The sequence below is a fragment of the Dipodomys spectabilis genome, unplaced genomic scaffold, assembly GCF_019054845.1.
Source record: "Dipodomys spectabilis isolate Male_0828 unplaced genomic scaffold, ASM1905484v1 ptg000036l, whole genome shotgun sequence".
Lineage (NCBI taxonomy): Eukaryota > Metazoa > Chordata > Mammalia > Rodentia > Heteromyidae > Dipodomys > Dipodomys spectabilis.
The window spans coordinates 1,657,374-1,729,462 of NW_024870713.1; the positions used below are offsets into that span (position 1 = coordinate 1,657,374).

Sequence of the window (72,089 nt, forward strand, 5' to 3'; positions counted from 1 at the left end):
TTTGCTCTTACAAAACGATGTAGCAAAAACATTCTTTTATAAACAACTGTATCAACTGGGTAAATTTCTGGCAGAGGGAATACCAGAAAAGATGTGATTTTGGATCTTGGCAGTTGTTGTCAAGGTCTCCAGAAAGAATGCACCAACACACATTTCCACCTACAACATTTTCCCCTCAGGCTTGCAGCACTAAATGTCATCATGCATCTGTATTTGCCTATCAGAGAGACAAGGAGAAATTTAAGTTTTTATTCATTGCTATCTCGATTATTTGCACTTATTTAATTAGAAGTGTGGTTGTGCATCTGGTCGTTTTTGATTGGGTGTTGTTCTGCTGACCATTTTCTCTCTGGGTTGGTCATGGTTTTTTAATTTAAAAAGCTCTTTGATAATGAAAGAAGTTTAATGTTTTAGCATTCTGTTTTGTCATTAGTTGTATTTGATTTTGTGTATGCAGCTTTTTAAAATGTGCATGTGAACGAATAATGTTAAATTTGTTTTTGTGGGTTCTGGATTTTCTTCTTATTCAAAATAGCTTTTCTCAGCACAGACTATAAGTTCTCCTAGAGATTTTTTTTTCTTTTTTTTTTTTTAATTTAATTTTATTTTATTTGAGAACATACTGTAACTCCTAGAGATTTTTATGCTTGTATTATTGATCCAGCCAGCCATGGGTTTTATGGAAAGAGGAATGTTTACTTTTAATTTTGTAGGGTTTTTTTTATTGAGTTCTCTAAAATTAGCATGGTTGCCTTCAGTAGTTCCCTGGTAAATAAAGAAGATGATAATGCATAATATCCTCAGGACAACTCTTGGCGACAGAAATGACTGGTAGAGCTATATTGTAATAGTTATGATCACACATGCCTGTCCAGTACATGGACTACTTATGTGTCAGGCTCCATGCTAGATTCTGGGATATCATAAAAACCTGGATTGGAGAACTGACAATAGTGATAGAAAGGTAGAGAAGAAATGTTTTAGCCCAGGGAGCAATCACCATGGCAACAGGAGCCTGAATCATCACTATGGAAACACTGTCTGAAATTATGATTAGAGGGATAGTATGAGTATTGGTGAGGAATTTGAACAGGTAAATGGGTATGTTATGAATGTTTCAAAATTACACTTGGGACTGGGAAGGTGGCTCAGTGGTAGAGCACTTGCCTTGCATGCATGAGGGCCTGGGTTCAATTCCCCAGCACCACATAAGCAAAAAGTAAAAAAAGCCGGAAGTGGCGCTGTGGCTCCAGTGGTAGAGCACTAGCCTTGAGCTGAAGAGCTGAGGGACAGCGCCCAGGCCCAGAGTTCAGGCCCCACGACCGACAAAAAAAAAACAAAACGAAAAACAAAAAATCAAAATTACACTTTTATTTGCCAAACTGAAATTATTGCCTTCATTATCCCCAGTGTTCTCTTGAGGGAAATTAGAGATATAATTCAGGAAAACACAAATTAACAACACATGAATGAACTTTACATGGTCCTTACTACTTGTGACTGCACTCGCCAGGTAAGAGCTTCTACTCAAAAAGTTACTATCCAATGTAACACACACTCCATATACAGTGTCTTATGGTCTAAAACATCAACCTGTGTTGACGGGTTGTTGGAGAGGATTTCTCCTTGCAGATTTCTGTCCAACATTTAAAGCCACAGAGCACCTTAGTATGTTTGACTATGGGCCTTGATGTCAATGGGAAATTTAATCAGGATTGAGTAAATTGATTATTTGAGCTATTTGGTTATTTGAACTATTTGGTTATTTCATTAGGTGGCAGATTTCACTCACTCATGAGTACAAGTGAGGTTACACTTATCAGTATGTCCAATATTACCTCTTCATCCCTCCTACTTTTCTTTAATTCAGAACTTCCAGGCTTACTTTCATGAGCTTTGGGATCTTGGGCAGTTTTAAGGCAGAAGAGGTTCCCACAGGCTCTAAGTCAGTCTGGAATAGCACTATACTTCTGCCTCATCTGGTAGACTGCTAACAAGGAGCATTACCCTTGTTTAGCCTGATGTGATGTCTGGACACTGTAGGTGGAGGTGGAGTAGCTGCCTCACTCTATCTTGAGGCTCTGCCCTGATCTCTACAGTGTAGCTCAGACCAGGCTGTGACTTTGGGTGAGTATTAGAGCTAAGGAATAACCAGAGGGAAACATATGCCTGATACCAGAGTAGACAACTTTTGGGACCACATCCCAGCCTCAACATCCTCCATGTGACAGAGGCTAGCTTTCCTCCATCCTGGAATGCCTTCACAAGTCTGGATTTCTTTTAGACAATGAGCCTTTAAAAATTGATGTCTGCTTTCATACTTTGAAAATATCTTTTAACTTATCTCCTTGGGTTAGGTGTATTCAACATCATCAGGAATGTTCGGGGTTTCCCATTAATAAGTGTTCTCTGTATTCTGCAGAGAGAGTTACTTATTAATGCTAGGAGGAAAATGTTATGAAAAATGTTTGCTTACTGGGATCTGTAGAAGCTTTGAAAATTATTGATGCTTGGGTTCCATCCCCCCCACCCCACTCGCAGCCCGAGATATTCTGGTTTTATCAGCCTGGGATATAATCTCAGAAAAAGTAAAAAACAAACCAACAAAAAACTCAAGTGATTCTAACACCAGAGTTAATTGAGAACCACTGTTCTTCTCCAAGTAAGAAAAGTAAATAGGAATAATTCTGTTAGAGCAAGAAAACTCCAGTTGTCTCCTTTTGGAGGTTCTAGAATTGGGGGCTGCATACCTTCATGCTTTTTATAGCACCCCTCCGATTCTCTAAAGCAATGAGATGGACTTGATTCCGTTGATCTAGCCTGCCTGCCCCCTAGTACCCATGGAACAATATGGAAACTGGAATAGACTAGATAGCAGAGCAATTCGTGGTGACATATTAAGTACTTGGCTCGCAGTTATCTGATCAGAAGCTGGCTCTGCTGGGCACTGAACACATGCAGTCCTTTCTCTCCACTGACATACAACAGAAAAGCTGGAGGCTCCTGCTAATGACGGTTTACAAAAACCTGCCAGCAATACAATACTTATTGTGGGGTTTGCAGCTGTGGAGAACTCCCATCTTTAGACCACAGATGTGTGTGTCCAAATGCCTGGACCTCTCAAGGTCTCCCTTGTACAATGGTTCTACAGGTGTGGCTGGGATTCGCAGTATCCCGGAGGAAAGGCTAGAGCGCATTGCCCCCTAGTGGCCTCAGGACAGACAGCGGCCCGCAAAGGTGTATCCAGGACTGATGTAACTTCTAGGATGGGTGTGGGTAGTTTGTAGGAAAGGCAGGACTGCTCAGACATTTCACTCTGGGACCAATCCTTTCTGAATCTTCGCCTTGCACTTCAGAAAATAGCTTCTCTGATGCTAGGCGCAGCAACGGTCTGAGCGAGGGAAAGATTCTTCCATCCAAAGCCAATTATGCCCTCCTTCCACAGTTGCAGTGACCCAACCTCTCTACCTGAATGGAGGAAGGACCCAAAATCCTTCCAGAGGGACAAGGAACAGTCCCCGCGCCACTTAATTGAGTGAGTTCTTGACCTCTGAGCCCAGGGCGCATCCAGGCAGGTAGGTGTCTGGGTCATAGCCTGCAATAGTCAGCCTAGACCAAAGGAATAGGACAGAAGTCTCAGTTGGGTTTGGTGTGACTCAAGATAGCAGTAATTGTTCAAGTGGTCTGAAGGAGACTTGGCTTTTGAACCGGGTTTACAGTACAAACACAAGAATTTAATGTTTCTTCAAAGCACAAACATATGTACATACATACCTACATACATACAAATAGATACGTAAGTATGAAAACTAAGACTCATAATTAGAAAACCCTTGATCTTGCCTTCTCTTAACTACATAACTTCCCAAGTTTTTCTTGGGAAAATTTTGCAGCAAATTAGGGTTGGGAAGGGAGAGTGGTTCTGTTACATTAGAAAAATGCAGTAAGTGCCTGTGTTCACTGGCTTTGAACCTGGATCCTCAGGTCTCAGCTTTCTGAGTAGATAGGATTACAGGAGTGACGCACGGATGCGTTGTGTTGACTCTGAGTTCATGTTTGGCCAAGGGATTTCTTTCATGCACTTTTACTGTTTACAGTAATTTAACTCTTACAACAATGCTCAAGTGAGTAGTATTACTACTTCCATCTTGCAGATGAGGAAACAGATAGTATGAATAATTTTCCCAGAGTCACACAATTAAAATAGGAAAAGACAGGGACAAAAGCTCAGGCAGAATGGAACTTCCCCTGGCACACCAGGCTCTTCTTCCCCTGCGTGGAAGGCAATAAGGAAACAAAGTAGACAACAGCAAGAAAAAGTAACAACAGCAATAGAAAGAGGTCTTTATAGGAAAGACACAAGTGTCAAAAGAAATTGAGGATAAAGCTAAGCAAAGATGCTAGACTGGCCTTCTTACTTTGGAGAAGTCCTAGTTCCCAAGGATAGAGAAGGCTCAGCAGGTGGGTGGCAATACAGTGATCTCTGTTTTGGTCCCATTCCAGGTGTAATTCCTCAGGCGTGAATTACCTCCTGGATTTCAACCAATGAGCCGTAACCAAATCTCCTAAAATTCCCTCACAAACTTCTGCCCCTGAGGACAGTTTTTTTTCTTTCTGGGACAACACTTGTGGTTTTCCCTCCTTCCAGAAGGTGATGCCAACAGCTCAGTGTGCCTCCAATATCATCTTCCTACATCACTAGCAGCTCTGGTGACAGTGGGTCAGTGGGGGACCTCTACCTGCCCAAGCATTCGACTATAGGCATACAAAAAGTGTAGTTATTTTGTCCCTTGTGAGGCCTGAACTCTGGGCCTGGGTGCTGTCCCTCAGCTCTTCAGCTGAAGGCTAGCATTCTAGCAGTTGAGCCATAGCACCATTTCCAGCTTTTTCTGAGTATGTGATGCTGAAGAGTCAAACCCAGGGCCTCATGCATGCAAGACAAGCACTCTACCACTGAGCCACCTTCCCAGCCCACAAAAAGTGAGAAAGTGTCAATCACATACTGAGCAGCAGTCAGCAGGAGATTCTTTTCCAATGTGTGCAGTTTAATTACATTTGTAAAGATCTTATTTATTTATTTAGGTCTCATAAATCTCTGTTCTACCCAGGGGCCACTTTTGCCTTTAAGAGGAACTTTTTAAGCCATTTGCTCAGATCCGATGCAGGGCTGTTGGCTGTCAGGCTCCCAGAGTGAGAAGAGGAGCAGAATGACTCCCTTCAGGGAATAGAAGTGTTCTGGGAAGACCTAATGGGCTATGTTCATAATTGGTGTGTGAGTCAGCTTTCTTGTACTGTAACAAATACCTGAGGTAAATAAACATAAAAAGGAGGAAGAGTTTGTTGTAGTTCACAACTTTGGAGGTTGCAGTCCACAGCCAATTGGCCCACTGCTTTGGGGTCTGTTGGGAGGCCCTAGCATTGTGTTGGGTAGTATACTGTGGCATAAAGCCGCTTGCCTCTTGGCTGGGGTGAGAAAGAGAGAGGAAGAAACAGGGATGGTGCCCCCATATTCCCAAGGGCATTTCCCACAAGGCCCCATGCTCAAGAGCATCTACTACTTCCTGAGAGAACCACACTGAGGATCTGCCACACATCAGCCATTGGGGGACACTTACCCCAAACCATAACAGATGGCTACTTTGTGTCATCAGAAGCTATTAGTGATCCTGATCTGCCCTTCAGTGAGTTGAAACTGTACTGCACTTCTACACTTAGCTGATTGTCCTCTTTCTTAGTCTTCTAGTATCACAGCGCTTATGCTTTGACTTGGCATCACTCTAGCTGGAGAAGGAAACTCTACAGAGTAATTTTTAAAGAAAAAGAAAACTAACCTAAGCCATTTATTTAATGTCTGAGGATCATACAGTTGATGATTTCTCTGTCTCTGTGCCTCTGCTTTTTATTCCTTAAATGTTTGTTCCTCCAAGATTCGCTAACTTTAGAAAAGATGCTCTGATCAAGCAATTACAACTGCAACAGTATCCAAACACATTGGAGATGCAGTGCTGACTTGCCAGTATTTGAGGGTTGTGTGGGTAACTTTCATCTGCTAGACTTTCCAGATTCCTCCCATGGTCTTAAAATTTCAGTCCCCAAGAATCCCTGAGAAAGGGCAGCAGCAACTGCAGTTAGCTCTGTGCAGTGCTATCATGGTTCAGTGTTTATGTCCTTCAGGTTTATCTACTGAAGCTCCAACTCTACACATGGCTGGCTTTGGAGATGAGGCTTCTGAGGAGGTATCTAAGGTTAAATTAGATCATTGAGTGGGGCCCTGATGGGCTAGGGTGAGTATTTTATAAGAAGATTCCCTACTCTCTCTCCTCCCTGAAACCATCACCGAGAAGGGGCCATGTCAGAATACAGTGAGAAAGTGGATGAGCTGGGAGAAAGCCCTCACCAGAGACCAATTTGATCATGAAGTTCTAGCTGCCCAATCTAGGAGATAATAAATTTTTATTGTTTAAGCCACCCCATCAGTGGTGCTTTGTTATAGAAACCTGAACAGACTTGTCAAGTACCTGTAAAATACTATGGGGGCCATGCACAGGTGACTCATGCCTATAATCCTAGCTACTCAGAAGGCTGAGATCTGAGGATCATGCTCAAAGCCAGTTCAGGCAGAAAAGGATGTAAGACGCTTATCTCCAATAAACTACTCAGAAAAATCTGGAAGTGGTGCTGTGGCCCAAGTGGTAGAAAGCTAGCTTTAAGCACAAAGAGGCTCAGGGACAGTGCCCAGGCCCTGGGTTCAAGCCCTAGGACTGGATATATATTGGTTTCAACAAAATTCTGTGTAATCCTATGCTGCGTATGCTTAAGAGCATTATTCAAATTTATTATCAGACTGTCAATGAGGCCTGTGCCCCCCACCCCAACACACAAAAAAGAACCTTTTTATCTCCTTTGAGAAGTCATAAGTATATACCTTATGGTATAGGGATGAGGTGACTGTCAACATATTACCAGGATCTAAGATAGTCCAAATGTATAACCTTTAATGATATTAAAAAATCTATAGGCTGATGCAGATATAGCAGGAAAAACATTGTATAAGATTTTCTAAAATATTTAATTCTACCAGATCTTTATGCTGTGTGTGAGCCACAGCAGACCAGAACCTCACCAGATGTAAAGGTATAACATGCCTAGTTATCATGTGCAGAGAGCATATGGATCAGCGCAGTGTGCATGCACTACAGATGACAGTGAGCCCATACAGTGGGAAGTTCAAAAGAAAATTATAACATTGCTACTAATGCTTTAAAGCGGAGCTGCCAGAGTCCCTCCAATAATCCAGAGATGCTGATGTGGGAACTGGAACCACTGCTGGCTATGCCTGCAGTTAGTGAGTCAAAACTCACTCACTGGAGTAAGACAGTCAATCTGTAGAGCACCAGCTAACGAGGTCTGAGGCCCAGGCCTCAAACCACAGTACTTCCAAAGGGAGGGGGGAAGGCAAGGAAGTTTTGTCTTGATGTTAGGTCCTAGCCACTGTAAAGAAGTCAGTGATTTATAAATACCCCAAAAGATTTCTTTGATAGGAAGAAAAATCACTTGCAGAATCTTCCAAGATATCTTCCAATACCTGACAAGTCTATCAACACCAGATCCTAAGACCACAGAAGACAGTGTTGATGAGGACGGAGAAAAATAGGAACTCCTGTACCATTGGAGAGAATAGAAAGTAGCGTAGCCACCAGGGGGAAAACAAGAGAAGAAAAGAAAAGTAGACATACCATATAATCAAGCAATCCCACATCTAAATATTTATTCCAAAGAACTATAATCAGGATTTTAGAGTGTATTAGCAGTCTCATATTTGTGCCATACTAATTAATAGATAGCCAAAGCTGTGGATGAACCTGACTGTTCATTGACAGGATCCAAGGACATCTTAATCCACAGAAGAGATAAAATACATGTGTTACATATATGTGTTATGGAGTGCTATTCAGCCCTGAAAAGGAAAGAATGCTGCAGTACACGACAACATGGCAGAATAAAGACAAAATCACTGGTAGACAAAAATGGCATGATTCTGCTTATACAAGATATGGAAAAATCAGATTCACAAAATCAAATATGAAATTTGATTACCAGGCGGGCTGGAGAGAAGCGAATGGATAGTTACTAGTCATAAAGTTTCTACCTAGCAAGAAGACAGGCCCTAGAGATCTATAGTATAACACTGTATCCATACTCAACAATAAAGCATAATTAAAAATCGATTAAAGTGGGCTGGGAAGGTGGCTCAGTGGTAGAGGGCTTGCCTTGCATGCATGAGGCCCTGGGTTTGATTCCTCAGCACCGCATAATCAGAAAAAGCTGGATGTGGTGTTTTGGCTCAAGTGGTAGAGCGCTAGCTTTGAGCTGAAGAGCTGGGGGACAGTGCCCAGGCCCAGAGTTAAGGCCCCATGATGACAAAAACATGCATTAAAGAAAGCAGATATCATCTTGTATTCTTAAAACAACAACCAAAAAGAATTAAAAATAGTTTTTAATTGGGTTGAGAAGCAAGGGCCCAGTTTTAGGAATATGTAAAAATGACTATGAAAAGAAACTTGTTAAAAACAAACTAGAGAAAACTACCCCTGCATTTTATAAAACATTTTACATAGTCCTCTAAAGGAGTTTAGCTGCTGTCTATATGTGATACATGCTGTCCAAGTACTGGTTAAACTAAAAGGTGATTGAGAATTACTACCAAGTTACAAGTGGTTTTGGTTTTATTAAAGCAGATGTTTGTTTGTATATATATGTCATATAATACGGTAGTTTAAATGGGCTTTTAACTGAATACATTGAAATCAATACTGATGGTTATATAAAGTACCAAGAGAGAAAGAATGCTTGAGATGGACATATAGACATATAATACATGTCATGTACTGTGGCTGTTTGTCAAACATGGATTCAAATCAAAATCTTTAAGGCATATGTCTCTTGGCAGGCAGGCGTGGACAGGGGGAGAAGCAAGGACTGTCCTGGTCCTGCGGAATTAACCTGCTAGTGTTCCTATAGATGGTGGAACCTGACTGAGGCTGTGAGCCCAGAAATCAGCAGAAAAGAGATAGGTACAAAGGCCATGGGTCACATGGGTTGTTGCAGAATACCATGGAGAGTACAGATGGCTATGGAATTGTGGAGGGAGGGTTGATGTGTATGAGAGATGGACAGGTAAGTTGGGCTCATTCTGTAAGAAAATTCGAATGCCAAGGTCTGGAGTTCAGTAGCTAGCCAGAAGCCATGAAAAGGCGCAATGGATAGCGGCTGGATTTGTTTTTAATTTAAAAATGAACAAGTGGAGTCTTTTGAGGAACCTCCATACTGCTTTCCAAAGTGGTTGAACAAGTTTACATTCCCACCAACAATGAAGTAAGGTTCCTTTCTGTCCACATCCCCTCCAGCATCTGTTGTTGTTAGAGTTCTTGATTTTTGCTGTTCTAACTGGAGTGAGGTGATATCTCAATGTTGTTTTGATTTGCATTTCTTTTATGGCTAGGGATGTTGAACATTTCTTCATGTGTCTATTGGCCATCCTTCTTTCTTCTTCAGAGAAGCTTCTCTTTAAGTCTTTCGCCCACTTACTTATTGGGCAGTTGTTTCTTTGAGGATTTGTTGTTGGGTGGTTTAATTTTTTGAGTTCCAAGTATATTTTAGATATGAGACCCTTGTCCGTTGTATGGCTAGTAAAGATCTTCTCCCAGTCCGTGGGCTTTCTATTGATCTTGCTAGCTATGTCATTTGCCCTGCAGAAGCTCTGCAACCTTATACAATCCCATTTGTCCAACCTTTCTTTGATTTGTTGTGTTTCCGGGTCTCTATTCAGAAAATTTCGGCCTGAGCCAAGGAGACCCAGGGTTTCTCCTATTCCATCCTGTAATGTTTTCAGAGTGTCTGCTTTGACTTCAAGGTCTTTGATCCATTTGGAGTTGATTCTGGTGCAGGGTGATATATAAGGATCTAGCTTTAGTTTTCTACATGTAGTTAACCAGTTTTGCCAGCACCATTTACTGAAGAGGCTCCCACTTTTGGGCATTTACCCTAATGTTTACAAAAAAGACCACACTAAAGCTACCAGCACAACTATGTTTATTGCAGCATTATTTACCATAGCTAAGATATGGAACCAACCCAGATGCCCCTCAGTAGGTGAATGGATCAAGAAAATGTGGTATATATACACAATGGAATTCTATGCCTCCATCAGAAAGAATGACATTGCCCCATTTGTTAGGAAATGGAAAGGCTTGGAAAAAATTATATTAAGTGAAGTAAGCCAGGCCCAAAGAAACATAGGTCCCATGGTTTCCCTTATTTGCAATATCTAGTATAGGTATGAGTCAAGCGGAAAAAGTCAGAGAAGGTGATGTTAGGAAAACGAACCCTCAAATATGTATTTTAATGTTTTTGTTTCTTTCATGCATGTGTTTCTAACGCATTTATAAGATTATTTCTTTGTTGCTTTGTATGTCCCTCCCCCACAGTGTAACCCCTGCTTTCACTATATTTGATGTCAGTATAACATGTGGAGGAGATGGGGACAAACAAGTCGTTTAAGGATTCAGGTGGACCTGTTGCAACAATGAGAAGTACAAAATGTCATGTCAAAACCAGCTTTACAATGTCGGAGGGGGGGGGAGGGGGGGTATGATTGGGTGGGGGGGAGGGGGGAGGCTGGGAAGGGAGGTGAAGGGTAAACAAAGGAGGAGGCTGCAATGCTTGGTAAGAAATGTATGCATTATCCTGACCATGTAATTGTAACCCCTCTGTATAGTATGTTCTCAAATAAAATAAAATAAAATTTAAAAAAAAAAATGAACAAGTATAGGTCAATGTTTTGCTCTGGAGTTTTGAGACTCAGAAGACTTTGCTTGTTCACCTTTGCCTAGCCAGCACCCACAGCTTAGGTGCCAGGCACCTAACAGGATGCCACTGAGTTCAGGTCACCTGGAAAGTGACAGGACTGGGACAAAGTTGCAGGCAGGAGCAGGCTGGTATGTGCGCACTGGAGTGGCAGGATGGAGCTGGAAGAACGTGTAAGCTTAAGGACCTTATTCTCTGTGGAGCATTTGTGAGATTTGTTTTGTAGATAGTGGGCAGGATTATTTTAAGTCTTTGGTAGGCATTTGACAAGCTTTCCTATTTCACCCCAAAACTACTTCTGGTGCCTATCTTAAAGTGATAATCCTAAAGAAATATTTTGTGTATAAACATCATTCACAGTATTGTTTTTTTAAATTTTTTTATTGTAAAGGTGATCTATAGAGGGGTTACAGTTACATAAATCAGTTGAGAACATTTCTTCTTGAACAGTGTCACCCCTCCCTCATTTTCTCCCAGTTTTTTCCCTCCTGACCCTCCTTGCCCCGAAATTTTTTTTTTAATTTTTTTTATTGTGAAAATACTGTACAGAGGGGTTACAATTACATGGGCAAGATAATGAGTACATTTCTTATCAAGCATTGCAGCCTCCTCCTTTGTTTCCCCTTCTTATCCGCCCCCCCCCCCCCCCCCACCCAATCCTCCCTGGCGAAATTGTATAGTTCATTTCTAACATAGTGTCTCGTGAGTATCACTGCTCAATTAGTTCAATATTGTTTTTAATAGAGAAAAATGGAAACAGTCTAATAACCAGAAAACACCTGATATATTGGTATCTATTTGTGAAGTTTTGAATTCACTGTTATCATTATTATAAAAGATAATAATGGGCCTAGTATAAGTGAGGCCTTGAGTTTCATCTCCAGCATTATAATACCTGTAAGCCTGGCACTGGTGGCTCACACCTGTAATCCTAGCTACTCAGGAGGCTGAGATCTGAGGATAGCGGTTCAAAGCCAGCCCAGGCGGGAAAGTCCATGAGACTCTTACCTCCAATTAACCACCAGAAAACCAGAAGTAGAGCTGTGGCTCAGTGGTAGAATGGTAGTCTTGAGTAAAACCGCTCAGGGACAGCGCTCAGGTCCCGAGTTGAAGCCCCACAACAGACAATATAATGATAATAATTAATAATACTAAGTATGTCAAGCCTTTAAAGGATGCAAAATTGATCATGGGTGAGGAAATCCTTCAGTTAAACATGTTTTTCTGAGAGTGTCTGCATTTTCCTATGAGTTAAAATCCTTCAGTAAGTCCAGTATGTTGCAGAGGGTGCTCTGGAGGCCACAGGAAACCGTGGAATAAACCTAAATTCTGTCTTAAGGGACGTGGGGAGGTCGGCCTCTGGAAGGCGGGCCGACTCCTCCCTCCTCCCGGCCGTCCCCGCGCAGCACCTGTGTCACCCAGGTAACCGGCACACCTGGAGGACCTCGCGGACGTGGAGTTCGGATGGAGAAGTCAAGCCGACGCCCTAGTCGATGACTTCTTCTGTTTTGTTTTGTGCTTTTGACTTGGCGAATCAGGAATGCAAGGAAGGCGACTGGGAATGAAACTGCATGCACTTTTTGACCCAGAGCCGAGAGCAGGGAGCGGCGGCAGCGGCCAGGACGCGCCCGTCCTGCAGGCGACGCTGCAGCGGGACCCGCGAGCGGGCGGGCGGGCTGAGCTCGGGCTCCAGCCACAAGGTGAAGCGGACGGACCACGTGACCCGAAGGGCGGGGGTAGGAGGACAGGCTCTGGCCAGGCATCTTCCTTTACTGTCAGGCGGGCGGAGCCGTGAACCAAACCAACGTCTTCGGAGCGGCTGGGGGCGGAGCCCACGAATGCGGGCTCAGAAGTCGGGAGCTCCGGCTTCCGCCGAGTTGGTTTTTCGGTTGCTGAGTCGCGGTGACTCGGTGGTCTGCGGTCGGGCTGAGCCGCGCGGTGCAATGGCGACCTTTGTGAGCGAGCTGGAGGCGGCCAAGAAGAACTTGAGCGAGGCCTTGGGGGACAACGTGAAACAGTGAGAGCCGCCGGGGCGCGGCCTCTAGGCCTGGGCGCCGGCGATCTGGCCTGGGGCGGCCACCACGCGCCGCGGGTTTCTCCCCACGGCTCCGAGGCCTGCGGAGCCTAGCGCCGGCCTCGGCGCCCCCGGGGTTCTGAAGCAGGGTGGGGCGGCCGCGGGGACCCACCGCGCCGGGGGGCGGGGAGACGCGCAGGAGACACCCTTGAGCGTCCCCGGGGCACCCGGGAGGGGCGGGAGGAGCGGGGTTCACCGTCCGAGGGGCTGCGGAGCAGGGGCGTCCGGCGCGGGGTGCGGACGCGTGGGGCGGCGGGACCGGGAGGGCTTCCTGGAGGCGGAGGTTTGGGGGAGCTGGGTCGCGCGGGAACTTTGACAGCGGCACGGGGAGGCCATCACCGAACCGCACCACAGTTACTACCTTGGCCAACACTTGAGTGTGCCAACTGCCCCCACGACGCAGGCTCAAGGAGAATTCCCTTTTGCAGAGACCTAGCGAGTTTAAGCTGACTCCTCTACAGCCACTTGCGGGGATTGCGCCCACGCTCCGGATTGAAAGCCAGACGCCCGATCACCCCCACTCCTGATCAGGCTGGAGGCCAGGGCCGGGGACTCAGTAAAAGGCACTTCCAGATTAATGGTGCCCCTGATTGAACCTCTGACATACACAGAAGAGCTGGAGAATTTAAAAATTAAAAAAAATATATATCCTAATAGCTCTTTGCTTTGGTAGTATTGATGACATTTAGTTTTTTTTTTATTATAAAGATACTATACAGAGGGTTACAGTTACATGAGTGAGGTAATGAGTACACTTCCTCTTGAACATTGTTACCCCCTTGACATTTAGTTTTTTAAAATAGCAGTTGCTAGCTGATTAACGAAGGCAGAGGAAGGGGCAGGATCAGAGAACTTAGTGATGCTAAATTCCCTCCCACCCCCAACAACACTTTCTTTTCATCCTTCTCCATGTTTATTGTTCCACTGGATTGGATTACTTAGATTAGATAGATGATCTGGAGTCTTTCCCCTCATATAAAATTTTGGGCTGAAAAATTAAGTTTGTCTCATCCTGTCAAGATCTTAACAAGTTTGATACAATAAGTCAAAACGTCTATGAAGACTAGATTTATAATCTAATCTACTGATTGACCGAATTTTTTTCTATTTTTAGTAAACATTTGGTGACCTCCAAAATGCATTGTTCTACTTAGAGTTATATTTTAATATTCACGTTCATGGACAGGCTATTCTTTACTTGTGTAGTGAATTAAAAATTCTTAATTTTAACAAGCAGTTAAAACAGTTTTCATTCTCATTAGTTGTGATAGCTTTTTAATTTTCTAATGCTGGTAAAATTTACATTTCTATAAGCATAGTTGGACATTTGTCCTCGCACCAACTTACAAGTATTTGGAAGTACACTAAATCTGAAAGACAATGTATGTATGAATTACTTTTTTTTTGGTGGCAGTACTGGGCATGAGCTCAGGGCTTTGTACGTGTTTTCCACTCATGGCTGGTACTCCACTACTTGTAGAGTATTACTCAGATCAGCTTTTTTGCTGGTTAATTGGAGATGGAATCTCTTGGACTTTGCTGCCTGGGCTAGCTTTGTACTGTGATCCTCAAATCTCAGCCTCACTAGTAGCTAATCAGCACCCAGGTTAAGGTGACTTTAACCTGACTAGCTGCAAGGATTCCTCCCCTTTTACCCCACCCTCCAGTTGACTTCAGGACTGCTGGAAATATATTTTGAAGTTACCATTTCCTATTCCCCTCCCCCCTTTTTTTTCTGTATTGAAGTTTGGACTGAGCCTCCTACTTACTAAACAGATGCTCTACTACTTGAACCATGCCCCCAGTCCACTTTTGTTTTACTGTTTGAATAAAGTCTTGCATTTTTTTGCTTGCACTAACCTCTAATCTTGATCATTCTACTAAGGCTGAGTATGCAGGCCTGGACAACCATACCTAGTTTATTTGTTGAGATGGAGTCTCACTAACTTTTTGCCCCACCTAGCCTCAAACTGTGTTCCTCTCAATCTCTGCTTCCAGAATAGATGGGATTATAGGTGTAAGTCACTATGTCTAGCTTCCTCTTTTCCTTGTTAAAGGTCTATACTGACTACCCGACGGCCAAACATGAATGCCCCAGCTAAACTGGGTGCATCTGTAGTGTGAATTCCCACTAGCAATGTAATCCAAGGAGTTCTTTCTGCTAAGAAGTAATCCAAGGAGATCTTTGTGCTAAGAAAAGTTAATGGTGTAGTATTATATTGTTCTACATTTGTATTTCTATTGTCTAGTTCCCCTTCTAGTCCTTAAAAAGTGCCTCGTGGTTAAATAGTTTATTTTTTATTATCTTTAAGTAGTTGTACAAAGAATTTCCCATTCTACAAAACAGTATATGAATACAAAGTGTCTGACAACATTGTCACCCATCGCTGCTATTGGTTACATAGTTTGTAAATAGTTTTTATAGTGATATCCTTGATGAACAGTTTGCTTTGCTTTGTGCATCCTACCCATTGAAAGGCGATCCAGGGTGGTATGTAAAACATAAGATTATACCAAGAGTCTTATGCCCTGTGCTCATTGTCTTTTATGTCTGCCTGAATTAGATTGGATGATCACGTGGCCTAATTTAAATTCTAAATTCTGTTAAAAGGTAGCCACTTTCTAAGGTTCTGAAATTTATCTTCCACATATGCATTGGGGAGGGGACACATGACATAGTTCAGGCAATGTCACTGGGGACCATACCATTCCTTCCCTGGGAGTTGGAACAAGTAAGGTGAAGAGGGGGGAAGAGACAAAATCAGTGGTTATTGATGTTATTTCTGCTCTTGCAGATACTGGGCTAACTTAAAGTTATGGTTCAAGCAGAAGATCAGCAAAGAAGAGTTTGACCTGGAAGCTCATAGACTGCTCACACAGGACAATGGTAACATACCAGACCGTGGAGTTACTCTACTGCTTCTAAGCCTTCCCTGATGTTCAGGAAATGAAAGTCTTTTCACTTTTTAGGAAACAAAATTTTGGTAGATAAGTGAATCTCAATATTTTAGATATTAAAATGAAGTATGAAGAATGGCAGAGTAGGGGATAGTCAGTCTTAAAAAATAATCTAGTGGTTCTTTTCTGTTGGAAATTATATTTGACTTGTGACAACCTTCCATTTTCCAGTTCATTCTCACAATGATTTCCTGCTGGCCATTCTCACGCGCTGTCAGATTTTAGTCTCTACACCAGGTGAGAAAGGGATGGGAAAGCTTCTTATATATGTTGCTTGGCAAAGCCAGGGAGCAGTAAGCTTTTGTTTACTTCAACAGATGCATCTGGTTTGCAAATGAAATGTTCTTTGAACTGTTCATCAAAGAAAAATTCATTGGTTGTAAATTATTTAATTATTTCACAGATTTTTTTTCTTTTTTTTTTTTTTTTTTTGTCACTTGTGGGGCTTGAACTCTGGGCCTGGCACTGCCTCTGAGCTCTTTAGCTCAAGGAGAGCATGATACCACTTGAGCCACAGCGCCACTTCCAGAATTTCTTTTTTTAAATACTAGTATCAAGGTTTGAATTCAGGGCCTTGAGTTTGCCTAGCTTAATTGCTCAGGTGACACGCTACCAATTGAGTCACAACTCCCACTCAGCTTTATGCTGGTTATTTTGGAAATGGAGTATCAGAGATTTCTCTACCAGGGCTATCTTTGAACACAATACTCTGGATCTCAGCCTTTTAAGTACAAGACTACAGGTGTAAGCCAATGGTGTTCAGCTCACAGAGTCCTTTGAAAGCACATCTCCCTATACTTCTACTAACTTTTAGTGTTTACTTCCCTTCTGCTGCATTTTAGGATACTTAAGTGAGAAATGTTGAAGTGGTAGGACCTCAGGTTCAGAAAGTGAAGAGCAGGAAGAGAAGGGCTGGCATTAAGAGAATGTAGGAGAATGTGTTTAGTAGACACTGGGGAGGAGTTGTATGGTGGGCAACTAAGGTAGGTGTTTTAAGGAGGTTTGAGCTTCAACATGCATGTTTGACAAGTTATTGATTGAGAGATTAGTGATACTAAACCTATCACTTCCTCCACAAGAGTTACAGCTAGAAACACTGACTCTTAAAAAGTTCTTGGAGTGGGAATGGTAGTTTTGTGTGGTAAGAGGAAGATTGAGTTACAATATACCTCATTTAACCATCCTACGGTAATTAGGTAAAAATAAGTAATACATTGTAAACTTCTCTTATGACAAAAACTGTCCTAGACTTTACTAAGAACTGAGCTTCATGGATATCTCCTGCCTTGGTAGATTAAGTTGATTTATTTTTAGTGCATTGGTGATTTCTCTTGAATCAAAAAGCAATCAAGAAATGACTTGTGGTTGGGTGAGGTGGGTATCAGTGGCTAGGAGAGTCACTGTGAGTCTGGCAAAAAATAACTATCTAAAAAATAAATAGGGGCTGGGAAGGTGGCTCAGTGGTAGAGCGCTTGCCTTGCATGCCTGAGGCCCTGGGTTCGATTCCTCAGCACCACATAAGCAAAAAGAAAAAAGCCAGAAGTGGCGCTGTGGATCAAGTGGTAGAGCGTTAGCCTTGAGCTGAAGAGCTGAGGGACAGCGCCCAGGCCCAGAGTTCAGGCCCCACAACCGGACCCCCCCCCCCCCCAAAAAAAAAAAAAAATGAAGCAGGAAAGGGCTGTGTATGGCTTGAGTGGTAGAGCACCTGGTTCAAACTCTAATACTGCTGGGGTTTTACTTTTAAAACCGTAACGAATGCCAAATAGATATGAAGTGCCATTAGTAAGTTCAGGTAACTGACTTAATCAAATAAAAACCTTGATGTTCTTGTGTTAGTATTATTGTCTATTTAAAAATGAATGAATTCAAACATCCCATTTGAATCCTGAGAATTAATCCTCTGTTCAAAACTCCACATTTATTTCCTCAAAATGAAACAAAGCAAAATTTACTTTATACTTACCAGTTGTATTGGCTGTTTTTCTAGGCAAGGCTGGGAAAAAGATTTTTATATTATTATTTATGGAGCACAGCACACCATATACCCTATGTGTATTGTTTTTAATCCTTAAGCAACTCCACAGATGATGTTAGCCTCTTCAGACAGAGAAGATGACTGCCTCCCTCCAAGACTAAACTGAGGCCTTGCCTACCTAAGAGGAAGTGTTGGCTCAAAAATTGTATCTTCAGTGCTGTGAAAAAGTATCCCCCCTTTTTTGGGGGGGGTCAGGGATCCTCACCCTTACTTTTAGCAAGGTCTTAGAGGAGATAATAGATGTGTTTGGTTCACCACCTTGGACTAGAAGGTTCTTTTGTAGCTTTTTTTTTTTTTTTTCAGGGCTAAGGACCGAACCCAGGGCCTTGTGCGTGCCAGGCGGGTGCCCTTCCACTGGGCTAAACCCCCAGCCCCTGGACTAGAAGATTCTATTCTGATTTTATAATGCTATTACTGATAAATATTAATTAAAAGATGAGAAAACTGTTTTCCTAAAATAATTTTGGTTAGAGCTAGAAAGAAAAATTTGACTTAAGAGTTTGTTTAGAGAATTATAGTATGAAGAGAAGATCTAGGTTTGAGCATTTGTTATTTATTTTTCTTAATAGAGAATTCCATACTTTCTAGCACCAAATGAAAACAAATGTAACCGTTGTCCATTGTCATCATTATATTCACTTACGCATATTATTTTTCTATCTCATAGAGGGTGCTGGGTCTTTGCCCTGGACAGGGGGTTCTGCAGCGAAACCTGGAAAACCCAAGGGCAAGAAAAAGCTTTCTTCTGTTCGTCAGAAATTTGATGTAAGTGATTTCCCTGGTAGGTCTTGGAAGCCATAGCTTTAAGTTCTAGTGTTATGAACCAACTTTACATTTGAAATGAATGTTAAAATACTGGTAGTAGAGCTGAAAAAAAAAAGGGTATGATTTAACACAAAAGGGCCTCAAAGATTGTGAGTCTGCACGTTCACAATTCTCGTTCATGATTGCTTAAATACTACTATGTAATCAGTAGAACCTATAGTTTTTTTCATTGATTCAAAGTATGCCTATGTTCTTTTCCCTCTTCACATTTTTTGTTGAATGAGTAATGTTTTTCAGAGGGAAGGGATCAGTTCCCAGCGTTAACAGCTAGGAGGCTCTTGTTTGTGCCCAGCTGCCCAGCTGAGTCCTGTTCCTTTCATGATCACTACAGATGTCAGAAAGCATTTGGCTCTAAAACTATTAAACACTTTAGATTAGCAAGATTTTTGTTGTTTCTTTATTAGAAAATTTCTAAAAATAATCCTTTGTAGATTTTACTGGGTATTGATAGTTTTATATTAATAGCAACATATATTTATTTCTTTCCACCTCTGGCCTATGGCTTACATTAGTAATATTGCTCAATCTGGAGGACCTCAGTATCTCCAAAAAGGCACAGATGGCTTAAAAAGCTGTGTTCAATATAAAACATAGCTTTATACTTGGAAAATGGGAAAAAATAACTTCAATATTATTATTTTTATGCTGGTCATGGGGCTTGAAGTCAGGTCCTGGGTGCTGTCTTTGAGCTTTTTTGCTCAAGGCACTGCACCACTTGGAGGCAGAGCTCTACTTTTGGTTTTTTGGTAGTTTATTGGAGATAAGAGTCTCATGGACTTTCCAGCCTGGGTTAGCTTTGAACTGTGATCCTCAGATCTTAGCCTCCTGAGTAGTTAGGATTATAGGCATGACTACTGGTGCCTGGCTCAGTATTGTTTTATAATACAAATTTTAAATAGGGACAAACTTTTCCTATACAACCTTTTATATTATGCCAGGAGCATATTTCACATCTCCCAGTGATGACTGAGGATGAGTGGGCTATCAAGTCCAGAGGAAGCCTGAAATTTTTATGCATGAGGACAGGTTGAAGAAAATAGTTTTAGTTAGTGTGGCCATCTCTTAGATTCTGTGTTGGCCACTGTAAGTAGTAAATAACAGTACCTGAATAGCTCTGTCTTACAGTATTATCTTAGGGTATTGCCTGTTAAAGCTGTCATATTGATAAAGCACTAGTTATATGTCTATTATAATTTTGTAACCAACTTTCTCACAGTAAAGCTTCTGCCTTTTTGAATGCAGTTCTTCATCTCCTTCCTAACTGCTATTTTTTAGCACAGGCCCCACCAACATCTTGTGATCAGCATAGTATTAATGCATAGAATAAACTGCTGTGCACACAGCCATCCTTCTTAATTTATGTCTTTATTATTATCATAAATTGTGGGGCTTGAACTCCGGGGTTGGGCGCTATCCCTGAGCTCTTTTGCTCAAGGCTAGCCCTCTACTTCTTTGAGCCACAGTGCCACTTCCAGTTTGGGAATTTCCTGCCTGGGCTGGCTTTGGACCACAATTGGTAGATCTCAGCATCCTGAGTGGCTATGATTATAGGTGTGAGCCATCAGTGTCTGACAAATACTATTTTTAATTTTTTTTTTCTCCTATGATACAGTTTCCATGGCTTCCATTTGTCTGGTCTCAATGTAATACTTGGTTTGTTTTTGTTTTTGGTTGAATCTTATTATTTGTTGGCATAAGAACTAATCTTGAAGTATTGTTCCTCATAGCATAGATTCCAACCCCAGAACCCCCTCTCTGGAGCTCAGCAGTTCGTGGCCAAGGATCCCCAGGATGATGACGACTTGAAGCTTTGTTCACACACGATGATGCTGCCCACTCGAGGCCAGCTGGAAGGCAGGATGATCGTGACTGCGTACGAGCACGGGCTGGACAATGTCACTGAGGAGGCTGTTTCTGCTGTAGTCTATGCTGTAGAGGTTGGTTTGCTGTTGGCAGAAATAACTTCACAAATTGCATTTGTCTAGTTAATGTGCAATGTTAAAGGGTTGATATTGCCAGAAAAGAACCAAAATGTCACCTTTGTTTCATAGAACTGTCATCATTGAGGTTGTTTTCTTCACAGTCCAAAGAATTACCTTAGTTAATAAACTCATCTTTTTCACAAAGGTTGCTTGTGGCCTACCACTTCTGCTTGATCTGGTGTTCAATTTGTTGGCAAAGGAGTAATTTTTAAGGAATTAGAAATGACAGCAGAAGTCCCAATAACCCAAGTTACTTTTTGCTGTGGAAGTGTTTAGAGAGTGTTAGTCTTGGCAGCTGAACAGTAGGATTTTCATTCAGCACACTATTTCATTCATTTAGTTATGTGATAAGATGTTACATGATGGTACTCAGTTAACATGCATAATTCCATTCATTTCTTTGGGCCTCATTTTCTCATCTATATGTCATAGATGATAATAGCTATCTCACAGAATTAGAAGAATTAAATGAATTCTGCATGCAAATGCTATTAGATTGCTCAAAGATGTCTTTATAGAAGATGGTCTGATTGGTATAATGGAAATGCACAACCTAATCCTGGCTCCCTGGTTAGTGGCATGGTGGGACTAATGTATCTATTTTCAAACAATGTCTCATGTACATTGCTAATTGCTGATTGTGTTTGAGTGTTCATGCGTATCTATTTCCTATGTGTCATGTTTATATGACTTGAGAATGCAAAGGTTCTTTTTCATAGGATTTTGATCGTCAGTTTTTCCAAACAAAATTTTAAGATAGTTTGCCTTTTAAAACTAATTCTAAAATAAGCTTTAAACAGCCTTCATGTACATATAAAGAGCCACTTTTTAAGAGAGCTGAATAAAAACCAGTGTGGCAGGGTGCTGGTGGCTCATGCCTGTAATCCTAGATACTCAGGAGGCTGAGATCTGAGGATCATGGTTCAAAACCAGCCCAGGCAGAAAAGTCCATGAAACTTATCTCCAATTAACCACCAGAAAACCAGAAGTGGTGTTGTAGATCTCAAGTGGTAGAGCACTAGCCTTGAGTTATAGAGCTCAGGGATAGCACCCAGGCCCAGAGTTCAAGCCCCACAACTGACAACAAAAACAAAAAAACAACAAACAAAAAACCCCAATTATATTATTCTCTTTCTCACGCCCTCCTCTGAATTGGCACTAACCTGCTGGCCTGCCCAGGTTTCCTAAATGCTGTGAACACTTTTTGGCCAATGCATATCTAATAGTATGCTTTCAAGGAAAGATTGTGCTACTTTTGTTTTCACAGAATCACCTCAAAGATATACTGACTTCAGTTGTGTCAAGAAGGAAAGCTTATCGAATACGGGATGGCCATTTCAAATATGCTTTTGGTAGTAATGTGACCCCACAGCCATACCTGAAGAACAGTGTGGTCGCATACAACAACCTAATAGAAAGGTAAATGGCTCTTGTCCTTTTTGCTTCCATCCTTTGCTAGTTGGTTACACTGATCTTATACTAAACCGCTGATAAGTAATCAATTAAAGGACAGTAGAACAATTTTATTTTCTAAGGTTGTTCCCTGCGTCCCTGTATGTTATTTAGTGAATTATTTTGGCCCTTTTTTGTGTGTGTTTGGCAATACTAAAGTTTGAACTCAGGACTTCACACTTGCTAAATCAGGGATCTGTTGCTAAGCCATACTTCCAGCCCTTTTTTTGAGCTTACTATTATTATTGTTATTATTATTATATTATTATTATTTGGTGCTAGTCTTGGGGCTTGAACTCAGGGCCTGTGTGTTGTCCCTGTGCCTTTTTGCTCAAGGTTAGTGCTCTACCACTTGAGCCACAGCTCCAATTTCAGCTGTTTTGATGATTAATTGGAGGTAAGAGTTTCATGGACTTTCCTGCCTGGGCTGGCTTTGAACAGTGATCCTCAGATCTCAGCCTCTCTGAGTAGCTAGTATTAAAGGTATGAGCCTCTGGTGCCTGGCTGAGCTTGATATTTTTGAGATAGAGTCTTGCTTCCTGCTGAAGTGTATGCCTGGAATATGATCTTCCTATTTTAGCCTTCCTGTTGTAGCTAGGATGGCAGCTGTGTGCTGCTGCCATGCCCAAATTCTGTTCAGATAGTGCTGGGGAACTTTTTGGTCCAGGCTGGCTTCAAACTGTGATCCTCCTGTTCTCAGCCTCCTGATATGAGCTTTTAAGGGTGGTTTTTTTTTTTTTTTTTTTTTTTTTAACATCAGAGTAGAAGGTTTCATGTGGGTTTAATACAGTCGCCTCCATCCTTTTCTGATGTAGAATGGAGTTACTGTTTGGGGCAGTTCATCCTGATGTCAGCATCTGTCTAGGAAGGAAGTAGTTCTGCTCTCAGCCAGAAGCTTGGCCTATGATAGCCAGGTCAGGGCTGAGGATGACTTCATGATGGTGGTAGGAAGATTGATGGGGTTTTCTCTAAGTCCTCATCTGAGTCCTGTAGTTCAAGGAAGCAGCCTATGCTCTTAGCACCATCTTGGGATGATGTGGTCTCTTGGCTCATTTTCGGTTTCCTACATCTTTATTCCATGGAGGCTTCCCAGAACCTCTCTTAAGTCCTAAATCATTCCTTTATGAGATGGCCTAGAGTACCTTCACCTCTTTGCTGTCTTTCTTGTTCTTGCACCTACCTCTCTCCCTCATCTTTCCCACCTTCCAAAATTGAAATGTGAATCTTAAGCCTTTGGGAAAGAAATAAGCAATAACACTATTTTCCTCGTTAGTGAATTGAGTGAATCTCCTTCAAGTGCTGTATGTTTCCTATCTGGTTTTCTAGCTAGTTATAAAGAAGGGAGGTAAAGAAATGACAGAGAGATAGAAGTGTAGAAGAAAGATGAGATTGGGAAGGTTGTCAAGAGTGATGTGAGGAGAGCAGGAAAAGCAGGCAGCTGGGGCTAGAGGGGGAGAGCAATTGTGGATGGCATGTGGATAGGGTTGTACCAGTGTCATCTTCAAGACCACAGGGACTGCTACCAGAGTCATGAGCCTGTTTCCATCTGTGCCACCTTCAATTGTGCTCCCTGTTCAGGTTGCCATTTTTTAATCATTTCCTGTCTGAATCTCATGCTGGGCTGTCTGTCCATTTACAGTTTTCATGTCATTCTAACTGTAGAGAAAAGCCAGAAAGGTGGCTCCTTGTTATAAGGTGATGGAGCCCTGTCTGGTCTGGCCAGGCTCTGGAACTTTACTTCCCTCCTGCTGGCCAATCCCTGACAGGGCTCTGGCCTCCATCTACTGCTTGTTACTCTAAAAACAGGGCTACTTTTGTCCAATGTGTCAAACCAATTCTTGTTGCTGCCTCACTCTTGTTTCACTCTGTTCTTGAGAAGTATGCAGGCCACCGTGACTGTACTATGATGAAGAAACCATCTCTGACATCTCAGCTTATGTTTTTTTGAAAAATACTGAGATTTGGGTTGATTTACTCCCTTTTCCCCTTTGCCTGTTACTGCTTCTCTGCTTTTGTGATAGCTCTTCCTTCTGTTTATTTTTGAGCTTGTTCACTCTAGTACTATCTGGAGTGAACAGCCCTTAAAAGTCCAAATTATAGGCTATTCATGTATACATTGATTGAGTTTCTAATTCATTTAAAGCTATTTAAATAAGATGTATTCTAACAAGCTACACTATTCTAGTTGCTCAGTTGTCTCCATTGCAGATGCTGGGAAAATTAATAAATTAATTAGTTTATTTATTTATTCAGCCCTTCAGCCTTTTCCGCTCCCTATGCTGGCCAGAATCCAGCTTCCCACCCACCATCTGATGATGCTGAACAGCAGGCTGCCCTCCTGCTGGCCTGCTCAGGGGATACTCTACCTGCATCTTTGCCTCCAGTGAACATGTATGATCTTTTTGAAGCTCTGCAGGTAACTGTTAGCTCCTTAACACTTACCTAGTCTTCTGGACAGGTTAAATATTCCTCAACTCAGTGAAGATATTTACTAGCTTTCCTACTTTTTAACTTGGTTTTTAATCAGTTAAGCATTAAAAAAAATCATCTTTAAGTAGTTGTACAAGTGTTTCAGTTCAACATGTTGGTTCATGTGTACATTGCATGTTGAAACTGGGCTTTTACTGTTTTGGGGTGGTACTGGGGTCTCAATTTAGAGCATTGTGCTTGCTAAGCAGGTGCTTGTTTTTTGAATAGGGTTTTGCATCTTTGCTTGGGCTGACCTTGATCCTTCTATTTATGCCTCCTTTTAAGCTGGGATGATGGACATGTGGCACCACAATCAGTTTATTGGTTGGAATGGGCTCTTGCTAACTTCTCCCCTGCTGGGCTCACCTTAAACTGTGAGCCTCCTAATCTGTTTTTCAAATAGCTGGGATTACAGACATACTACACTATTTCTAGTCTGTTTTTTCACTTTTTTTAAAACTGTTAATTATTAAAGCCATCAATGCTAGCCTCATTTTAAAATCCTGAGCCAAGAAATCCCTTCTAATTTGGCACCCTTATCCCCTACCTCTCCAATTAAAAAGGGGAAAACAATCTTGTTTTTCCTTACTTGTGTTTCAGAACTTTTCTATTTCCTTGTCTTATCTGATTTGAGATTCATTAGGTTCTGATTTAGAGTTTATAGGTTGTGTCTGTCATGAATATTTTGCTGATTTCTAAATTACAGGTGCACAGGGAAGTCATTCCTACACATACTGTGTATGCTCTTAACATCGAAAGAATCATCATGAAACTCTGGCATCCAAATCATGAAGAGCTTCAGCAGGATAAAGTCCACCGACAGCGTTTGGCTGCCAAGGAGGGGCTTTTACTCTGCTAAAGTAGGATTTGAGAATGTGGGGGATCATCATTACTGATAATGGAATGCTTTTTTGGGTCCACATTTCAAGGCTGAAGTGTATAGTGTATATATAACTTTTCCTATGGAAATGTTACATTGAGTACATTTTGTGTTGCTACTGTGAAGCCGTTAGTTATAAATTTGACTGATAATGAACTATATGTCTGTCTTTATCTTCCCAACTGTGGAAACAGGCATTGATGAATTCTGTGCCCGGGATAGGGATGTTTAGGCAGCTAAAGCTTAGTGTTTCTGGTTTGCATGTAAGATAGCTGACAGAAGAAAAAAGCTCTTACAACTTGGTCTCTGTGACTACCACAGCATTTGTGTCTTCACTGATTTAATATATTCTCTATGTGGCAAGTCCAAAAGTGCTGCCTCTTCTAATCTGTATTGTCACATTTGGTTGGGATAACCTGTACAGTGTTAAAATCAGACACTTCCTTTAATGACCAGTAAATAGGTCAATTCGTCCTTGAACAATTTATCATTATAACTCCATAGAACGTGTGACTTGATAATCCTGTACCATTACACAAAAGAGTCATTTCTTTGCATTTACAACAACAAAAACCCAGAATTCTTGGACTGTAATTACTTTATTCTTTTCCCTGTAGCTCATGATACATTTTTTAGCATTAATATGTGCGGAGACTCAGGTTCACTATTTAAATTCCTATAGGATGTTTTGAGAAATCTTACAAATTTGATTTATGCCTACTAGTTCTCCTGTTCCCATGGAATATCTGTTTCAACCCTTCCAGGTGATGACATGAAAATGATTTACTTTTGGCAGTATTACTCATGACCAACTTGTTTTCAAGATAGGTAGCTTTCTATTTGAGAAAAACAGATGTTGATATAGATGGGTCTGTGTAGGTTGAAGTAGTGAATAGATTTATAAGTGTACATGTGGTTTATGTATTTGGATCTGTGTATTTGACTTTGTATTTTGAATGTGATAAATAAAACGTTTTAGGAGAAAACTTTTCTGTTGTAATTTTGTAAATATAGATGGGATACTACCTCCTAAAGAAGACTTGTTTTATGAAATCTAAGAATGTAGTAGATGAGAAAGATCTCAAAAGAAGGTTTCCTGGTGTGGTATGCCATTTCTTGCCTTTCTGATGTGTAAGTTAGACTAAAGAGAAAACAAAACAAACAAAAAAACATGCCAGGTGCTGGTGGCTCATGCCTGGAATCCTAGCTACTCAGGAGGCTGTGAGTTGAGGATCGCGGCTCAAAGCCAGCTTGGGCATGAAAGTTCATGAGACTCTTATCTCCAGTTAACCACCAGAAAACTGGAAGTGGTGCACTTGCCTTGAGCTGAAGAGCTGAGGGACAGCACCCAGGCCCAGAGTTCAAGCCCCATGACTGACCAAAAATCAGTAACAACAACAAAAAAAGCGCAAAATAAACTCCATCATCAGTTGTTGGCACAAGCCCTTTGAAGTGTTTGGTGAGAACCTTTAGGGATTGGGATTAATTTTGACTGACGTCCACACAAATGTAGTTTTGTTTTGTACGGCCATGTACCTGGGCCTCTGCTTACCAGGACTGTATTGTGATCATGGAGAGGCAGGCAGGAGCCTCAACCTGTCTTTGCCCTCTGCATGGCAGGTTCCACAATGGGAATCTTGTCCAGCATAGCATAAATTCCAAGTTAGGCAATCCCTCTCTACTCTAGGCGCTAGCCTAGTCGCCCCTCTGGTGGCACACAATGACAGATGACTCCCTTAGTCTCACCTGTTTCAGATGTGCATCTTTAAAAGGCCTGTTCTCCAGTCCCCTTGTCAAGAAATCAGTTTTGAATGTGGGAAGACGGGGTTGAGGACAAGGTAGGGAGGCAGAAAGAGTAATGATCTTGAAGAGATAGCCTGAGACTTGAACTTCATTCCTACAAAAGCTGGCTTCATCTGTGACACTGTCAGAGTGAGATATTGTGTGCAGCCCCTTCTACAATTAAGAAGTCATGAGTACTTGTTGCCAACCATCATTTAGAAAAACATTTGAATGAAAAACAAAGCTGTTAAAAACCAGGTATTTCAGAGTTACTCCAAGTGATTTATCCTGCAGGTTCCCAGTCATTGCTTTTTAGCCACAAGTGTATCAGTGTGCAAACACATTTGTGTAGGCCTGCTGCCTTTACCTTTATTGTCTACAGTGAGCAGCCACCCAAAGTTCCTGTAATACTTACCATTGCCTGAAGTCACTGGAATGTCCTAACGTTTCACTCTTTGCACAACAAAATGCCAACAGACTGCTTGGTTTACAAAGGAAAAATCCGATCTCTAAATCGTTCTTGGAGTAGACTACTACTTAGAGTCTATGGGCACGGTAAATCGTCAGGGCTAATTCTAACAACATGTAGATTTGATGCTTTTAAAAACACTTGTGAAAAGAGGATACCAATTTAGCTATATTCACTCACTTTAAATTTATGTCTTGTGGATTTCTTTCATGCTATTCTGGCAACATAGCTATTCTGAGGATATCTAAAACATGACCCTGGGGAACGGAATTATTAGTGTTCCTCCCCTCTATTTTGAAAAGCCAACTTAAAGTCATGCAATTCTTCATTCTGACTTCAAAGATACCAATGTTACTTTCAGTACATTCCATGGACACTTTTTGAGTCAAAGGTGTAAATATATTGGAACTGGATGGAGAATAAAGTTGAGGCAACAGTTTGAAATATAGCTTGTGACAATGTTAGTAGGTTAAGAAAACCACCATAGCCCACTGTTTTAATTATCAAAGTTTATTGTTGGGGTCAGTTCCTATCACTAGGAGATACAACTATATCTTGTGTGCTATACGAATTCTAGGCGAACAGCCTTTCTGCAAAACAGTTGGATAAGGGCTCTGTTAGGCATAGATCATAGTAAGGGAATGGAAGAGTGAGCCCAGAAGACCCTGACAGCAAAGCCATCACTCTAGGAAAGTTCCAGTGCTATGCAACCTATAAGGCATTATCTCGCAGCTGACAATGAGACTTGAGGTGATGGGGAATGAAACAGGAGTCGAACCCATTTTCTACTATTCTGGGCAAGACAACTGTGGCTCCCATGCAGGAACCTTAAATTAGATTTCATGACATCTTTTAAGCTCCCACTGCAAGAGAAATGACATGAAAAAGAAAGGGCTAGAAAGTACGCTAGTGGGAGGAAAAAAATTAAATAGAAATGGAATGGAAAATAGTAAGGTTTAAATGCCACTTCTGGATGACCAAAGGCATTATAGGTAAAAAAAAGCAAAGAGGGACTTAAGTCAAACACTGAACAGCATTCAGATACTAGAAGTGAAATTGCCCACCTTGTGTGTGACTGTGCAACTGGATTAAAAAGATCAGAAAAGGACCAACAGGAAAATGAGTACCTGAGTAGAAATAGGTGTTGCAGGAAGCCAAAAACATCTTATAAAATGTATGTGAGTCCAGTGTACAGGAAGGAGAAGTGGTTTTTGGAATGTTAATTCTAGCAATGGCTTTGTCTTTGAGGTTCTGATATACATTTTTTTTGTAGCACAGATAGCTTTGAAGAAATGTTTTCAAATACTCAAATTATGTGGGAATGCATGTAATGCATGTAAAAATCCAATGGCCTCCTGTTCTTGGAGGTTAGTCATGAAACAGCTGGGGCTAAAACCTTCCACTGTCTCTGTGACACGAACGTTACAGAAATTAAAACAAGTATCAGATGAGCCAAAGGGCCTTATACCATGGAGACAACAGAGTTCAGTGACTTCTGCAGGCAGCTTGAAAAACAGGACTTCAGTACTAAGTGCTTGCCTTATCATCAAATACAACAATGAAAAAAATAGGGCCATTAAACAAGACCCTAAAAGTCTAGCTGCCAACCAGATTTGGAAGATAAGTAAAACAGCATTATTTGTGTGAATTCCATCTTCCACAGTACTGTTGTTTGTCTATAGAAAAGCCATCTTCTGGCACCAGGCCAGTATGTGTTGATTTTATAGTTATCCTTAGTAAATCAGTTTCTCAAAAGGAAATGTGTAAGTAGCAGGTGTGCATAAGTGACATATTTGTACAAAATCTTTTCTGTAGTCTTGATCCATGTGGGGACAGGTTCTACTTTTGGAAGCATTTTCAAAGGCAGAGTATTGAGTTTTTTTTTTTTTTTAACCAAAGGACACCACTAGAGCTGTATCCATAAGATGTCTCTTGTTGGTGGTGAACAGATGGTCTCTTCTCCAGCCTACATCTTTGCTGGGTAGTATTTACACATTTCTTTGATGGACAGATGGAGTCAGCTCCAAAAGAAGACAGGGGCCAAGTTTCATTTCTGTTTTAGTCTCTGGTGTGCCTAAAGGTCCGAGATTTTGCTGACACTTCACGGGCAGGGCATGAGGGGCTGTGCCCTGAGACGTCCTGGCTGCTGGTGGATCTTGACTGTTGTGAGCCCCACACTGCCTCTTCCTGGAGCTCCCTGGGCATCCACACTTTCAAGAATGATCTTGAGGATTTTCCCCAACCGTTTCAACCATAGTGTCATTTGCTGGAAAATACAGAGAATCTTAAGTGTGAAGGAACCCCTGGATTTCTGGGTATTTCACTTAACAAAAATATTATTTTACCAGTTAAATTTCCAAATAGATGACAAAAAGTAGTTTCATGCCCATGTGTCTGTCTTCCCTTCCTCCCCCCCTCCTTCTTTCTTTCCTCTCTTCCTCTCCCTCTCTTCTGTGCTAGGGGTTGAACTCAGAGCTTTGCACTTGTGAGGCAGCTGTTCTACCACTTAAGCCACGTTCCTAGTCTTTTTGTTCAGATAGAGTCTCGAGTTCTTGCACAGCTTTGGACTGAGTTCCTATCTCCAGAGTAGCTGGGAATACAGGCATGTTTTGCCAAACCCATCTGGTTTTTGAGATAGGATCTTGCTAACCACAATCACAATGCTCCTGTCTGTGCCCCTGGAGTAGATGGGGATTACAGGCATGCTCTGTCAGATTGGCTCCTCTGATCCTCTCATTCACTGCAAATTCCTGACTGCTTCCATCACTTCCTCAGCAGCTGTACAGAGAACTATAGCATTCTGGAAGAGCAAATGGGAGGCACACAATGGAATATTATGCAGTCATTAGAAAGGACAAAATTATGGCATTTGCAGGGAAATGATGGAGCTAGAAGAAATCATGTTGAGCGAGGTAAGCCAAGAGTAAAGAGACAAATGTCACATGGTCTCCCTGATAAGTGGATGTTAAATCCAAAATGTAAGGTGATAAAACAAGTTCACAAGACTTAAGAAACAAAGGACTTCCACACAGCTGGTCGAATCACCACTAAATAACCCCATGCTGCTGATCATATATATGGTATATATGTGCACATTGGAGGGAAACCAGGAGGAGGACACAGAACTAGAGGGAATCAGGGAAAATCAACAGCTGGATCCATCATCTGCACTGGACATTGATCAAAATGAACTAAGCAACTCAATGGCAGTGACAGGAGGGAAGGAACAAATGGGAAAGAGGGAACAGCTGACGCTATGCAAAACGAAAGAAATGTACATATCACCCGATGTGGAAGAAATAACTATTGTCAAACATCATAGAACTCATAAATGTTATAGACTACGATAGACAATTGCCCCATGAAAGTTAGAATGTGTTTGTGACTTTAAGCATCACTATCCCACAATACTGTGAAATTTGGGAACTTTATGTAATCACTTAATCACAATAAAGAATTTGAAAAAAATTAAAAAATTCCCTGAGAAAGGGAAAAAAAAACTCAAACCCCCAACAAAATGGCAGAAATTATTACATACTTTTTAATAATGACACTGAATGTTAATAATCTCAATTCTCCAATCAAAAGACAGTGTGGTAAGTTGATAAAAAAGCATCACCTGACCACTTGTTGTCTACAGGAAAGGCATCTTGAAGGAAACTGAAGACACTAGAAGATGGAATGAAGACTCACTGCTTATGGCTTGGCACAATTAATAAATAGTTATACTACCAAAGCAACTTACAAATTCAATTCAATCCCCATCAAAATGCTAATGTCATTCTTCATAGAAATTTGAAAATTAATCCTAAAAATTCACGAAAACACAGAGGATCTCAAATAGTCAAAGCAATCTTGAGAAAAAAAACAGTAATGCTGGAAATATCACAATGCAGGCTTCAAGTTACAATACAGAGCCATACTAACAAAACCAGCATGGTATTTACACAGAAACCTACATGAAGACTAATTGAACAGAATAGAAAACCATGAAATAAATCCACACAGCAACAGCTATCTGATTTTTGACAAAGGAGTCGAAAACATAACTAGAAGAACAGATAACCTTCAATGCTTGGTAAACTGTTTATCTACAGAAGAAACTATTTTTATCTCTTGTACTAACATCAACTCAGAGTGGATCAAGGATCTTAATCTAAGACCTAAAACTTTGAAACTACTATAGGAAAGGATAGGGAAAATACCAGAACATACAGGCATAAGCAATAACTTCTTGAATGGAATTCCAATAGCTCAGCAATTAAGAGCAAGGATTGACAAATAGGATTGTATCAAAATAAAAAGATTCTGTGCAGCAAAGGAAACAGTAGATTGAAGAGATAGCCTAGAGAATGAAAAAAATATTTGTCAGTCACACATCTAACAATGGATTAATAACAAGAATATACAGGGAGCTCCAAAACTAAATTCCCAAAGAATCAAATCCAATTAAAGGGGTAAATATACTGAACAGATAGTACAAATAGCCAATGAACAGACAATTCTCAGAATAATACAAATAGCCAATAAATACATGGAGAAATGTTCACTATCCCTGGCCATAAAGAAAATGCAAATCAAAATGACATTGAGATTTCATCTTTCTCCACTCAAAATTACCATCAAGAATACAAATGAAAATAAATACTAGTTAGGATGCAAAGGAAAAGGAAACCTTACATATTGTTGCTAGTAATGTTAACTAGTACAACCACTATGGAAATCAGTTTGGAGGCTCCTTAAAAACAGAACTACAAATAATCCAGTGATTCCCTCTCTTGGGCACATATCCAAATAAATGTAAGTCAGTATCTACAGAGATACTAGCACACCCATGTTCATTACAGCACTATTTACAATTACTAGGCTATGGAAACAGTCTAGATGCCCTATAACTGATAAATGGATTAAGAAAATGTGGTATGTATGTATATATATATATATATATATATACATATATACATATATGTATATATATATACATATATACATATATGTATATATATACATAATTGAATATTATTTAGCCATAAAGAAGAATGAAATTATGTCATTTGCAAGGAAATTGAAGGAACTAGATGATGTGTTAAATGAAATAAGCCAGGTTCAGAATGTTGCATGTTTTTTTCTCATACATGGATCCTAGATCTGAAAGATAAACATGTATGTAATCACACACAGTATCAATCACACATACACACACACACACACACACACACACAGAGGTTAGTAACAGTGGGTCTATTTGAGGGGATTTGGGAAGGAGGAAAAGAGAATGGTGGAGGGTAAACAATGAATCCCTGATGACCAAAGATAACAAAACCAAACTTACTGTTGAATAGCAGGGGTAGTGAGAATAGGAACCATACTAGTAAGTGAGGTGTCAACTGATTAAAATAATGCCATCCTGATGCCAGTAGCTCATGTCTGTAATCCTACCTACTTAGCAGGCTAAGATCTGAGGATCACAGCTCAAAGCCAGCCTGGGCAGGAAAGTCTGTGAAACTCTTATCTCCAATTAACTACCAAAAAAAGCTGGAAGTGGATCTGTTGCACAAGTGTAGAGTCATGAGCAAAAAAGCCATGAGCAATAAAGCTCAGAGACAGTGCTCAAGCACTGAGTTGAAGCTGGCACACACACACACCGTGGGGGGCGGGGAGGGGGGAATGGAGAATGCTTCAAAATGTTATCTGGAAAGAAGAGAGGGAAGTATAAAAATAAAAATGACGTTACTCTAAGTTTGGTAGGCAATAGAGTCTGAATTCATGTTTTTTTTTGTTTTTTAAAGAGTGGGGAACATGACGAAAGTGATTTCAGTGATTTTTAATGCCATAGTAAAAACTGCTTCTTGCTCAATTTAAATTCTAGGAACCCACCAGAATTACCCCAGAGTTCAATAACATGAGTTCAGCTTGTTGTAGAGTCAAGGAAGGAGCCTATTGGTTTTCTTTTTTGCTGGTACCAGGTTCTGAAATCAGGGCCTCCCAACTGCTTGGCTGGTGCTCTTCTACTTGAGTCACACCGCTAGATTTGTTTTTTGAGACAAACCAAAGAAATGGAGTCTTACTTACATTTTTGTTCCAACTAACCTGGAAATGTGATCCTCAGGATCTCAGCTTCCTGAATGGCTAAGATTACATGCATGAGCAACCAGTACCTGATGTCACTTTTGAATACACCGATGTACTTATACAGTGGGAAAGTAAGAATTCTACTACCATTTCACTTGGAGAAAAAAATGAAAGTAGAAGAGACACACAGAACAAAATATAAAAGGACTCTTGCCTTTTATATACTACATCTGGAAGCATAGATTGACAATTAAGAAAATGAGAACAAAGTTAAAGTGAGTTGTTCTTTCTGCATATTACCAACTCTGTGGCCATTTTCTTCTTTCTCCAGGTGTGTAGGTGGGGAGGGAGGTTGAGGGAAGCTGTGGACTTATCCCCCAGTATTGGCTCTTTTGGGCACCTACTCCTTGTATCCTTTCAACTCATCTTCTGTACTTCAAAATCTCAATCCTATTGTCCTGGGTCTTTTAACCTGGCTCACTGTAGTCCTAGACTACTGGTGCCAAGACTGGGTTTAAAAGTACTTTCCTTCAGACCTCTGCTGACTACAAGCAGTTAAGGAAATTGTCTACTTGATCTAAAGGTCTATATGAGACTAAGATGCATTTTAAAACTTCTGCATTTCCTAGGAAAAAGCAAATGGGAGCTAAATATATCACACATATATCTATACATATGTATATGTGTATATATATGAATATATGTATGTGTATATATATATATTTTTATATATATACACATATACATATTTAATCTTTATGATGGGCATTGTGTGACCAGCTAAGGAAGAGCCCTGAAACCCAGAGACTACTATTTTGAATGTAGACTTCATGTTCACTTGTGTCATGGGCCTATAGGCCAGTAAAAATCAATACAACAGTCCCAACTAAATCAGGAACACATACCAGTCCTAAAGGCTTAACATGATTTATAGGGAAAAGAGAAGTCTTTCAAAAACAAGTTTTTATAAACTATGCCATGTCAGAATGGGCCTTTTCAGGCCCAAATAACTTCTTCTGTCGTTATAGCTCTCAGATCTAATGTTTTGGAAGCTCACCATTTGTTCATTTTACTTATTATTTAGGTTCTGACTTCAGAACCAAATATATACAAAGGAAGTCAAACAATCAGTTGCCTATAAATAAGAAAATTCTGGTGGCCTGTCATCTATACTCATGCATACTAGAATCTAAAGAAATCAAAAGTAGGGAAAAGTAATGAGATAGTGTGTGTTGAACAAGAGCAGGGCCATCATTGAACCTAACGAAGCATTTATTTCCAACCACTTACCTTGGTCCTTCAGTTGCCCTCAGTCATGCTCTCAGCATCACATTCTTTCGGTGGTTCTCCTCCTCCTGGCAACTCACTTTCGATTTCCCACAGTTCATCATCTTCTTCCTCCAAGTTGCTAGAGATGTGGCACTTCTTGAACCCTTGGACAATGGATTCACTTGAGATGCTGTTCCATGCCACCATGACCCATTCCAGGAAGAGACCCAGGGGTGGTTTCTTGGCATTCCCAGTAGGGCTGAGCGCCAGGTTCCCAGCCAGAAGCCAGTTAGAGTACTGGGCACGCACACTGTCATTCAGTGGCTTGTAGACCACCACATCCAGCACCTGCAGCTGTGGGGTTAGGCTCCCGGGGATGATCACCATGTCCGTGTTCAGACTCTCCATGGAACTCTTCACAGAATCAGTGGCATGTCCCCGGAAGCCATTCAGGATCAGCATCCCTCGTTGCTTGGGAAGTGCTCCTGTCCTGCGTCTCCACACCACTTCCAACCAGTCCTGCATCAAGTCTTCAGTCATCCACCCATAGCGATGGCAGCGGATTTCCATCCCGCTGGGGAACTTTCCTGGGGGGATGTAGGTTCCCCTCAAAATGATATATGGAGGTAACTTCTTCCCATCAGCCAAGACACCAAGCATGGCCGTGATCCTTAGTTTCTCCCTGCCTGGAGTCTTGACCAACACAGGTTTTTCACCCTGGTTGTCAACAGTAACCCTGGATGGCACCTCCAAGCAGATGGGTGTCTCGTCTGCATTCCCCATCTGTGTCACCTCGTAGTCATGCGCCCTGCGCAAAGATAACACGGTCCGCTGGTAAGTGATGAGCTTCTCAGTCAGGTCTTCAGGCAGGTGCTGGGGTACAGGTACTTTGTGCCTCAGAGACAGGTCATACCTTCTCATCATTCTTCGACACCAACCCAAGCTTGCTTTGAACCCTTTCTCTGGAATGTTCATTTCCTGGGCAATTTCAAGAGCTTTCAGCTGCATCGCCTCCCTGGTTATGGGGTCCCCTTTGGCCTGCATGTATCTGACATACTCAGCCACGCGTTGGTCCACCAGAGCAAACCTGCCATTCTTGGGGCCTCGAAATGCCCGTCGCATGGCATGGGCATTCTGCAGCTGTGGCTTCACCTTGCGCCAGTCTCGAACGTTTTTTTCGAATACTCCAAACTGCTTGGCAGCCTGGCAGTTGTTGGTGCTCTCGGCATACTCTACCACCATCAACTTGAATCCTGCGTCATAACTGCGGCGCATGCCCCGGCTGAACTGAAACTTCCCAGCTATGTCATCAGCCGAGAGGTCATACCCCGGGAAGCCCATGGCCATGCAGAAGGGATACCCCTCACTCCATTCAGGCAGCTCAGTGATGTCCCGAGGCAGGCGCAGACCAAAGCTGTCAAGATGCTGAGGCTGAGGGAAGTGGGAGGTGGTATTCATGGGGGTTGCCCAATCTGGAGGCTTCACATCAGATTCTTCATTTTCTGGGAGACAAATGAGGGGGAAAAGAAGTCAGTGATTAAGTGGCTTAATCCTTGATTTTTTTTTGAGTCAAAATGTTTAATAAGGTTCACCAAAAATAGTAACTTGAATAATAGATAATACTAAGTTGTTATCCCGGTGTTAATTTATACAGATTCCATACAGACTCAGCCACGGTGGCCATCAGTGTTCCTTCTCTGTAGATGAGGTGAGAGAAACTACAGAGGTTATAAATGGAGTCAAGATTGCCAAGCTAGGACATAGCAGGAGAACTTGGGACACAGGTTCCAAGTGTGGATCAAATAAAAGCGATGCTATGTTGGGGTCCAAAAACAGTATTTATGTGGATGAGAAACCAAATACAATTCACCGTGCTTGTGCTTCCTAACATTGCAGAGCTTTGGTGGAATCATAGCCCTTGAATCAAAAAAACCTGTAAGAAAATTCATGCCAGCAAATTTAAGTTTATAGTTTTAAGTTGGTTCTTGCATACCAATGTGTATACTTATATTTGGAAGATCATTACAGAAATGCAATATGATTGGAAGATTTCTCCTTTCACCAAAACTAAAATGCTATCAATTGTAAAATGCACCTTTATGTGCTACTAAAAGAATTAACAAAATGCCTTTAGTTCTAACAATCACATGCAATCTTTTCCACAGGTCTTCTCAATTACATAAAGTGGCAGGGAAAAAAGTGCTTTAGAATCAGTAAAATATGGAAGCTATGCTGTATTTTTCCAACTACTGCTCTCCTAATCTTTTTTCATGTTGATAAAAAAAGAAACTAGGTGCCTCTTAAGACTTATCTACTCAAATGTGAACTGTGGCCTTTTATATCCAGGATGAAACAGACAGGAAGCTCAGGGTAAATACACTGGATGCACACTTCCTCTCACTAGTACTGAGTTTGAAGAAGCATGGCATGTGGCATGCTGCTGATGTGGCCACACTCAGCCAGAAAGTGCACTGGACCACACACCATGAAAACTTCATTTTGCTCCAGTCAAATATAAGGTCACACACATCAAGGCTTATTTAAATCTACAACTGACCAACGAGGAGACTGAGGCCCAGAGAAATAAAAGAAGTTGCCTAAGGTCACAAAGAACTGTCAAGAGATTTTTAAACTCTCCCATTTTTAAAGTCCATCGTCATTGTGCTTCATCTCTCAACATCCCACAAAATGTATGCAGAAACTGAAAATCCGGCTTTAAGATGCTATTAGGGCTGACACTGAAGTGTAGTTGTAGTACCTGTAACGGGTCCTCCTTGTAGCTGCCACTCCTCAGAATTATGAGACTCTTCCTCCCGTTCCAAACGAGTGATCATGTCTGGCTTAGGGAATGGGAATTCTGTTCACAGAAAATAGAATAGGTAACAATTGGGCTACTGTCCTGAAGCAATGCAAACCTAAGTATTTTATAATACTTAAGAAACCCTATTCCCTCCAATTGTAAAATATGGGACAAGTTTGGTGATACTCAAAGAAAAAAATATGATAGAAAATACATCTGTCTGAGGGCATTTCTGGATCTCTGTGAATGAGGGCTGGGGCCAGCATTGGGCTTAGTATAATAACATAAAAACTGCATTTAGCAGAGAAGTGGGTGGAGGCTACCACAGATGCAATAAGCATGCTGGTACTTCTGTGAGCAACCTGGGCAATCCAAATGGATCATGTGGGAGTGTGGGAGTGTGTGTGTGTGTGTGTGTGTGTGTGTGTGTGTGTGTGTGTGTGCATACTTTGGGGGACATGTCCCTATGTTTCTGAGGCTGATAACAATGAAGGCCTTTCTTCATTGTGGGCTTGTGAAGCACAAGCTCAAATACAAGGTGACATTTCTAAAGTTGTCCTTCTTGGGCTGGGAAGGTAGCTCAGTGGTAGAGGGCTTGCCTTGCATGCATGAGGCCCTGGGTTCAATTCCTCAGCACCACATAAGCAAAAAGAAAAAAAAGCTGGAAATGGCACTGTGGCTCAAGTGGTAGAGCGCTAGTCTTGAGCTGAAGAGCTGAGGGACAGCTCCCAGGCCCAGAGTTCAGGCCCCACGACCGGACCCCCCCCAAAATAAACAAATAAATAAAAAATAAAGTTGTACTTCTTTAAAAGTGTCAAAGCCTGGGTTAAGCTCATTCTAAGAGGTGGCATGAGCTGAGTAGAAAAATATAGTATGTATAATATATACACCCTGCCCAATCACAAGTAGGGAATTAAGTGGGCACATTCAGCAGAGAAGGGTGGTGGGGTATACCAGGGAAGAGAGATGTGTAATTAATTCTCTGGGCTCAGAGCTTCTGGGAGATTAAGGGAAACAACTTTACCCAGGGACAGAACAGTTTCATAATTCATCCTCATCACTTCCCGGTAGAGGGCCTTTTGTTGGTCCGTCAAAACTTCCCACTCCTCATCAGAAAAATATATGGCCACCTCATCAAATAGGGCTGGAACCTGCAACATGAACAGGTCTTTCTCAATGCACATGCAGACAGATGTTCAGACTTCAGAAGATCTCGTGAATAAGTGGGCTTAGCCCTTCCTCTCACAGTTCAGGTCATGGTCCTGACTTGAGGAAAATGGCTTGTTCACATTCATATAGCTACTGGGGGCAAGATGAGGCAGGAAAGAGCACAGTACCCTACTACAGCCGCTATCACACCCTCTGCTCACCAACACAGCAAGGGCAGCGTGAAAAGAAAACTCCCTACTGCCATCAACAGGCTGGGTGCCCTGGATGTTGTACTCATGCAATGCATGAGAGCAGCTCACCGTTCACCTGACTCCAGAGGCAGAACACTAATCCTGCCTGGAGAAAAGTGCATCCAAGGGGCTGGGAAAGTGAATTAGTGGTAAAGTGCTTGCCTTGCATGCATGAGGCCCTGGATTTGATTCCTCAGCACCACATAAGCAGAAAAAGCCAGAAGTGGTGCTGTGGCTCAAGTGGTAGAGCGCTAGCCTTAAGCTGAAGAGCTTAGGGATAGTGCCCAGGCCTAGAGTTCAAGCCCCATGACCGACCAAAAAAAAAAAAAAGTGTATCCAAGTCACTCATCTTAATCTGTACCTCTCTAGACCTCCTAGACTTGCAGCCTAAAAGGAAGAAGAGCTGGATGTGTAAATTTACATAGGGCTAAATGCTTTCCACAGACTTTTATGGTTTTCTGGGGCATCACATTCCAAAGGTATCAATCTTATTTGATTTGGAACCCAGGGCTGCCCAAAGATCCATCAAGGCCTTTCCAATCCACAAGAACATGAATTGGAGAAGGGCTAATTAGATCTTAATTTATACTATGAGATGCCAGAGCAAACCTGATTACTTTGATGCCCAGACCAGGGCTGCAGTGTTCCTGTGCAGAGAAGCTTGCTCCCTCTCTTGTCCCTCTATCCCCACTCTCTTCCTTATAGCTAGGGGCTGCAATGACCAAAAACAACCTTCTCTTTGTTTTAAAAATACTTTGCTTTACTTTCTACTCTATGTTCTTTTCTTTTGGCTAATAAAAACATCTTATTATAAAGCCCATCACATTCAAAGGTAAGAAATCACTGGACAGCTTACAGCAGGGTGGCCACTTCACATCCTCTCCAAAGCTATTCTCCAAAGCTTGAATCCAAATCCTGGGTCTGGGGATCCATTGTTTGTTTTGTTTTTGTTTTTGTTTCTCATCCTAAAAAAAACCAATGTCTATATAGCCTGCAGTGTTTTCAAGTGTCAGGTCATCAATCATTCTGACACCCTGGTCTTTCTTCCCTGACTCAGTGAGACCATTTACTATCTTTCCACCCTTACAGCATCTCCCTGATTTTCTCCCAACAAACTTGTGGATGAATAAAGATATACCAGTTAAACCCAGGGGAGAAAAACGGGTTCAAATAGGCATCATTTCCAGGCTGAAGTCAAACAGCTAGTAAATGGCATGGTGAGATGTGGACTCTACTATCTGATGCCAATGAGACACACAACTGAGAACAAAGTTGTTTTCTGGGTGAATAGTCCTTAACTCTCCCCCACCTCTGATCTAGCTATACCCAGCTCTTACTGTCCCATGTCACCTCTGCCATTCTTCCCCCTGGGCCTCCTATGTTCTCTGCATTCTTGACCTATGGACACACATTCATCTTTTTAAGACTTCAAGACCACCCTCTTCTCCAGGAACGCATTCTGTCCTAGGCTGTGAGCATACGTACATGTGTTCAACACTATGGTGGCATGGTCACACTGCACATTGTTTATTTGTCTGTTCTCTCCCCTAAAATGAGTTTGCCAAGGACAGGGGTGCATTTACTCTGTCTTATTTCCCAAGTCTAGCACACTCGAATAGTGACTTAAAATGTGTTTTTGAACTAGTGAGGCAAATCATCTCTGAATTTTCCCTCTCTTCTGGCACATGGACCATTTTCAAAGCATTGTTAAGTTTAATCTGTCAAAAAATTCTCTGGAGGAAGAATGGACAAAAATTGATTTGTTTCTGAGCTTTCCTCAGACTTCTTCCTCAACCTGACCAGCGAGACAGCCCAGTGATTTTCTACCCCACTACTCCCTTCACACTTCTCAGGCTTTTAAACAACTTTCTCTCTGGCCTTTCCTGTCCCTATGAAGTTCCTGATGTAGGCCATACCTATTTATAGTCACTTTCCCTTTACTGACAAAATGGGGCACAGGCCTGGCCCTGTCAGTTCTTGTAGAAGATCTGGAAAAACACCAGATATCAGGAGCACAGATGTTATGAGAAGTCTAGAAGCTGGTATGTGTGGGATTTGTCCCCTCCTAGTAATGCCTGAACCCCAGAGGAACTTCAAACAAGCCCACATGATGTGCCATAGGCACAGAGCAGGGGATTAGAAAGGCTCCCTCACAGCGGCCCTCTGTGAGAATGAATCAAGCCTTCAGCCAGGCTTTGCTGTGCAGGCCTCCTTTGCTCTACACAGCCCTTTTATCTGGCCAAACACAGCAGAAGGTAAACAACACTGGCCCTGGACACATCTGAGAAGTTGGGCAGTCTGAATTCCATCTTCAGTGACCCTTTCTTGGCTTCAAAGGTAAAGGCTCTCAATTCCTGTCTTCCTCCCTGCCCTCAGAAGATCAAGGACTCACAGGATAGGGGGTATTCTATTAGCTGTGTGCACTGCCTTGCTCTCCCTGGGCATTCCAACATTAATCTCCAAGTGCAAGTGTTGCAAAGTATTTACATACTGCACAGCTCCACTGAAGCCTTACAGATACTCAGCAAAGCTGGTAGGGATCTGAGGGTAGCCAGTCTACACTGATGTACCAATGCAGGTACTCCTGTTTATACACATATATTATCTATATGAAAGCCTCTAAATACATAATGGATATGGGAATCACTAACCCACTTTTATGGGTAAGGAAACAGTAGTTAAGTAATTTGGCAAACGTTACAGAGGTAGAGTCTGATTCCTAACCCTGTACTTTCTCAATAGGCCACTGAAGCATTAACAAGGTGTCTGTAGAGCCTTAAGCTTTCCTTAGAAAGATGGATTCAGGAATACTAAGAAAAGCCCACACTCCCCAGCACAGAATGCCATGCTCTGGCCTATGGTGGCCCTGACCCCTGGCTGACCCTGGTTCTTAGCCAATGGCCCTGCTTACCACATTCCCCATCTGGGCTTCCCAACTCTATATGTACCTTCTTTCTCCAGTGCCTTTGGAGGTACAAACCCACTCTGTTCCCTTTCATGACTGATGCTCAAAATACATCTTTTCCACTTCACATTTTACTATCCTAATGTAGAGAATGGTTCTTCTGTTGAATGGCTTTTATTACTTTGGAATATGCATTTAAGTAGAATATGCATTTAAAATATAGGTTCAATTCTTTCCTTCCCCTAATTTAATAGTCTAGAGCAGTTTTTCAACCTCATACTACTTGGGGCCAGATAATTCTTTGTTGTATCAGAGGGTTTTCCTCTGCACTATAGTTGTACAGGTAGATCCTTGATCTCAACCCATTAGGTATACCAGTAAGATCTCCTACCCCCTTACTCCACCTTGAGGATGAACAGCCAAAATGTCTCCAGATATTGCTAAATGTCCCAGGGTGAGAAGAGGACAAACCAGTCCACCATTCTAGACTAAGTCATCTCTGCAAAGCAGTCTCTAGCCTAAGTGAGGCTTTTTTGCTCCTGGCTGCTAGACTATCCTGAACTGACCTACAAATTACAATGTATTCATTTGTACACCATCCTATTAATTATGCTGACTTTCTTGCCTGGCTCTTAAGATAAGAAACTCTTCTATGTGTGTAGGTAGCACTGTACACAGTAACTTCAGATGTGTGGCAGATTGCCTGGAGGCCAAAAATGACCAATCTCATCACTATGAAGCTGCCAGACTCCCTTTTTTGAATCATCTGGTTACTTCCTTCTTTCCTGCCCCAAGCATCATCTTCATCTTGTTCTTTTTATCCTTGTCCAACACATTCAGATGTCCCCTTTTACTACAGCTGTTTTTCATGCTTCTCTACTCCATTTGGAAATTCTAGGTTAGCCAATGTAGCCTCAAAGCCCAGGCTTTCCACTGTCTTGAGGTTTCATTACAGGCCAGAAGTGACTGAATCCTACCTGGATCAAAACTTGGAAGGAGGGCAAGATAGAACACTGAGGAGACCAAGGAAGTGGAGCTTGATTAGTAAACTCAAAGCCTGAGTTGCACTATTTGCTTTTACTGAGTTAATATACAATAGCAAATGCACAACTTTTAAAGGTACTGCTTAGGAGGTCTTTTTTTTTTTTAAAGAGTATCACTGTTCACATGTATACAGGGAGCAAAGAAGATCACTTGTCTGTACTCCTGTAGGAGAGGGTTGGACTGTTGGACTAGATAATGAAGAAGTGCCATGGTTCTATGAATTAGGGCTTCTCACTATACACAAGATAAACACATGAAGTCCAATAACTGTGAAAAACTATCCATAGATATAAATACCTATGGCTCTAACATTTGTGTAAGTTCCCTCTAGTTCTTTTACACTGCTCTGTTTGCATGTGTGAAATCTGCATATTCCCACTGCTAACCCATTCAATTCAGACCAGGTGGGTATACAGCTAGATTCCCTTCATGTCAGCTTGATGAACCAACTTTGATATAAAGTGAGTGGTTCCCTGTGACCAGCAGTAAATCAGCAAATAATTATCTGATGTTTACAATGTACCTGGCACCAAGCAAGGTATATAGGGGAAATGGGAGGCACAAAGTCCCATCTTCTGAGACTTCCAATCTATTGATCAGCCTTGTGGCCAAAGGAGCTGTTCCCACAACCACCTCCTCCATTCTTTGCACTGCCATTTAAAGCCATAGTGTTTTCTCAGGAATGCACACACACACACACACACAGGACTGGGCTACTTTTACTTTCCATGTCTACTTTAGAAGACTTAAAATAAAGCTTGACTTTCAAGCCTGGCCCCACACCTTACTTACCCATCCACCTTCTGAGCAGATTCGTACTTTTTGCATATCGGTTGGGCCATCCTTCAGTTCCTGGCACTGAATCTCTTCTTCTTCCTCTTCTTCTTTCAGGGTCAAATTGAGAGGGTAGGTTGTAGACTCCATTTCTGCAAGCAAGATTTAAGTTCAAACAAATCAGGTGTCAATGGGAACTTTCCAAAGCCAGTAAGAGAGAGACTTGGCTACACATCAACTTCCATAACCCAAATGTTGATGGAGTTGAGCAGAGTGGGGGCCTGAGAAGAAAAGGTTATGGGAAATCCCAGAAAGATGGATAAGAAACAGTGATAGAAATAGGATAATAACAGTGGATAGAAAACCTATCTGGTTGTCTTCAAATACTTTTTTTTTAAAGCTTTCTGTGCCAGAGACTGGACTGGATTGTAGAGATGGAAAGAACAGAACTACGGCTGGTGGTGGGTAAGCATTCCAGGATGAAGTTTTAAACAGTACAAGGGCAGGCTGAAGTTTCCCACAGCCAGTACTACCCAAACACATCCTCAGTGGCAGCCAAGAGGTGTTGATCTGTTATCTGTGAAATGTCTGGAGGCGGGGCGGGTCAGGTACTCAGCTGGATTGGTCCCAGACACTAATGAAGGAAGGCGAATGGTTTGCACATCACCTTTCCAAATTCACAGGCGCTGTCCACGAGCCAGTTCAAAAACTGGTCGTTCTGTCTCAAAGGAATTCCCAAACCTGAGTCGGTGGAACGTAATGAGGGGTATGCCTGGAATTCTCTGGAAGGGATCAAACTACTGTGACCTACCCGCACCAGGAAACGACACCCCTCTACCACGGCGGCCTAAGAGCCTGATTCCCTACAAGCCGATGCACCTCAGCCCTGTCCCCTAGGGGAGCGGCAATTCCTAGGTGAGGGGTTTGTGTTCGCCCAGAGCCTCATTTCCTCCAGGTCCTCCAAAGCAAAGCCCCTTGCAGGAGTTCAAAGTCAGCTTCAGTGTTTTCCTACAACGATGGGTCTGGGCCAAGCAGAACGGGCTTCAGGCCCGAGGGTGGGGCCTGAACGAACTTGGTCACGAGTCCCACGGCAGTACCGGAGGGAAGGGGGCCACAGCCGAGCCGGGGGTGCCCGCAGCCGGGCCAGCCGGGCCGCCGCGGTCCGCCCCGCCCCGGCCCCGCCGCGCCCCCAGGGCGCGCTCCGAGTTCTCCAGCCATCTTGTCCTCCCTTTCTCCGCGGACTGTGCCGCTCCGGCAGCGCCCCCTCCGCCCGTCCCCACCCGTCCCCGGCGCACCTGCCCGGGCGCGGAGAACCGGCGCCGCCCGCCGCCCGCCTCCCCCGGCGAGCTCGCAACAAAGGCGGCCGCGGCCGGCAGCGGCAACCCCGGCGCCCCCGCCCCCGCCGCGGCCCAGGAACCTGGCCCGGAGGAGGACGAACCGGCGCCGCCAGCGCCCAGCCCCGCCCCGCCCCGCCCGGCCCCGCCCGCGATTACGCACCCGGCCGCAGGGGGTGGGGTGGGCGCGTCGGCGGCGGCCCCGGCTGTCACTGCGCCATCCCGGCCGCCCCTCCGGCTTCCCGTGCGCGCGGGCCCTCGGGAGGGAGCGCGGAGAACACGTGGTGGGAGGAGGGAGGGTCCGGCCGGCAGCTGAGGGTGTTGGGAGGCGAGGGGGAGGAGCGCGGTTGATGTCAGCAGGCCTCGGCGGCGCCGGGGGACGGCGTCCGCGCAGCTCCCGGACCCTCCTCCCCGTGCCGCTCCCGGACCCTCCTCCCGGCGCGCGGCTTCCGGCCGGCGGCGCGCCGCCCCGCGGGGCCCCCCGCGGTCAGGGTATCCCCGGGCTCCCGGGACCTCTGCGGCTTGCCTCTACCCTCCCGCTCCCCCGTGCAAAGCGCCGGGCCGGGGGTGACCGCGGCTGCGAGAGCCCAGATTTATTTTTATTTTTCAGCAGCGTGTAATGTGGGAGCCCACGTCCATGTGCTCGTTTGCGTTCGCCAATGGCTCGCTCTGGCTCGGAGGAGTGCGCACAGTGCCCTTGCCTGGCTTCATCGACTTTGCCTGCCAGACCAGACCCGCAAGAAGGCCAGTGAAGGGTCCAAGGTCTTTAGGGAAGAATGTTTCTTTTCGGGCACTTTTCTTTCTGCTCCAGAACTTCGTTCTCAATATGCTAGAGAAGAGAACTTCGTGGGTTTTGCAAGCGTTGCCTATCAACTCCCCAAGCATACCCTAGATGAAGTATCTGCAGGATCTTTCTTCTCTGATTGTTCAAAGGGTTGTTTGCTTTGCAACCTTGTGGACTGACTAACAAACATTATCCAGAAAATCCAGAAGGCTTCTGCTTCCAGATAAAGATAACGGGCTTGGGATTTTTCTGGGAGCTTTTTTTTTTTTTTTTTTTTTAAATACTTTTGGCATCGAGTCAAATACTAAGGGCGACTTTATTCAGAGAAAAGGGGGATTCAACATCAGAAGAAGTATAGAAGGGCTGAAGATTGACAGGCGGCAAGCAGAATAAGGGGTGTGTCATGGAAAATTACTGAAAGGAGCCATCACAAGTAAAGTGACTCTTCCTAAACTGACAGAACAGGGTTTTTGCTGAAGGGAGGTCAGGGTGATCAGATATCAAGGGTAGGGAAATGAATTATTTGTTCAGCCGTGGAGGTGATTAGATATCAATGGCTAAAACTGGCTTGACAGGATTCTCCGCAAATCCAGAGCAGGGCCGGCAGAAGGTGCACGAGGGGGGCCAAGATGGAGGCTAGCTCAGAGTAGTGTTCAAGAGCATGACTAAAGTTTGGTCTAAGAGGTGCTCTTCGTTGGACTTTTCAGATTGTCTCCAAGATGGGAGTACATGCTGGGATAGGTCTTTTTTTTTTTTTTTTAAGGTCCTGCCTATTGATTTATATGGAATTTTTGCCTTGTGAGAATCCTCTGTGGGGCTGTACTCTTAACAGTATGACAGACACATCTTTGGAGCGTTCGTTTTTTGTTTTCTTCCTCTTTTTTATTTTAATTTTATTGTCAAGGTGATGTACCGAGGGATTACAGTTACATAAGTAAGGTAGTGAGTACATTTCTTGTCTAACTTGTTACCCCCTCCCTTATTTTTCTCCCTTCTCCCCTCCTCCCAATCCCCCCTCCAAGTTGTACAGATAGAAACATTTCAACATATTGTCTTTTGAGTATCGCTGTTGCCACTTTGTCCTTTGTCTCACCATTTTGTTGTTCCCCTTCCCTTCCCTAGTTCAGATAAATGTATGTACAATACCCAGGTTACCAAAATCGAATACAGTGACAACAGGGGATAAACCATAGGGGGGAAAAATCACAAAAGAAAAAAGAAAAATGTAGTACATTGAAAACAACAACAAAGAAAAATCTCTTGTGTCCATATCTTGTAGTCTATTTCACTGAGCATCAAATTATATGGTCATATGTACATAGCTATTGAGCTATTCTGCTCCTCTGCTAAGATTATCCTAAATGTATACTAATTGTTAAAAATAAGGTAACCCAAGGGACCTATGTTTCTTTGGGTCTGGCTTACTTCAGTTAATATGATTTTTTCCAAATCCTCCCATTTCCTTACAAATGGGGCAGTGTCATTCTTTCTGATGGAAGCATAGAATTCCATTATACACACACATACACACCCACACACAGATATATTTTCTTGATTCATTCATCTATTGAGGGATCTCTAGGTTGGTTCCATATCTTAGCTATGGCGAATAATGCTGCGATGAACACAGTTGTGCTGTTTAGCTTTAGTGTGGCTTTGTTTGTGGTCATTTGGGTAAATGCCCAGAAGTGGGATTGCTGGGTCATAGGGGAGCTCTATGTGTAGTTTTTTTGAGGAACCTTCATACTACTTTCTAGAGTGGTTGAACAACACCAACAGTGTAGTGGCGTTCCCTTTTGGCTGCATCCTTGTCTGACATTTAATCCAGGGATGGAGACTAGCCAGATTTTTGGGAAACAAGGTTGGAATGTTTTGTTTGTTTTAGTGAAATTTCTTTTGTGTATAAAATTAGTATTTTCAAGTGGTGCTGTAGCTCAAGTGGTAGAGCGCTCCCCTTGAGCTGAAGAGCTGAGGGATAGCGCCAAGGCCCAGAGTTCAAGCCCCACAACCACCAAAAAAAAAAAAAGAAATTTTTTTTTTTAAAAATTAGTATTTTCAGAGCCAGAAATAATAACTTAATTTGATTGATATTCTCAGCTTAATTTTTCTGAGGAAGTGTCAGTTCATTCACATGGAAAAGAGAAAATGACTGCTAGGAGTAGAGAAGGATGCTGGGACATCTTAAAAGACTAATATAGACAATGATTTAAACCAAAAGCAATATTATGTTAGAGTTTTAGTCTTGAGAATCTAAGTGTTCTTATACAGTTTAATTATGTGTCCATGGGAAGAGGCTAACCAGTGACTCATTGAAAAGTTGGTTTCGAATTCAGAGCCCTATAATTTTAGTTACTATCAAGAGATCCACTTTTTTACATGTTTGTAATTACTAACAATTATGTTGAGTACAAAAAACACATAGATAAGCACAAAACGTTACAGACATATTTAAGTGGCTTTGTCAGTCATGTTGCTTCTCTCTGCTTGCATTTATTTCCCCATCTGCTAAATAGAGAGTTGAAGCAGATATCATTCATGGTGTCCCTTATCTCTCCTATCCAGGAATTTCATTATTGATATAACTTTGTATTTACCTAAATATGAGTGCCTGAACCAAATCTTTGAGACAGTGCTTGGTGTTGGTAATTCAGTAGGATGTACCTCTTTTAGTAAGTGATAATTAAATATCAGCAGAACAGTCAGTGTAATCAACTTTAAAGAGGCTGTTGGTCTTACTTTATCCTTACTTACTGCTTTTGAATCATTTCAGTATATAAGCCTGAAGAGGCCCTTCCCCTCCCACCTTCAGGTTCAAATTCTATGAAATACTCCTTTAAATGTAATGCCCCATGGCAAATGCACATTTATTTTTTACCTCCTTTGGTAGGGATTCTGTAGCCCTCAGGTCAATCTCCATTCTTCTATTCTTTGGGGCTTTGATTTAATTAGTAGTGTGATACTTTGTGTCTTCTCAATAATAGTATACATTGTGCCTTTTTAAGGTGTTATGTTCAATGCACCTTCACTTGGATTGGCCATGTGATACACTTCAGCCACCAGAATGTGGGTAGAAGTGACTACCTGACCTGCATAAGTCCAAGTAGAAGTTATAAGAGGTATCATGTGTTTCTACTTGAGCCCTGGGAGCCTTTGGTCTCTACATGTTAAAACCCTGAAGGGTTTACCCAAGTGCTGGTGGCTCACAGCAGTAATTCTAGGTACCCAGGAGGCTGAGATCTGAGGATCACAATTCAAGCAAACAGATTTAAGAGATTTTTTTTTTATTGTTGTTGTTGGTCGTGGGGCTTGAACTCTGGGCGTGGGTGCAGTCTGTGCGTTATTCAGCTCAAGGCGTGTGCTCTGCCACTTGAATCACAGCGCCACTTCCAGTTTTCTAGTGGTTTATTGGAGATAAGAGTCTCACGGACTTTGCTGCCTGGGCTGGCTTTGAACCGCAATCCTCAAATCTCAGCCTCCTGAGTAGCTAGGATTACAGGAGTGAGCCACTAGTGCCCAGCTTTAAGAGATTCTTATATTCAATTAACTAGCAAAAAGCCAGAAGTAGAGGTGTGGTTCAGGTGGTAGAGCTCCAGAAATAATAAAATAGGACTTCCACCATAGAAAATAATCAAGCTAGAAGACACTTTTGGAAGACTTTGGTAAATGGTAAGGGAAATCCTGCTGTAGAGAGTTCTTGGGAAGGCTTAAAAGTTCCTGGAGAGGAGGCTTGTGACTAGAGACCTAGAAGATTAAGGAATACAATTTCTTTTGTAGTTTTTTGTTTTGTGTGCCAGAATCCCGGCAGAGGATATGATCATCAGTAACACTCCATTGTCTACTAGGTCTTTTCTTTCCTTTCCCATCCAGGATTTCTTTGTCTACACCTCAGATCACAAAATGGGAATTCTCCATTCTCTTGCTTTGGCGCATCCCATAGCTCTAAGTCCAATGCTGTATTTTTGTCACTGTCCTAATTATGAATAGCTATAAATAAAATATACTATATAACAAGACATACCAGTACGTGTTGATTACAACTACAACAATCTCTTTCCAGGCCACTGGCCTTTCTATTGCCCAGGAAAGCTCTATAACACAGTCTTATTCTGATACCCGAGATTAAAGGTCAATGATGGCTCTTCAGTGTTTGGGGGGTTTGTTTTGTCTGTGAGTACTGGGGCTTGAACTAAGGGTCTCATACTATCACTTAGCTTTTTCACTAAAGGTTGGCTTCAGCCTTTTGAAATTCTGAAAACAAAAAGCTTAACAAGACAAACAAAAACTCAGTGGAAAGTCTTTCCTGTATGGGAGATCCAACTGAAGCAGAATATCAGGGCTAGAGGACACAGGGGATGTATTAGAACAGTACAATAAATAAATAGGAGAAAAATAAAGATGTACAAATGGAACATGGGAGACAGCTGTGGCACTTGAAAGACCAAAGAAATTAATGATGGGCATAGAAGAAGAATAGCTGCAAGCTAAGGGGATAGAATAAAACAAAAAATTTTCTGAATCCTGAGAAAGAAGCAGCCATTCAGATACAGAAGGCTGTAAGAACACACAATAAACAAGACTAGAAGAAGAATCATTTCAAGACATTGTAGCTAAAACATTAAATGTACAGAACAAGGAAAGAGACACAGAAAACTTCAAGAAAGTAGCATCAACTCACTCTTCTAGCAAGCCCTTCAGAACAATGGTAGATTTCTCAACAGAAACTTTAAAAAGCAAGGATGCCATGGAATGATGTGTTTTAAGCAGAGAAAGGGTATAACTTTCTAGGTTACTCTAGTAAGCAAAGTATCATCATAGACTAAAGATAAATAAAACCTTCCATGATAAACAAAAGCTAGAGCAATTTACAACCTCCAAATCAGTACTACAGAAGACTCTCAAAGGAATACTGCACATAAAAAAGAAAAATAAAAATAGTATGAGAAAAGGGAAGAAAAATCCCAACATTTCCTCTAAAGTGAGAAGAGTGTCTCATCCCTTTTCTCATTCATTTTGGTCCTGGAATTCCTAGCAACAACACAAGAAAAAGAAAAAAAAGCTACAAATAGGAAGGGAAGATGTGGATCCCTATTTGGAAATGATATGATCCCTCTTTCTTCCATCTTGTGGCAGGGAAATCAAAATGGAAAATGACAAAATAAAAATATGACAAGAAACTAAAATTTACTATGAATTTATAGACCTATCTTTTCATATGCATTATAATCTATAACATTGTTGCTAAATTTCTTATTTTATAGATGAATAAATAGGAGAAAAATAAAAATATACAAATGGAACATGGGAAACTGAGGCTTAGAAAGTTTGTTAGCAAAAATAAAGTAGATTCTCTTGGTCTACAGTGATACAATGTGGGGTTATTATATTCTGGAAAGTCTTATAAGACTTACATCTTAGACTATAGATCTTATACCTTGGATAAGACTCTCCCAGATGTTGTAGCCAAGAAAAGCAAATCAGATCTAGAATAGGTTCCAGTTTGATAAGGACAAGTTGCTGCTTCCTCTTGTGGATGAAAAAGCCTGACATACTCAACTTGATACCAAGGGTCTGAGTAACCTCCTCAAGGAGTGGTGCCATATCAAAGCTCATTATTGGTTTCTACTACTGGAATATTGGGCACTCAGCATGATAGGAACTAGATCTGCTTTAGTGATGGGGAAAACAGGATTTTTGACCTATGCATAGCACCTATGGCTGACCCTATGGCCACCACTGACACATTGCAAATGCAAAGGTGTGGCTGAGGACAGAGGCTGGCCAGGTTACTAAGGACTCCTTTCTCTTGGGTATCAGTGTGAGGCACGTAGCATTTTGTACTTTGTGTACATTACAATGGAACTTTCCACTGTAAATCCCAATGCCTCATCCCTGTACTTAATTTATTTTTGTCTCTAGTCTTCCAACCTTACTTTTTCTGGGACCCTGATCAAATCATCGATCCATTGTTCATTACTTGGTAAATGCTATCTCTTCCTCCACACTAGGTAAGTAAACTGCTTAAAATTCTGCCCTTTCAGAAGGTTTTGTTTTTCTACTGTCTTTCCATATCATTCACTTTCAGCTTATGCCAACATATCAAGGCAAATCATGTTTGAACTGGGCCTGAAATGTTCTTCCTCTATTAGCTGGTTGAACCCTTCTTCCTTAATATCACCAATGAGTAAGTGGAACAAAAGATGTCAACACATTAGAAATAAGTGGTTTTTATGTTGTGTTCAGGCCAGATCACAATTACTTTGTACAGTGAGTTGGTATTGTACTATTATTACATTATGACTCAATGGATTTGATAATTCTTACCTCATTAAGGGGGGGGGCTCTTGTTGCATGTGTAGGGCATATTGTTTTCATAGCACAGGACACGAATCCAAGGGGCCAAAGGATGTGTATTTAGACTTTCTGGTCATAGGGTTTGCATTCCCATTATGCAAAGTGAGTCACTTAACAGAGCCTGACTATGGAGCATGGAAGCATACATCATCCTTGCGGAGGTAGAGTGAGGGAGTGTTTGTATAATGCTCTGATGAGGGAAAGAGCAGACCATTGGTGGCAATATTAAAATTTGCCATATTTTTACTTTCTTTGCCCACGTCTCATCATTATTTCTTTCTATAATACATACCATCTATGCCACTTATAATCTCCTGCTTAGTTATAAAGTCTTCATGTTATTCTTCTATTTTCCTGGTTACTTTGAAAATAGGATACAAGAATTATATTTTCCTTACATTTTGGCACAGGGCTAAGAGTATCATTGTTCTTTAATATAATTAACTAAAGGAAGATAACGTTTATTTGATAAGTCACCAATCACATCAATTTTCATCTGGTTGCTCTATGATCCCTGCAGATACACATAGGAGATGGTTGGCATTATTACTTTACATTTGTGAAGAGGCTACCACTTTTTAAAAAATTTTTAGAAAACAAGTTCAGAAAAGAAAAAAAAGTCCATTTACTTATTTGAAAATATTTTGGACATGTCTGTAGATATACTCCTCCTTCCCAGAGCTCATGTAAACTCTGGGGTGATTTTTTTGGTGAGACTCCGATGTGATCTCCATTACAAAGAATGACATGGTGAGAAGGACATTCAGGATATATCATCTTATTCTCTTTTAACACTGCTATAGAAAATTAGCTTACATTTAACCACTATGTGGTAATATAATGGCATAGTTAGACACAGTGTACTTAGGGTTTTTTATTTGCCAGAAATTTCTAGTCAATTAATACCAGCAGCTATTAGTATGAGTCCAGGAGGAGTTAAACCAAATGTTTTCAGCACCAGCTGTTATGTTTTCTTTTTCCAAGAATCTAGTTTGTTCATGTGGTTATTAGGAGTCATCTCTTTATTATGTCATCTTATAAAAGAGTCTATAGCTAAATACTGATCTCTGGATTGCTTCTGTTTCAACCAAGATAATCTGGTCAGGAGCACCTGAACTGCTCTGGTCATCTCTGACCACAGCACAGGCTTCCACAGGGGATCTAGAGGTCTCTTAAAAAATCAAAGATGGTACTAGAGTGCTCATTTCTGTTTGATTGGCCCACTGATTTGGAATAGTAACAGAAATAAAACAATAATTTTCAAGGATCAATCTGGCTTTGTCTTATTCACCTATCCAGGCCTTTTGTAATACAGGTAATTTATTATGTTTTTTTGAGATGATTCACCTTGATTGAACTTAAATCCCACTTTGTCCCCCCTCTTGCCAGAATGGCCATTGTGTATATAGATGTGGATATTCAGAATTGTTATAAAAATTTCTCTGATTGGCTAAAGCTAAAAAGTTGTGTTGTTTTTTGTTTGTTTTTTTGCAGGTCCCAGGGCTTAAACTGTGGGCCTGGGTACTGCCCATGAGTCTCTTTGTGATTAAGGCTAACACTCTACCACTTGAACCACAGCACCACTTCCAGCTTTTATTGGAGATAAGAATCTCATGGACTTTAATGCCCAGGCTGGTTTCAAACCAAGATTATCAGATCTCAGCCTCCTGAATAGCTAGGATTACAAGTGTGAACTATGGGTTCCTGGCTAGTTAGAGTTATATTTTTGGTGGGTTGTAGGGCCTGAACTCTGGGCCTAGGTACTGTCCCTGAGCTCTTCAGCTCAAGGCTAATGCTCTACCACTTGAGCCACAGCTCCACTTCCCATTTTCCAGTGGTTAATTGGAGATAAGAATCTCATGGCTATCCTGCCCCGGCTGGCTTTGAATCATGATTTTCAGATCTCAGCCCCCTGAATAGCTAGGATTACAGCCTCCAGCGACCAGCTAGTTAAAGAATTTATTTTTATTTTTTTATTGTGAAAATACTGTACAGAGGAGTCACAATTACATGGGCAAGATAATGAGTACATTTCTTATCAAGCATTGTAGCCTCCTTTGTTTCTCCTTCCCATCCCTTCCCATCCTCCCTCCACCTCCCCCCACACGATCCTCCTAGTTGTAAAGTTCGTTTTTCGACATAATGACTTGTACATCTCATTGTTGCAGTGGGTCCACTGTATCCCTAGTTAAACGAGTTGTTTTTGCCCTTCTCCTCCACAAATTATACCAACATCAAATATGGTGAAACTAGGGGTTATACTGTGGGGGAGGGACATACAAAGCAACATAGAAATCATCTTATAAAAATGTTAGAAACTGGGCTGGGAAGGTGGTTCAGTGATAGAGTGCTTGCCTTGCATGCATGAGACCCTGGGTTCGATTCCTTAGCACCACATAAGCAGGAAAAAAAAAAAGCCAGAAGTGGCGCTGTGGCTCAAGTGGCAGAGCACTAACCTTCAGCTGAAGAGCTGAGGGACAGCGCCCAGGCCCAGAATTCAGGCCCCACAACAAGACCAAACAAAAAAAAAAGTTAGAAACAATTGCATGAAAGAAAAAAAAAAACATTTGAATACTTATCTTGGGGTTCATTCCCCTAACATCAACTTATCTGACTTTTTCTGCTTGACTCACAATGTACTAGTTATTGCAAATAACAGAAACCATGGGACCTATGTTTCTTTGGGCCTGGCTTACTTCACTTAATATAATTTTTTCCAAGTCTTTCCATTTCCTAACAAATGGAGCAATGTCATTCTTTCTGATGGAGGCATAGAATTCCATAGTGTATATATACCACATTTTCTTGATCCATTCATCTACTGAGGGGCATGTGAGTTGGTCCCATATCTTAGCAATGGTGAATAATGCTGCAATAAACATTGCTGGGTCATAGGGGAGTGCTACGTGGAGTGTTTTGAGGAACCTCCATAATAATTTCCAAAGTGGTTGAACAAGTTTACACTCCCACCAACAGTGTAGGAAGGTTCCCTTCTGTCCACATCCCCTCCAGCATCTAGGAAATCAAAACAGAACTTAGAAAGTGGCAAAAACTCCCATGCTCCTGGATTGTAAAGATCAATATTGTGAAAATGGCAATACTTCCCAAGGCTATCTACAAATTCAATGCGATACCTATCAATATTCCAACCTCATTCTTCAAGGAAATAGAAGAGGCAATCCAAAAATTCATATGGAACAATAAAAGACCCTGAATAGCGAAAATGATTCTTAACAGAAAGAACAGTGCTAGAGGAATATCAATACCAAATTTCAAACTCTACTACAAAGCCATAGTAATTAAAACAGCCTGTTAGTGGCACAAGAACAGACCCTAGGACCAATGGAATAGAATTGAAAACCCAGAAATGAACCTACAGACCTATAGCCATCTAATCTTTGATAAGAGGGCTAAAAAAATAGAATGGAAAAAAGACAGCCTCTTCAGTAAATGGTGCTGGCAAAATTGGTTAAAGAAAACTAAAGCTAGATCCTTATATGTCACCCTTCACCAGAATCAACTCCAAATGGATCAAAGACCTCGAAGTCAAAGAGACACTCTGAAAACATTACAGGATGGAATAGGAGAAACCCTAGGTCTCCTTGGCACAGGCTGAAATTTTCTTAATAGAGACCCAGAAACACAACAAATCAAAGAAAGGTTGGACAAATGGGATTGCATGAAATTGCAGAGCTTCTGCATGGCAAAGGACATAGCTAGCAAGATCAATAGAAAGCCCACGGATTGGGAGAAGATCTTCACTAGCCATACAACAGACAAGGGTCTCATATCTAAAATATACCTGGAACTCAAAAAATTAAATCCCCTAATGACAAATCCACAAAGAAACACCTGCCCAAGATGACATGATCTTGTATTTAAAGAATCCCATAGACTCCACTCCCAAATTACTCAAGCTGATTCAAAACTTCGGCAAAGTAGCAGGTTATAAAATTAACCCCCAAAAATCAATGGCTTTTCTGTATGCCAACAATGAGAAAAGTGTGGCTGAAATTAGGAAAGCAACTCCATTTGTAATAGCCCCACAAAAAATAAAATACCTCGGAATTAACTAAAGAAGTGAAGGACCTCTATGATGAAAACTTTAAAATCTTGAAAAAGGAAATCAACACAGAACTTAAAAAATGGCAAAACCTCCCATGCTCCTGGATTGGAAAGATTAACGTCGTGAAAATGGCAATACTTCCCAAGGCTATCTACAAATTCAACGCAATACCTATCAAAATTCCACCCTCATTCTTCAAGGAAATAGAAAAGGCAATCCAAAAATTCATATGGAACAATAAAAGACCCCAAATAGCAAAAACACTCCTCAACGGAAAGAATACTGCTGGAGGAATATCAATACCAAATTTCAAACTCTACTATAAAGCCATAGTAATCAAAACAGCTTGGTATTGGCATAAGAACAGACCTCAGGACCAATGGAATAGAATTGAAAACCCAGAAATGAACCTACAGATCTATAGCCATCTAATCTTCGATAAGGGAGCTAAAACAATAGAATGGAAGAAAGACAGCCTTTTCAGTAAATGGTGCTGGCAAAATTGGTTAACTACTTGTAGAAAACTAAAGCTAGATCCTTATATATCACCCTGCACCAGAATCAACTCCAAATGGATCAAAGACCTTGAAGTCAAAGCAGACACTCTGAAAACATTACAGGATGGAATAGGAGAAACCCTAGGTCTCCTTGGCTCAGGCCGAAATTTTCTGAATAGAGACCCGGAAACACAACAAATCAAAGAAAGGTTGGACAAATGGGATTGCATAAAGTTGCAGAGCTTCTGCAGGGCAAATGACATAGCTAGCAAGATCAATAGAAAGCCCACGGACTGGGAGAAGATCTTTACTAGCCATACAACAGACAAGGGTCTCATATCTAAAATATACTTGGAACTCAAAAAATTAAACCCCCCAACAACAAATCTTCAAAGAAACAACTGCCGAATAAATAAGTGGGCGAAAGACTTAAAGAGAAACTTCTCTGAAGAAGAAAGAAGGATGGCCAATAGACACATGAAGAAATGTTCAACATTCCTAGCCATAAAAGAAATGCAAATCAAAACAACATTGAGATATCACCTCACTCCAGATAGAATGGCAAAAATCAAGAACTCTAACAACAACAGATGCTGGAGGGGATGTGGACAGAAAGGAACCTTACTTCATTGTTGGTGGGAATTTAAACTTGTTCAACCACTTTGGAAAGCAGTGTGGAGGTTCCTCAAAAGACTTCACATAGAACTCCCCTATGACCCAGCAATCCCACTTTGGGGCATTTACCCAAATGTTTACAAACAAGACCACACTAAAGCTACCAGCACAACTATGTTTATTGCAGCATTATTTACCATAGCTAAGATATGGAACCAACCCAGATGCCCCTCAGTAGATGAATGGCTCGAGAAAATGTGGTATATATACACAATGGAATTCTATGCCTCCATCAGAAAGAATGACATTTCCCCATTTGTTAGGAAATGGAAAGGCTTGGAAAAAATGATATTAAGTGAAGTAAGCCAGGCCCAAAGAAACATAGGTCCCATGGTTTCCCTTATTTGCAATATCTAGTATATGTATGAGTCAAGCGGAAAAGGTCAGATAATGTGATGTTAGGAAAACGAACCCTTAAATATGTATTTTAATGTTTTTTTTCTTTCATGCATGTGTTTCTAACGCATTTATAAGATTATTTCTTTGTTGCTTTGTATGTCCCTCCCCCACAGTGTAACCCCCGCTTTCACTATATTTGATGTCAGTATAACATGTGGAGGAGACAGGGACAAACAAGTCGTTTAAGGATTCCGGTGGACCTGTTGCAACAATGAGAAGTACAAAATGTCATGTCAAAACCAGCTTTACAATGTCGGTGTGGGGGGGGGGTATGATTGGGTGGGGGGAGGGGGGAGGCTGGGAAGGGAGGTGAAGGGTAAACAAAGGAGGAGGCTGCAATGCTTGGTAAGAAATGTATGCATTATCCTGCCCATGTAATTGTAACCACTCTGTACAGTATGTTCTCAAATAAAATAAAACAAAATTAAAAAAAATAAAATATACCTGGAACTCAAAAAATTAAATCCCCCAACGACAAATCCACAAAGAAACACCTGCCCAATAAATAAGTGGGCTAAAATCTTAAAGAGAAACTTCTCTGCAGAGGAAAGAAGGATGGCCAACAGACATATGAACCTCTCTAGCCATAAAAGAAGTTTTAAAGTTAAAGAATTTTTAACAAATTGAAACTGCTAGAGAAAATTTTAAGATGTAGAAATGCGAACAGGTTTTGGATTATTTGCTGTTTACCTTGGTTTCACTGACTCTAATGTCCTTCCTCATCAGTTTTTCAGTGAATGGATCTTTGATGCCAATGATGCCAGTGATGAAATGTTTTCACATATTTCTTTAAATCTTAGAATCAGGAATATCTGAATAAACTCTTGCTGTTCTGATATTAACATAATGTTCACTGACTTTCATCATCAGTTTATTGTGAGAGGTATTTGTGTCTTCTTTGGTAATCAAGAATAAAGTGCTGTGTTCTTGCACACTTTCTGAGCAAAAAAATGACCATTTATTCTAAAATGTTGTCCCCTGGCCTGCTTAACATACAAGAAAATATAATGAGAAGTTAAATTATGCATAATTCGTTATAAATTTCTGAACTTTAAACAGTAGCAATGCAGTATTAATAATAGTGTTAGTAATAGTAATAGCTCCTTTTTATTCTATTAATTTTTGTAACATTTTCTTTCCTTTAGATTTTCTAAAGTTCCAAATATTTTGTTTTTATATACACTAACTGACTTAAATTTAGTCATGTTATTGTTTTCTGTTCTTAGATTTAAAAACCTCTTTTAATTTCAAATATAAAATAAAGCATTGACATTCAAGTAAAGGCAATACCATCTATATCTATATCAGTTTCAAAATAAAGTTTCTTTCAAATGTTAGATCCTGGCTTAACACAAGTAGATGGTGACAGACATGAGTCAATATCTTTCCATATAGATAATGTATTTATAGTTCCACAAATACACACACATACACGCATATATATATGTATATAATACCATAGGCTAGATTTTCAAATTATATTTCTGCTAAGTTTATTTTTGTTCTTCACAAATTCTATGTGTGCATGGATGTGTGTGTATGTGTGTGTGTATGTGTGAATCTAGTGGTTTGAATATATTTTTCTGATAGAAATATTAGTTTTTATTTAATTTTTAAAATTTATATTTATTTAATGGTGCCAGGGATTGAGCCTCCCACATACTGGACAAGTATTCTGCCACTGAGCTATACCCTCAGCCTAAAACATTGTATATATTGATAGCAACATACAATAACATGTAAATCTCTACTTGTCAGATTTTTTGACTTTGCCAGGTACTAGCAGCTCATGCCTGTAATCCTGGTTATTTATGAGGCTGAGATCTAAGGATGTCAGTTTAAAGCCAGCCCAGGCAAGGAAGTTCATAAGACTCTTATCTCCAATTAATGACCAAAAGTCCATAAGTGGATTCAAATGGTAGAGGAAAAAAGCTTAAGAGACAAAATGCTCAGGTTCTGAATTCAAGCCCCAGGACCACCCTCCCCCCACAAATGGTTTGAATTTAGCATTTATGCAGTTTACGCTAAATTAATCTTCAATATTCTGGGAAAAAATGTATAGAGGCCCTGGGTGCCGGTGGCTCACACCTGTAATCCTAACGACTCAGGAGGCTGAGATCTGAGGATTGTGGTTCAAAACCAGTCCGGGCAGGAAAGTCCGTGAGACTCATCTCCAATAAAACACTAGAAAATCGGAAGTGGTGCTATGGCTCAAGCGGTAGAAGCTTGCGTTGAGCTGAAGAGCGCTGGGACAGCACCAAAGCCCAGAGTTCAAGCTCCATGACTGACAAAAAAAAAAATGTATAGAGGCAAAAAATAAAACCCAGAATCTTACCATTCAAAGGTAACTACTGGTAAAATTTTAGTATAGATCATTATAGTTTAAAATTATATTTAACATTTAATACATATCCTTATTGTACAAATGATTACAGAAGAATGGTCATATTAGGCAAGTAAGTTTACAGCCTTTTGTGTGCTTAATATAATGTGGACATCATTCATGGCAATAAGTGTAAACACACCCATTGTTTTTAATAGTTTCATAGGATCCCATCAAATAAAGCATATTGTTTGCTTTTAAGGGTACTCTAAAACTGCCTAGAAAGCAGAACAGTGTGTTCCTGGTTCTCCAGTCCCACCTTATTTCTCTACTCTTACCTTTCACTGCTTCTGTGGATTTGCCACTCCAGTCCTATTTGCTCTATCTATCTATCTATCTATCTATCTATCTATCTATCTATCTATCTATCTATCTATCTATCTATCTATCTATCTATCTATCTATCTATTTTTGTGATTAAGTGATTGCATAATTTCCCAAATTTCACAGTATTGTGGGATAGTGATGCTCAGTTAAAGTCACAAACACATTCTAACTTTCCTGGAGCAAATTGTCTATCACGGTCTATAACATTTATGAGTTCTATGAGCTTTGCGATACAGTTATTTCTTCCACATTGGGTGGTATGTACATTTCTTTTGTTTTGCATAGCATCAGCTGTTCCCTTTTTCTCATTTGTTCCCTCCCTCCCATCGCTGCCATTGAGTTGCTTAGTTCATTTTGCTCAATGTCCAGTGTAGCTGATGGGTCCCTCTGTTATGTTTTTCCCTGATTTCCTCTAGTTCTGTGTCGTCTTCCTGGTTCCCCTCCAGTGTACACACATATACCATACATGTGATCAGCAGCATGGGGTTATTTAGTAGTGGTTCGACCAGATGAGTGGAAGTCCTTTGTTTCTTAAGTCCTGTTAATTTTGTCATATCATCTAACATTTTGGATTTAACATCCACTTATCAGGGAGACCATGTACCATTTGTCTCTTTGCTCTTTGCTTATCTCACTTAACATGGTTTCTTCTAGCTTCATCCATTTCCCTGCAAATGTCATTATTTTGTCATTTCTAATGGCTGCATAATATTCCAATGTGTATAGATACCACAATTTTTGGATCCATTCATCTGTGGTGGGACATCTGAGTTGTTTACATATCCTGGCTATTGTGAACAGTGCTGCAATAAACATGGAGGTGCACATTTTCTTATGTACTGGTTCCTGTTGTTCAGGATAGATGCCTAGAAGTGGTATGACTGGGTCATAAGGGAGGTCAATATTTAGCTCCCTGAGGGCCCTCAAGACTGCTTTCCAAAGTGGTTGTATAAGTGTACATTCCCACCTGCAGTGTAATAGGTTTCCTCTTTCTCCACATCTCCTCCAGCATTTGTCATTGGCTGACTTGAGGATGTTGGACAGTCTGACTGTGGTAAGGTGGTATCTCAGGGTTGTCTTTATTTGCATTTCCTTCACAACCAGGGATGGTGAACATTTCCTCATGTGTTTCTTTGTCATTTTTATCTCTTCATCTGAGAAGTCTCTCTTTAGTTCCCTTGCCCATTTAGTAATTGATTTGTTAGGTTTGGGAGGGATTAGTTTCTTGAATTCCCTGTATATACTGGATATTAACCCTCTGTCAGATATATTGCTGGTAAATATTTTTTCCCAATTAGTTGGTTGTCCTTCTAGCTTGGTTGTGATGGCTTTAGCTGTGCAGAAACTTTTTATTTTAAGGTAGTCCCATTTGTTGAGTCTCTCTCCAATTTGTTGTGACCCTGGGACTCTGTGCAGGAAGTTCCTTCCTGTGCCTATACTTTCAAGTGTCTCTCCTACTCTATCCTGCAGTAGTTTCAGAGATTCAGGTTTAATGTTAAGGTCTTTGATCCATTTTGAGTTGATGTTGGTGCATGGTGATTGGCTGGGGTCCACTTTTAGTCTTCTGCATGTGGCCACCCAGTTTTCCCAGCACCAGTGTTTGAAGAGGCTGTGTTTCTTGTATTGCATGTCTGGCACCTTTGTCAAATATCAGCTGACTGTAGGCATGTGGATTTATTTCTGGATCTTCTATTATATTCCATTGGTCTTTGGGTCTGTTTTTGTGCCAGTACCAAGCTGTCTTTGTTATTATGGCTCTATAGTAGAGTTTAAAGTTCGGCATGGATATCCCTCCCACATTGTCTTTATTCCCTGGAATTGTTTTGGCTATTCTAGGTCTTTTGTTGTTCCATATGAAATTTTGGACTGTTTTCTGTATTTCAGAGATGTATGTCATTGGGATTTAATAGGAATTGCATTGAATTTGTATATTAATTTTGGAAGTATTGCCATTTTTCACTATATTGTCTGCCTATCCAAGAGCATTCCATTTCCTAATGTCTTCTGTAATTTCTTTCTTTAACTTTTTATAATTTTTATTAAATAGTTCTTTTACATCTTTGTTTAGGTTAATTCCTAAATATTTTATTTTTTGGGAGTTTATTGTGAGTGGGGTTGCTTCCTTTATTTCCTTCTCTGCTTGTACATTGTCAGTGTACAGGAAGGCGACTCATTTTTGTGGGTTGATTTTGTATCCTGCTACTTTGCTGAAGTGATTTATGATTTCTAAGAGTTTGGGGATGGAGTTTTTGGGATCGTGAAGGTATAGCATCATGTCATCTGCAAAAAGGGATAGTTTAACTTCTGCTTTCCCTATGCAGATCCATTTAATGTCTTTTTCTTGCCTTATTACCCTGGCTAAGAGTTCCAGGACTATATTGAAGAGGAGTGGAGACAGTGGGCATCCTTGCCTTGTTCCTGATTTTAAGAGAATTGTTTGTAGCTTTTCCCCATTAAATATAAGATTGGCTATTGGTCTGTCATATGTGGTAGCTTTTCCCCATTAAGTATAAGATTGGCTATTGGTCTGTCATATGTGGTTTTTATTGCTTTAAGAAATGTTCCTTCTAGTCCTATTTTCTCCAGAGCTTTTAGCATGAATGAATGTTGAATTTTATCAAAGGCCTTTTCTGCATCTGTGGAGATAATCATGTGACTCTTGACCTTGGTTCTGTTGATGTGTTGGATTACATTTATTGGCTTATGTATGTTAAACCATCCCTGCATCTCTGGGATGAAGTCTACCTGGTCATAGAGTATGATTTTTTTTATGTGTTTCTGGATTCTGTTAGCTAGAATTTTGTTAAGGATCTTTGCATCTGTGTTCATCAAGGAAATTGGCCTGTAATTCTCTTTTTTGGTTGAGTCTTTGCCTGGTTTGGGGATGAGTGTGATATTGGCACCGTAGAATGAGTTTGGGATAGCTCATTCCTTCTCTGTTTCTCTGAAGAGCTTGAGGAGTATAGTTCTTCTTTAAAGGTCTTTTAGAATTCTGCTGTGAATACATCTGGTCCTGGGCTTTTTGTTGTTGTTGGAAGACTTCTCATTGCTTCCTGTATCTCATTGTAGGATATTGGCTTATTTAATTGATTTACTTCTTCTTTGCTCAGGTTGGACAACTTGTATTTCTCTAAAAATGCATCCATTTCTGCCAGGTTTTCTTTCTTTAGAGAGTATAACTTTTGAAAGTAGTCCATTAAAATTGTTTGGATATCTTGGGTACATGTTGTGATTTTTCCTGTGGCATACCTAATCCTGTTAATATGGGTTTCCTCTCTTCTTTTTAAAATTAATCTTGCCAATGGCCCATCAATTTTATTTATTTTTTCAAAGAACTAGCTTTTTGTTTGGTTAATTCTGGCTATGATTCTCCAATTTTCTAATTCATTAATCTCCACTCTTAGTTTGTTTATCTGGCTCCGTCTAGTAAGATTAGGTTCCATTTTTTTTCATGTTTTTCTAGCTGTTTTATTTGTAACATAAGATTATTTACTTGGTCTATCTTTATTTTCCTCTACCACTGAGCCACTTCCCAGCCCAACATTTGCCTTTTTTTAGATGACATGCTTTATCATGTTGTGGTTTATTTTCAATTTGTCCTGTCTATAATTATTGTTTTCCCCCTCTGTTTTCTGCTTTTTCCATTAATATTTTATTTTATCTATTATATTATAATTAAATGATTCTCCATTATTATTACTTTAGTGATTAGGATTTACAACTTACAGTTTTGAGTTCTACAGTCCATCTTCAACTAGTCATTTCTCACTTTCAAGCAAAGCAGTAATCTTGCAATAGCTGAAAGCATTTATTTCTCTCCCACACTTTCTTGCGTTTTGTTAGTTATTTTGGAACCCTAGTTTCACGAGCTTTTCTGCACAGACTGGCTTTAAGCCATAGTCCTCACACTTTCAACTTTTTTTTACTTTCAACTTCTTGAGTAGCTAAGATAACAGATATGAGCCACTGGTGCTCTGCTAACATTTTTTACTGTACAAAATAATGGGTTTTGTTTAGATATTTTTATATATCTATAATAATGTGCTTTGATCACATTCACACTCTATTACCCTCCCCATTCCTTCTGGTGGTCCCCTTCCTATTCTCAAATAGCACTCTTCCTATGTTCAAGTCTTAAAAAAAATAAGATGTAAACTAAAGCTAGATCCTTTTATATCACCCTGAACCAGAATCAACTCTAAATGGATCAAAGACCTCGAAATAAAAGCAGATACTCTGAAAACATTACAGGAAGGAATAGGAGAAACTCTAGGCTCCTTGGCACAGGCTGAAATTTTCTTAATAAAGACCCAGAGGAAGTGGTGCTGTGGCTCAAGTGGTAGAGCACTAGCCTTGAGATGAAGAGCTCAGGGACAGTGCCCAGGCCCAGAGTTCAAATCCCACAACCAAAAAAACCCCCAAACAACAACAACAACAACAACAAAAAATAAAGACCCAGAAACACAACAAATCAAAGAAAGGTTGGACAAGTGGGATTGCATGAAACTCCAGAGCTTCTGCATGGCAAAGGACATAGCTAGCAAGATCAATAGAAAGCCCACAGATTGGGAGATCTTCACTAGCCATACAATGGACAAGGGTCTCATATCTAAAATATACTTAGAACACAAAAAATTAAAGCCCCAACAACAAATCCTCAAAGAAACAACTGCCTGATAAGTAAGTGGGCTACAGACTTAAAGAGAGACTTCTCTGAAGAGGAAATAAGAATGGCCAATAGACACATCAAGAAATGTTCAACTTCTCTAGCCATAAAAGAAATGCAAATCAAGACAATGTTGAGATTCCACCTCACCCCAGTTAGAAGGGCTGTGATCAAGAAGTGTAATAACAACAGATGCTGGGGGTGGGGGGGATGTGGCCAAAAGGGAGCCCTACTGCATTGTTGGTGGGAGTGTAAACGTATTCAACCACTCTGGAAAGCAGTATGGAGGTTCCTCAAAAGACTCCACATAGAGCTCCTCTATGACCTAGCAATCCCACTTTTGTGCATTTATCCAAATGATCACAAACAAGGCCATACTAAGGCTACCAGCACAACTATGTTTGTCACAGCATTATTCACCATAGCCAAGATATGGAACCAACCCAGATGCCCCTCAGAAGATGAATGGATCAAGAAAATGTGTGTGTGTGTGTGTGTGTGTGTGTGTGTGTGTGTGTGTGTGTGTATTTATATAATGGAATTCTATGCCTAAATCACAAAGAATGACACTGCCCCATTTGGAAAGACTTCGAAAAAATTATATGAAGTGAAGTAAGCCAGGCCCAAAGAAACATAGGTCCCAGGGTTTCCCTTATGTGCAATAACTACTATATGCTAGGATAATCTTAACAGACAAGCAGAAAAGGTCATGTCCATATGACCATATAAGATGATGCTAAGCAAAATGAACCCCAAGATAGGAACACAAGAAGTTTTATCTTTCTTGCTGTTGTTTTTAATGTACTATGTGATTTTTTTTGTTTCTTTTGTATATCTGTCCCCCATGATATAACCCTTGTTTTCACTGTATTTGATTCTGGTGCCCTGCATTTTTCTAATTTTTCTATTATACATTTTTCTAATTTGGGGAAGGGAAGGGAAATAACAAAATGCTGAAATAAGGATACAGGTTGACCCGTTGTAACAATGAGATGTACAAGACACTATGTTGAAAATGAACTTTACAAAATGAGGGTGGGGGATGGAGGAGTTGGGGAGGTGGGGAGGGAAGGGATGGTAAGGGAAAAACAAAGGAGGTGGTAACAATGCTCAATAGGAAATGTACACATTACAGTTACTCATGTAACTGTAACTCCTCTGTACAATATCTTTACAATTATATTTGTGTATATATTGATTGATTGTCCATTTTATGAGACTTAATTATGTATCTTTAGTCATTACAGGAATGCAGTTCCAATATTTTCAAGCTTAGCAATGCATTCTTTCCACTCTCTTTTTCTACAGATTTCTTTTGGCATTCCATTAACTTGTTCTTATAGCCTCCAATGCCTTTTTGAAGCTTTTCATTAAATAATTTCCTAGACTCTTTTGACATCTCTGATTATTTGTGAAATTTAGTAAAAATCCAATGCAACAGTGATATTCACATATATGTTGGAAATTCACATATTTACAATATGTTGGAAATGATCTGTACAACTTGGGGGAGGATTGAGGGGAGGGAAAGTAGGAAAAAATGAGGGAAGGGGCAACAAGTTTGACAAGAAATGTACTTATTACCTTAATTATGTAAATGTAGCCTCTCTGTATATCACCTTGACAATAAAAAAGAAAAAAGATATAGAAACATATTAACATTTACAATCAGTTAATAAACATTAATCCCTTTCCATGATTCTATATATGGTCCCTGAGTATATACCTTAGAATGTTTTTCATGTTCAGAAAGAAACAATAGTTAATTTGATGCCACAGACTTTTGAATTTTTAATATGTTGATATCCTCTATTATAATTTCATCTTACATAACATTGTAAGCATACAGATTTTAACCAGCAAGACAAGGTTATTAAAAGCATGATGAACAAGTTATATATCTCAACCCACTCAATTCTTTATATCATCTCTCCAGTATCAGTATTCCCACTTGGCAGCTTGAACTGTGTAGTATTCTTTATAGGTAGGCCAATTGGCATTGTGACTGCTGGTCTTAGTCAGTGGCTCAGACTATAGTAAGAATAGTTCACTGCTGGAAATTACTATTCTAAAGTTATATATCTAGCTTTTAGTCCTACTAAACAACTACCTGTCTGGGGACAGGAAGATTAGTAGGGTCTCATTTTGTTTCCCTCCTCAATAGTTATGTAATGTCTTTCGTATTAGAAAGCCTTCCCTAGAGTGTTTATAGGCACCTGGGAGATTAGAACTATGTATAGAGAAGGAGGTGCTCTTTCAATTCTTAGAGGATCTTTCTTCCAAGAAAGAATGATTTCTACATGAGGCCTCTGTTCAGCTCTAGTATTCCTCATTCTAGTGAGACCTTGGCCCCATCTCTATCCACTTCTAAGAGCTTGCAATGCTAGAGAAGTGAACTTCTACCTCTTCTTTGAAAGAGCAGATGTGAAAGGTGGGAACTGTTGTTCAGGACTGAGTTCTTTCCACAAGGCTACTAAGATTACATTAGGTTTGTAATCAATCTTTTTCTCTATGGTGTCAGCAAAAAACAAATCATGTCATATTTACTTCTTGCTATCTTGACCAACATCTCTTTTCTGTCTTCTCCCATTTTTATGTGTCATTTGTCTTGTCAGGTTTTGTGGCAAGGCACACCCTTTCCCAACCATATTTAGTCTCTCCCAGGTTTGTAATACCCTCACCAACATTATAATCTAACAATAGGGCTATTCTCTCAGGGCACTTTGTAAGTTTATTTTTCATTCCAGCCATAAAAACAACTTCGCCAGTTCTTTCAAACACTTGGGCATAAATTCTCAATTGTTCAATTCCCACAGCATTCCTTGGGCTTCCTCAGGGCTTTTTCTTGGGGATACTTGTCCTTTTTGGTCACAATCTCCTATGGCCCCAAAGATCCAATTCTTAAGGGAATGATTTTCTCCATTCTTGAAAGCATTACAGAGGTACTCTCTAAGGGCTATATGAATAGCAGTAAAACAAATTCCAACTTCTCTTCCTTCCAGAGAAATAATATCCCTTTCAATGTTTCAAAGTCTGAGTATCTAGGTAATCTTAGCAATTCAGGAGGCTGAGATCTAGAGATCATGGTTTGAAGCCAGCCCAGGCAAGAAAGTTTGTGAGACTCTTATCTTCAGTTAACCAGCAAAAAGCTGGAAGTGGAGCTGTGATTCAAGCAGTAGAATGATAGACTGAGCAAAAAAGCCCAGGGAAGTGCCAAGGCCCTGAATTCAAGCATCAGGGCTGGTATAGAAAGCAAGGAAGGAAGGAAGGAGGGAAGGAAGGAAGGAAGAAAGGAAAGAAAAGAAACATTGAAAGAAGATAGGAAAGAAGGAAGAGAGGAAGGAGAAACAGCCAATATCTAAGCTAGGTGGACCATAACTGTAAGTGTGATGCTGAGCAGCATTTTCCTGCAGGAATAGAAAAGGAAGCTCCTGGACCAGTGGATCTGGAACTCAGGGCCTGTCTGTGGAACTACCTCTTGGGAGAGCACGCTTCCTGTTCCCTGTCTTCTCCATCCCAGGACCTGGCTGTCATGGCTGGGAAGCACTCTTAGTAATGTTAATGATAGGAGGAAAAAGTTATTTATATGGGATGGTGTTGGACTTTGTTTCTTAGGATAAACTCTACTAATACTGCCCATGTGGAAAATGAGCAAATAACTCTCTTGATTTTAATCTCTTCTTCGTCAAGAAGGGCAGAAGAATACTCACGAGTAGTCATATTAGTGTTGAAATTAGCCTCTACAACAATTTAGGAGAACTTAGCAATTATATGACTGCTGGCCCAGAGATTTTTATAATAGCCTTCTTTGATACCATTCCTAATTTATTTTTGCTTATTTATCAAGTTAAAGTTCTTGGTCTCTAGATAATTTTGAGGATTTATGTATTTTAAGATTTTACCCACATATATAACATAACACACACACACACACACACACACACACACATACATAAACACCCCCCTACCTGGTTCTAGGTCTTAAACCCTGGGCCTGGGTGCTGTTCCTGAGCTTGTTTTACTCAAGACAAGCACTCTACCACTTGAACCACAGTGCTACCTCCAGCTCTTTTGAGTAGTTTCTTGGAGATCATAGTCTCATGGAGTTTCTTGTCAGCGCAGGTTTTGAACTGTAATCCGCAGATCTTAGCTTCCTGAGTAGCTAGGATTACAGGTGTGAGCCATTGGAGCCTGGCTAGATTTTACATTTATTTTTTAATGCATAAAAGTAGTTGCACAATTTCATAATTTTATTTCTGCTCTTATGCCCCCTTCTTAATTTTGCTTCCATTTTCCCTGCTCTGTGGAATAAATTTATTATTAAAATATCCAAAATTTCACCAGATATACCAGAATCTACATTTAAAATTTCCATCCACAAAGATGTTTGTGCTTGACATCTTGGCATTGTAAGGATTCCTGTATTTTGTTTTGCTTTTTCTCTTTACTCAAGCTTGCTCACTGCAGTTGCGTCTGAGTACTCACTAACATGCCCAGTACTCCACAGAACAGAGCAAGGACTAACCTACGAGGTTAGGCTCTCCTCTTTACACACAAACCTTCAGCTTAAAGATTTAAAGTAAGCAAAGTAACTTAAACCAGTGGAAATAAACTAGTTAAAATAAGAGAAGCTAAAAGACAAAGGGTGCTACCAAGAGTGGAATAAAATTAATAATACAGATTTAATAATAATAATATGCTGGTTTATGAAAGGTAGCAAGTTTGAAGAGACATAATGAACTAATCACAAAACAGTAAAAATTAGAAATTACAAATAGCAAAGTAGGAAAAAAGTAGAAATAACTTAAAGTAATGAAATATTATTTTTCTTTTCCTTTTCTCTTCTTTTCTTTTTTTTCTCATCCTGAGGCTTGAACTCTGGGCGTGGGCACTGTCCTTGAGCTTTTTTTTTTTTTTGTGGTTTTTTTTTTTTATTGTGAAAATACTGTACAGAGGGGTTACAATTACATGGGCAAGATAATGAGTACATTTCTTATCAAGCATTGTAGCCTCCTCCTTTGTTTCCTCTTTCCATCCCATCCTTCCCTCCCCCCTTCCCCCACCCCAACCAAGGTTGTAAAGTTTGTTTTTGACATAATGACTTGTACGTCTCGTTGTTGCAATGGGTCCACCTGTATCCCTATTTAAAGAATTTGCTTTTTCCCTTCCCCTCCACAAATTATAACAACATCAAATACAGTGAAAGCAGGGGTTATACCATGGGGGTGGGGGAGACATACAAGGCAACAAAGAAATAATCTTATTAATGTGTTAGAAACAATGGCATGAAAGAAAAAAACATTTGAATACATATCTTAGGGTTCATTTCCCTAACATCAACATAACTGACCCTTTCTGCTTGACTCAGACATATACTGGTTATTGCAAATAAGGGAAACCATGGGGCCTATGTTTCTTTGGGCCTGGCTTACTTCACTTAATATAATACTAGATTGAAGAGAAATGGAGAGAATGGACATCCTTGTCTTGATCCTGAGTTAAGAGGAAATGGCTTTAGTTTTTCACCATTAAGTATAATGCTGGCTGTAGGTTTGTCATATACACCCTTTATTGTATTGAGGAATGTTCCATGGATTCCTAATTTTTCCAGAACCTTCATCATAAAGGGGTGTTGGATCTTGTCAAATGCTTTTTCTGCATCTATTGAGATAACCATGTGGTTCTTATCCTTGCTCCTGTTGATGTGATGAATAATATTAATTGATTTGCGTATATTGAACCAGCTTTGCATCCCTGAAATGAATCCTCTTTGATCGTGGTGTATGATTTTTTTTTTAAATTTAATTTAATTTTATTTGTGAACATACTGTACAGAGGAGTTACAATTACATGGGCAGGATAATGCATACATTTCTTACCAAGCATTGCAGCCTCCTCCTTTGTTTATCCTTCACATCCCTTCCCAGCCTCCCCCCTCCCCCCCGATCCCAATCCTTCTCCTTCCCCCCCCCCCCCCCCCCCCCCCCCCCCGCACCAACGTTGTAAAGCTCGTTTTGGACATGACAACTTGTACTTCTCATTGTTGCAACAGGTCCACCTGTATCCTTAAACAACTGGTTTTTCCCCATCTCCTCCACAAGTTATACTGACATCAAATATAGTGAAAGCAGGGGTTATACTGTGGAGGAGGGACATACAAAGCAACAAAGAGATAATCTTATAAATGTGTTAGAAACACAGGCATGAAAGAAAAAAACATTAAAATACACATCTAAGGGTTCATTTTCCTGACATCACATTATCTGACCTTTTCCGCTTGACTCATACATATACTAGATATTACAAATAAGGGAAACCATGGGACCTACGTTTCTTTGGGCCTGGCTTACTTCACTTAATATAATTTTTTCCAAGTTTTTCCATTTCCTAACAAATGGGGCAATGTCATTCTTTCTGATGGAGGCATAAAATTCCATTGTGTATATATACCACATTTTCTTGATCCATTCATCTACTGAGGGGCATCTGGGTTGGTTCCATATCTTAGCTATGGTAAATAATGCTGCAGTAAACATAGTTGTGCTGGTAGC

General features: G+C 40.9%; 2 protein-coding genes across 5 annotated transcripts; one reads left to right on the forward strand and one right to left on the reverse strand.

The window, feature by feature from the left end:
• The first annotated feature begins 12,686 nt into the window (after positions 1-12,686).
• On the forward strand, positions 12,687-26,527 carry Tada1 (transcriptional adaptor 1). The gene is made up of 8 exons (XM_042677353.1): positions 12,687-12,883; positions 15,736-15,827; positions 16,070-16,135; positions 18,601-18,698; positions 20,486-20,695; positions 22,008-22,159; positions 24,446-24,608; positions 25,368-26,527. Exons 1-8 carry the CDS (start codon positions 12,705-12,707, stop codon positions 25,518-25,520), a joined length of 1,113 nt encoding a protein of 370 aa, XP_042533287.1. The 5' UTR covers positions 12,687-12,704; the 3' UTR covers positions 25,521-26,527.
• A 1,755-nt stretch (positions 26,528-28,282) lies between these two features.
• Pogk (pogo transposable element derived with KRAB domain) lies at positions 28,283-45,711 on the reverse strand. Of its 4 annotated transcripts, none has more exons than XM_042677363.1 (6): positions 45,554-45,711; positions 44,075-44,208; positions 38,958-39,084; positions 37,892-37,990; positions 35,151-36,635; positions 28,283-30,058 (listed from the first exon to the last, which is right to left on the reverse strand). In XM_042677363.1, exons 2-5 carry the CDS (start codon positions 44,204-44,206, stop codon positions 35,164-35,166), a joined length of 1,830 nt encoding a protein of 609 aa, XP_042533297.1. In that variant the 5' UTR covers positions 44,207-44,208; positions 45,554-45,711; the 3' UTR covers positions 28,283-30,058; positions 35,151-35,163. The 4 variants fall into 4 exon arrangements, with proteins under 4 accessions (XP_042533297.1, XP_042533295.1, XP_042533296.1 ...); XM_042677361.1 differs by having other exon boundaries at positions 35,155-36,635; positions 45,554-45,710; XM_042677362.1 differs by lacking the exon at positions 45,554-45,711 and adding an exon at positions 45,352-45,416 and having other exon boundaries at positions 35,155-36,635.
• Between the last annotated feature and the right edge of the window lie 26,378 nt (positions 45,712-72,089).

Bases quoted from the DNA above. Each gene is read 5' to 3' on its own strand.
- Tada1 (XM_042677353.1), top strand. From the start codon at position 12,705: ATGCGGGCTCAGAAGTCGGGAGCTCCGGCTTCCGCCGAGTTGGTTTTT. The intron at 18,699-20,485 runs GTAAGTGATTTC...TGTTCCTCATAG, and splicing joins CTGTTCGTCAGAAATTTGAT to CATAGATTCCAACCCCAGAA. The intron at 22,160-24,445 runs GTAAATGGCTCT...TTATTTATTCAG, and splicing joins TACAACAACCTAATAGAAAG to CCCTTCAGCCTTTTCCGCTC.
- Pogk (XM_042677363.1), bottom strand. From the start codon at position 44,206: ATGGAGTCTACAACCTACCCTCTCAATTTGACCCTGAAAGAAGAAGAG. The intron at 39,085-44,074 runs GTAAGTAAGGTG...TTCATGTTGCAG, and splicing joins TCTGCTCAGAAGGTGGATGG to GTTCCAGCCCTATTTGATGA. The intron at 36,636-37,891 runs GTACTACAACTA...TTTGTCTCCCAG, and splicing joins ACAAGGAGGACCCGTTACAG to AAAATGAAGAATCTGATGTG.